A 70,721-nucleotide genomic window follows, 5' to 3' on the forward strand; every position below is an offset into this window, starting at 1 on the left:
GTAACTGGAGAGGTCGATTGTTGATTTTGGAAATCTACTTGGTATTTGCATGGTGGTAGTTCCAAATAACATTGGACCTATTGCTTCAATTTCTACCATTATTGCAAACCTTTCATCTAATTTCAGGGAATAAAAAAACAAAGAACGACCTTACATTCATTGTTTCCATTACTAAAGTATGCGATTGAAAATTTTAGATTGTATCTCACTTTGAGTTCTTAAAATTAACTATTTTATTCTTGAGTTTTGCATTTGATAGTACTTTTGTTTATTCCATGAGAATTAATAGTATTAATTTCAACTTTGAATTTGTTTGTAGGAGCATTAATTGGCACAAAGATCTTTTTTTTTTTTTTAATCTTATTTTACTTTGGCTTTCGAACTTTTTAAAATTGTCTTTTTTAGTTTTTAAATTTTGTTTCTATTGTTTTGTTAACTCTTTTAGCGGATGGATGAGATTGTAATTATATTTTAATGATTAAGACGTCAGATAAGATGTAATCATTTTTAATAATTTAGAATTTTAATTTTGAGAAATTGCATCGGATGACAATTTGTTTTTGAAAAGAACTAGTCTGTAATACTTTTTTTTTTGCATATTACAAATATGATAAATATAATAAGTAATTAGATATATCGTAGGGTTATGAGTTTTTTTGCTATTTTTGCAAACGTCTCTTCAATTTTTAATTAAAGATTGGATAGTAAATTGATGTTTTATCGAAGAAATAAAAAAGTTAGTTGTTTCACTATTTTAGCGCATTATCATTCGACTTCATTTTCATATGCTAGATGCAATTCATTCACATAAAAACAAAATTGACGTCTATCCGATCGTGGATGTAAACACCGATATTTTTAGTTTTTTTTTTCTAATTTGAACGACATTTGTTTCAAGATTTCAATTTGAAGAAAAAAGTAGTAAAGGGTGGGGAGTTGGGAGAGGATAAAAGAGATTTAAGTTTTGGAGAAAAAATGTAACAAAATTAGTTTTTAATTTGGATTTATTTGATTCACGTGTGTTGATTATGTTTCTTCGTTGGTATAAAAAATCTATAGAATAGATTAGCTAGATTTATTTTTTTATTTAACAATAGAATTAATGTGATGAATAATTTAGACACCTACTAAGGATTAAAGTAACTTTTTTTTTCTCCAAACCATGGGAACTAAAATAGATACTTTTAAAGAATTAAAAACTGAAATAGAATAGGATACAAAGTTAAAAGCCCAAGGTACGATTTTAACAAAAGGAATATAATAATTTCTGTTATGTTAAATTGTTATTGATGAATCAATGTAAATTTTATTAAATTTTCATTCGAAAGTCATTCATGTATTCAATTCTTATATTTGTATAAAATCTTTTAAACATTGATTAATAAAATAGGTGATTATAAAGGATGGATAGACAATTTTCAAAAAAATAAAATAAAAGTTGGAAACCTAAGTTCGCTTATGAAAGTTTAGAGGTTGAATGAGTGAAGTTCTGAAAGGCGCTTATCAATGTTGGAAGAAATGATATAATAACAAATGGATATAGTACTAAATCAATTACGTCTCACTTAGATATAGAGTATATTGTATACAATAATAATGTTCAAACCAAAAAAAAGAAAAAGTCAAATTCTATAACCAAACTTAAGAATTGGAACAATTAAAAACTTCAAGATGTTGCAGAAAAGTCTACGTAGTTAAGTCACATTTCAAATAAGCGTTGTCTTGAAAATCAAAACAATTGTCAATTTTATTGCAACTATGTTAAACTTATAAATTGAAATAACTAAGAACTTCGAGATATTGTGAATATATCAATAGGTTGTTGATACATGCTTTTGATAAGTGTTATTTTGAAGATTAAAACCTTTAGAGATCGTTTGGGGGAAGAGTTGGGTTATGAAAGGTTAGTGTTACGATAAATCTAGTTTTATCATAATACGTGTTTGAGAGAAGGGAAAAGTTACGTGGGTAGGGTGATAGAGAAAGTGTTATGACAATATGTGTTTGGGGGAAGAATTATGTAAGTAGTGTTATGAATTGTTTTATATATATATATATATATATTTAAAAAATTGTTCTAAATATAATACACAAGTTTCGTATATTCAATTTACCAAATTGTCCTATTTTCGTAAAACAATTTTTAGTAATTTTTTTAATTTGAATGAGCGAGTGAAGTTCTGAAAGACGCTTATTTAAATAGAGCACAATGTTGGAAGAAATGATATAATAAGAAATGAATATAGTACCAAATCAATTATATCTCACTTAGATATAAAGCATAATTAGGTTGAAATTTTAGAGGAAAAAAATTTATTTTGTAATTCAAAATTATAAAATTGGCAAAAAAATTTTGTTCAATATGAAAAATACTCAATTTATAGACTAATTACATGCAAAATTGAATGTAATTAGTTTAATAAATCTTAATACCTAATAATCCACTAACAATTAGTAGAACTTCGTGTACTAGGTGTTTACATCTCATGTAGTCACCTATACCACTAAGTGCCAGTGGGAGTGGGATTATCAAACAAAATGTTGGATTTTTCCACTAACTTAGTCCAAGGGCATTTTGGTCATTTGACCATTAAAGTCAATGTCAAACTTTGACTTTTTCAATTCAAAAGTCAACATTTTGACTTTTTACCATTTTGTCAATCTTGACTAATTTTGACCTCCCGAACATGAATCCACATTTATTTTCTGAAATTCAAATCACATTTGAATATAAAGCCAAATCACATTTGAATATAAAGCCAGTCAAAGTTTGATTTTTTGAAAGTTAAAAGTCAACACTTTAACTTTTTACAATTTTGACCTTTTCCATCAATTCTGAGCTTCCAAATATGAATCCATATTTATATTTTTAATATTTAAATCACATTTAAACTATAAAGCTCTATAGCCAACGACTATATCATATATATTCATCAGTTTCTCTCTCTACCTAATTCGAACAATTTGAATTATTCAAACATATTGTTTTAAGTTAATTCCATATGAGCTAGCAGAAGAACCTAAGGGATCTATTGATCATGGACTCTAACGATCTGAGATGTACTGGCTAAACTCTTTTAGACCTAGTTAATCAACATTCGTTAACTAATGGGTAATTCCACTAAAGTCTCGAGTTGCACTCCTCTCATTATAAATATATTTGTGTCCATTTGATATAACCATGATTAATAAGTTATTCCTTCATAGGTTGTTCGTAACCTTGGCTGGTTCAAAATACCGTTTTACCCCCGAGACTACTTGTTCCTTAAGTCCCACTGATCCACTATTGAACAATTGGTTTAAGATCCAACCTATAAACCGAATCCCTATCGGGACAATGAGAGGGTAGAACCCCTTGTTCAAGACTTGGATTTAGTCCTTAAAGAAACAACCTATCTACTAACCCTAAAATAGGTAGGAGTGAATTCCGTCTTGCACCCTATGTTTCTAGCCATCCACCCAGTCTTACCCTTGAAATGGGAGGCTTATTCGGTTAGCGTCGTTGAGCTGTAGTCACCTATGCAGATCTAAGGATAATACCATTTGAACAGATGTTCATAGTTAGCTCATGATTAAGATTAAGTTACCTAGGTCATCATAATCGAAATAGTCAGTTTATATAGTCAACTGTGTTATAACTTAAAAGTGACTATTTAATGGTTCCAGTCTTATGCAAACTCTTTACATAGGATGCCCTCACTCCCATGTCTCTACATGAACGATTCAGGATCACATCGTTTGTACTAACTATAGAGCAGACCGCATCTATAGTGTTTCCAAAATAAGGCGTCCAACCTTATTTATACACTATAGACCATTTGGGTTATAAACTCGAACTTGATACATATTTATGTCTCTACATAAAGTTCAAATTTACACTAGATAGGCTCAGGACCTTAGTTATTTGACTCAAGATTATAGTATTCTATTTTCACTAAAAAATTTTCAATAACTACTCTATTGAATAGAATATAATTGACACACATATAATTTTCAAAGAAAATTTTAAACGAGAGATTATTTTTGCTCGCTTACAAGAGTACCATTTAAATCATACAACTATTAATTAGCAGTTTATATTGACACATTTATGAAAGCTCAAGTTTATATTGATACAATCATTAGTTGATGATTTAAATTAATACAACATATTGGTTCTTAAAATGTGAGATCGTATTTTGGGCCTAATTTTTAGATCATGAGTACAAATTTTCTTTGGTTATTTCTTAAATATTATGATATAACAATATTGACTTAAATCAAATACTTTTATCAATTTGAACATGTTTCAATGGTTAGGTATGATTATATTTTTTATAAGTTAAAGCCGCAATTTGTTTATCATTTGAAATACTAGCAAGAACTTAGCTCAACTGATATCTGAATGTACAAATAACCCAAGACCAAATTTCTATACTCTAATTGTACTTAAAAAGAAAGTATGATAAGTTCAAAATAAAGTAGAGCTAACAAATCATTTTAACTAATCAAATTTAATCAAAACATGTTCATGGTTAGAAAAAACCACATCTTAACATCCTTAAGCTTCAACACTCTTTCCCACTTCAACTTAACATCAGGATGTATGAAATAATCATCCTTCTTTTCCTTTGAAAAAAAAACTATACCATTATTGACAAACACTTTTATACAACTTACATGAATTTTGGAATCAACAAAATGCTTATTAATTCTTTTAGGATAGTATTTTGTATATATATATATATATATATATAAATAAAAGTTGAAGGAGGATAAAAGATAAACATGTCCACTTAAAAGTAATGGAGCACTTGATTTGTAGTGACCAATTAAAGGGAAGAAAGCAATAGTTATTCAAAGTGGTGGGGAAGAGAGCATATATTATGTTATGATGATATATATATATATATATATATATATATACACACATACACGCATGACTTTCTTCATCATATAATTAAGATTTTAGAACTTTCCAAAAAGAAAAACAAATTGCCTATACAATTGACAAAAATATTAAAATACCACATATTAATTTTATTTAAAAAGGTACGATAAAAAATAAATTATTTTTAAATATAGTAAAATAAATTAAAATATTTATAAAATATAGCAAAATATTACAGCTAGACACAAATCGCAGTTGATCTTGATATATTATGATATTTTGTTATATTTGTAAATATTTTTAGAAGTTTTGTCATTTACAATTTTTTTTTAAAAGAAGTGTTATTTCAAATATAGCAAAATGAATTAAAATATACAAACATAACAAAACATCAATGATAGATGCTATCAATGATAAATGTTGTTAGATATTGGTAAACGATTACCATCTTTTAGGGATAGATGGTGATGACACTAATTGATATCTATCATTGTCTATCACTATCTTTCACTAATACTATATTTGTAAATATTTTCAACAGTTTTATCATTTAAAACAAATTTCTCTTAAAAGAATTATATATAAAATAAATCTTTAATTTAATTATAAATTTAATTTCTATAGATCGAAGAAAATTAAAATCTAGTCTCTATAATTTTTAAGAGTTAGAATTTAGTCTTTACCAATTGATAAAGCTCTCACATATATAGTTTTATCAGAAACTATTTATGAAGAATTTATCGAATCATAATTGTATAAGAATTAAATTCTACTCAAGAAGCTAATTTAGCACTTATAGTTTGACAGATCGGGGTTGTCAATATGAACATTACTTTTGAGAAGAATTATGTTAAGATTGTTTTTTTTTTTTTTGTTATATTTTCAAGGTGGTGGACAAATCTACTCCATGTCTTAGCAGATTTGACATTTCTTCGTGGGTGTTCTTTGATCTAAAAAGATGTTTTTCATATAACATTCTCTCCCTCTTCTCAATAAGAAGGCGAAGAAGCTTGGTTGAACGATGTTATTTTGTTTTTTTTTTTTTAACAAAAAAATATTAAATTCTTTTAATTAGAATATAAAAACTAAATTCTAATTTTCTCGAAACGGAGGAGTACGAGTTATAAAGTATAGTATGTTAATTAAAAGTCATATACTTGTTAGTGCCCTCAATCTTTAGGCACTACGGGTTAAGCTAACACAACAACTCATTCCACTTCCACTCCACTCACTCACAGCTAAAGCATTATAATGTCCATTTTCCATACTCCATAACTTGTAGTTTATATTAAATAAATTGTTCATTTTATACTCGATTTCCTACCTACAACACATAAATAGAATTATGAGTGGACATATTTTATGTTTCTTTTTTGCACTTGCGTCTTTTCAGTGAATTTCAATTTTGATCTTTTTTTTGGCGTCGTCAGGTATTCGACGTCCTTAGAAATGGTTTAATTTTAAAAACGAAAAAAAGGGGAGTCGTCACTAATCTTTTCTATGGTGGGATTGTATACACTAAAATAAAGTAAATCATTTTAAATAAAATAAAAACTGGTCTATGAAAAAATTAGAGTTGAGTTCAGGAGTTATTTGTGTACAGAAAAAGTGTTAGCATCTTGTAACACCCGTTTAGATAACTGTGGCCAAATTTAGTGTCTTGAATAAAATTCATTTTTTTAAAAAAAAATTGTTTTATTTCATTGCTCATCACTCCAATATTTGAAGCAATGATCCCATAAAATAAGCGGGATACACCAATTAATTAGATTATATTGAGGAAAAATTCCTCACCTTAAAAAAATAAGAAATTATTACAATTTCTCAAATAGTATCATAGGCTAGTCTTCGAATAAAGTTTTTACATTGATTAAATTTATTTTTTATTGGCATCAAATCTTAGACTTCAAAAAATATTGATCCCTCACCTCAAGAATATAGAAATAACGACCCAAAAACTTTTAGATTCCATCATAGAATTTTTTTAGCGAAATCGACATAGGTTATTACAAAAAAGTTGGTTAGGAAACCTTATGAAAATATATTTAATTTTGAGTTTAAAAAAATAATTTTAAAACAAAAAAAATTCTAAATTGTTTAAAGAGAGAAATTTTAAAAAGATTTCAAAATTGCATGCAATTATGGTTAAAAGTATTTTCAAAATTTTCAAATTTTTTTTAATGAAGGTTAAATAGAAATAACACATTATAAACCAAATTAAATATATCACACAACAAATTAGACAAATAATTTAGGATATTAATATATGTATATACTAAATATAACGATAGTAATGAAAAATAAATTCAAAAAAAAAGAAAAGAAAGACACATAATAACCATAAATAAAACAAGAGAAAAAAGAAAAAAATTCAAAAAAAAAACTAAATAAAATAATAAACAAATAAATATATAAAAGAAAGGAAATTAAATATATAAGAGGATGACGATAAGTTAAAAATAAAAAATAATTATGAAATAAAATAATAATAATAAAAAATAATAAGAAGTAAAAAAATTATAAATATAGAAAACTAATTAAAGAAATAAAAAATTTATATATAAAATTAAAAAGAAAAAACACAGAAGGCGGCAATGGCAAGGTTGTCGAATGTAATTGGCAAAGGTTGTCGCTATCCTAAAAGAAAAAGAAAATATAATAATAATAATAATATAAGACTTTTTACTTATAACTTTTTCTTCTCTATTTTTAGAGAGAAGAAAAAAAGTTAAAAAAACTATATAAATATAGTAAATTTTTCTTATGCATTTTTTTTTCTACGTTTAAATAGGAGAAGAAAAAAAAATAAGGATTCAATTCCGAAGGAAATTGTTTATTGTATGAGGTGTGGATCATTAGGAGTAAATTCCACCTAATGCAATCTGCAACTAAGTTTTTCCTTGGATTAGGTTTAGGATAAAGAAAGAAAGACAAACGATTAAATAAAAATAATAAAACGAAAAATAACTTAACAACTCAGATTCTGTAGAGAAATAGATTTCTTCAAAAAAAATTCGCAGAGATTATCTCTAAATACATTTTTTTATAGAGGTTTTCTCTAAAATAATTTTTTTCCCCTTTCCAAATAACCAAAGGTGCCTGGGGTGCATTAAAATTTAATAAGTATAAAATCAAATTAGATATTATGTAATTTTATTAATTTTCTTTTTTCTAAAATAGTAAAAATATAATATTGAAAGATTTTGTCCAAAATAAATTTTATTTACTTTTTTCCAAAAAATATTTGTATAAAATAAATTTTTTTTCCTAAAATGATAAATCAAATATGATATTAAAATGTTTTGTATAAAATAAAATATTTTGTTTTTTTTCTAAAATGATAAATCAAATATGATATTAAAATATTTTGTATAAAACAAAATATTTTGTTTCCCTAAATGACAAAAATAAGTCAAAAGTGATAAATTAATTTTTTTTGTTAAAGAAAGATATTTTCATTAATGTTTTTTATTTTCTCTTTTAATAAAAGATTTTAAAAGTGATAATAATAATAATAATAATAACGATTATTATAAGATTTTATATTATTACAAAAAAAGATTTACCTTTTATCTTTTTTTAACAAAACGAATAAATAAATTTTTTTAACCATTATTACAATTAATATATTTTTAAAAAAAGGTACGATAAAATTAGGTAGCTCCAATTAGTAAATGGAATTCATCAAATCTATAAATTATATATCAAGTAAAGTTGAATAAGAGCTGGTTATGCTCCCAATATGATCTGTTGGAGATGATTAAACATAAATTGGTACAATCATCTTACATGTTTGTCAACTAAAAAAAGAAAGAAAAGAAAAAAGATTGAATAGGTATAATCGTTACAAGGGCTTGTCAAAGTAAAAGTATTTTAAGGTGCCATTTGAATAGGTATTATCTGATAATTATCATCTTTGTACCAATGGTAACAACTAATTATTTTGTAAGGCATCCCTTCTCATGAATGCTTTTATTTTGTGTGCAAGCTAATGTTTTGAATTGCAGAAAAATAAAGATGATCTCATCATCCAAGGCCAGGGCACAATCAATCACACATATAACCAAAGAATAAGCTAAGAACAAACAAATATGACAAGGTTACACCAAGTCATCACAAGATGCCTAGGGCGCAAGGACCCACCCTTCTACATTCGACTACTACTATTGATTATACATGTTCAAAAAGTTTAACAAGCTCTTTAGAGTTAGAAAACCAATTTCAATTTCTATTGAGAAAATCGCTAACCTATGTAAACGAGACTAGTATAATTCACGATAACAACAATTCTAAACGACTGCGTATTATGCCCTCTTTCTAACCAAGGGTCAGACCAAAACGACCATTTTTGTAACACCCCAGCAAATTAGAGTTTCATTTGTTCATCTCAAGAGTATTTTTTTTTATTCAAATTGTTATGGAATTGGATTATTGTGAACCTTATACTTAATTTAAGGGTAAAGTTTTCCTTGGTTGATTATTTTAATTATTGAAGTTTAAGGATGAAATAAACTAATTAATTGTGAAGTAACAAATTAATTAATTGCTTTGGAAAGGGTCAAATGTGGCTTTAACGAAGAGAGAGAGAGGAGGGTTGCCATGAGATTAAAATAGAAAAGAAAATAATAATAAAAGAAGAAAAGAAAGTTTTTTTTTTGTGGGTTTTATTTAATTTTTATTTATTTTTAATTCTTTTAAAAAGGGGGCATTGGGAGGCGTGAAACTCATCACCTTCCCAAGAAAAAAAAAACCCTAGCCCCACTTTGCTCCCACCATAGCCGCCGCCACTCTCCACGCCGTCGCCGCCGATCGACCAACGCGCGCCACCGAGCCGACGCCACCCTCCCAGCCGCGCCGGAGATCTTTAAACCGAGTCAAGCCACCGCACGCCTAGGATCAGCTACGCACGTCGCGCCGTGTCTGCCAGCCGAAACTCGTCGCGCCGCTTCGATCCGAGGCAGAGCAGCCGAGCCGCATCGCGTCGCTCCAATCAGGCGCTGAGGAGCCGCAGCCGATCCGTCAGCCAGCCGCGTCCGCATCGTCGACAATCACACGCCCAGCCACGTCGCGCCGCTTTGAGCCGACGCAGCGCAGCCGGAACGTCCGTCTGAAGCCGTCGCGCCGTCGCGCCGTCCGAAACCCAGAAGCCAGCGCCTCGCGCGCAAAGATCCGACCCGACCGAAACCCCGCTTCGCGACCCGATCCGACGCTTGCCTCCGACCCGAAGCCCGGCCCGCGTCGCGTGCACCCGTGAGCCGAGCAGCGCCCGCGTGCGAGCCGCGCGTGCGTAGCCTCTGCACTGAGCCGAGCCGAGCCGCGCCTGTCCGCACCACGAGCCGCGCCTGTCTGCGCCGCGAGCCGAGCCGGTCTTCAACCTCCAAGCCGAGCCGGTCCCTGTCCTTTCTCCAGCCGAGCCGCCAAGACTAATTTGACTCTTTCCATCCAATTTGTGGTAATTAATTTAATTATTTTGGCATTACCCAGTAAGACTCAATGTATTTGGACACTAAATAATTTAATTTGGAATTAAATTAAATTATTTTCCTTAAGGGACGTCTTGGACCAAGTAACTGCTGCAGCGTGGGATTTCTTCAGTAGGGGCTCAGCGTTGCAACCTCTTCCTAGGGTAAGTCATTTCAACTGAATTTTGAACCGTTAGTCGTGGGTGACTTAATTACGAATTTTGGCGTATTAAACAGTTAGGACCTCGTTGCTTGGAAAGCACGCTTTCCTCGCGGTTAGAACTCGCCAAGTAAATCTCCAGGTAAGAGATTTCTACTACTAGCTCCATGTTTAGAATTATGAGGTCACGTATACCTTCAATTGTGCATGTTGAGGACTAGACTGTACGATGCATGAAATTAATGATAGTATGGTGCGATTGATGATACAGTTATATTATAGCATGATGTTGTGATGACAAGAACTGTTATGGCTGTACAACGGTGTCGAGATGGAGAGTGTAATGATGATTTATCTGTTATGTTATATGATGATGCCATGTGTATGTATACTGCGATTAGGGTACCTGTTAGCTTAACCTGTTAGAGTCGTACCTGCATGGGTGTCCTTCGGGATCACCACCTATTTAGGACTGTGCGGTCCGACGGGACACTAGTCTAGAATGGATATAGATATGACTCGAGTGACTCGACGGGGTCCTCGCATCCCGATTGTCCTAGGTGTCCCCCGGGGCACCGAAGACCAGAGTTACGTTCCTACGGGAGCGCATGTTGCACGTGTTCGGGAACGTGCCAGAGATTGGGTACCAGTTACAGGACTTTGACAGGAAGCTAACAGGCACCTAGTGGGACTAGTAGTGGGTCCCTTACTGAGTATTTTATACTCACTCTCTTCATGTCATGTTTTCAGGTAGAGGACGAGGCAAGGGCAAAGGCAAGCTGGCGAGCGACCCGAAGTGACCGTGGCGAGCCATAGGGACTCCTGCTTCTGCTTATTCTTGTTTTTGACTTTAGTACCTGAGTTTGAGTATTCTTCATTATTTACCATCTTTTATGTAGATAGGGCCCGAGTAGGACTTTAGAACGCATTTCATTTTTTTGCATAACTACCTTGTTTGGATTCTCATAAATAAAATTTCTCAAACCTTATGCGTTTTACTAAATTTTATGACTTAAACCACTTGTTCTATATTTAGTAATGACTTCGATTCAGTATAAGGAGTTGGGTCGTTACAATTTTCTACTAGAGTTAAACTAAGGGTTCAAAATCCATCTTAAGATTGAAGAATTTATCACCAACACCAAAACAAAGAATTAGAGGAACTAATCCCTCAAACACTCTTGTCGTGCTATCTACAGGGTTGGATCTTTGTGAGCCATAAGGGTCTAGAACAGATCCGAACAACTCATAACAACTTCATGATTACTACAATATTACAAGAAGGAATATGACAAATATTAATGCCACACTTACAACACAGAAGACAAACATTCAACTAAACTATCTTTGTCTTGCCAATACTCTACATCATTACTTTCAAGAGATAAAGTGACACAGATAATTTAGGTATTCAATAACATTTGTTCGTAAAACAAACTAATTGGCTATATAAATCTGAAAGCCTTAAAGAAAACAAAACGATGAATTGTAATCTACAACATCATACAAAGCCCTAGCTCTGACCAATTCCTCACATTAGGTAGTAACCTTTTCTAATAGAGGCCAATAGTTTGTATATGATAGTTTACCCAAGATAAAAAGGAAGCCAAGAAATCGTGTAGTAAGACAAGCCAATGAAAAAACCATGAACAATGAAAGCCTTTCAACCTTATTTAGAGCCATGCTAACACAAAACAACACACTTTTTCCATCATTAGCAATAAGGTTAAATAATCCTTTGAAATTGACTTAAACCAATATGCATAAAGAAGAGCGATGCATAGTCCCCAACGTAACACTAAAAATTATCAAGTTATCAATAAAACAAAGGTGAATGAGCCTGACCTAATCATAATTAAAGGTGTACATGGTTTGGTTTAATCTAATTTTGATAAAAGAAAAAGAAAGTCGACAAGTAAACTGAACTTAACAATTTTGAAATGTCTTAAACCAAAAAATTGAAAGTTTCATTTCAAATGATTTGGTTAGTTTTACCGATTTTTTCTTATATGCATAAAAGCTTGATGTGGAAGGGTTGAGAAATAAGTGGAGAATTGAGGTACAAAACCTACCTAAAGACTTCAAGTAAGCAATGAAGAAGCTCTGAACAAAACAGAGGTGAGCGAAGAAGTGATGAATTAATGCATGAAGGTTGCAGCGGAGAAAGGAAGATAAAAATGGAGGCGTGGAGTGAGAGAGGTGGTGGCCTAAACTTTTGGTATAGTACAAGAACAGCAAAATGGTTAAAGATAGAATATTGTCCTCTTAATATCAAATGCTCGAATTTAATTTAACTACTCTTAAGTCATGCTGCTTTTTTTATTCAAGGGATGAAAATTAAGTGAATGATGAATATATATTTTTATTCAAGGGATGAAAAGCAAAATGGTGGCAATCAACTTTAATTTTATTAATATAACTATATTTGCAAGATGAATAAAATATATTTTGATTTCCTTCCCTTAAATAATTGGTTTTATTGTCTTAACCAATTTGGAAAAAAGTCAAATCATTTCAACAACAATAAAGAGTTAAAATAGATCCCAAGATGTTTCGATAAGTACTCGAGTATTAGTCTTTTTTTAACTCTTTAGGTATATTCAATACATATTTATTACACATAATGTATATAATTTTGCATTTATCAATATTCAATATATATATATATATATATATATAAAGTTTTGGAATCAAATTACAATAAATCAAAGATTAGCTTTTGCATAGAGATAATGCATTTTAATTTGGTTAAATTTAATTTGTTATTCAATGATAGCAACTTGGCAACTCTCCCATTCCCATCCTCTCTTACAAAGATCTCTCTCTCTCTCTCTCTCTCTCTCTCACACACACACACACACACACATTTCACTTCCACATCCCCTAATTTCACAAACCCTAATTCCTCTTCCCCCTCTTCCATGGCGGACTCCGACAACGACTCCGGCGGTGGTTACCAGAAATCCCCATCTCCACGTGAACACGACAGACTCCTCCCGATCGCCAACGTCGGCCGGATCATGAAGAAAGCTCTCCCTGGTAACGCCAAGATCTCAAAAGACGCCAAAGAAACCGTTCAAGAATGCGTCTCCGAGTTCATCAGCTTCGTCACCGGTGAAGCATCCGACAAGTGCCATAACGAGAAACGAAAAACTATCAACGGCGACGATTTGCTCTGGGCCATGGCTACCTTAGGGTTCGAAGACTATGTGGATCCTCTCAAGCTTTATCTCCAACGGTTTCGAGAAATTGAAGGCGAGAGGACAACGCTTGCCTCACGTGACTCCGCCGCCTCCTCCGCTCCGAACTCCGCCGCAGCGGGGAATAGTGGGTTTTTCGACGGCGGTGGGGAATTTGGGGGTGGGATGGGGATGGGGATGGGGATGGGGATGGGGATGGGAATGACGATGGCGATGCCTCCGAATGTTTATGGTTCTGATGGGCCGCGTTGGGATGGGCCTGGGTTTAGTACTACGGGTAGGCCCAGGTAGGTGGGCCATATCGACCCATTGGGTTTTTATTGGGCCCAGTACTATACACTGCTACAACTACAACATTCATTACGACGGCGACGGGATATTCGAAATCTCCACTTTATCCTCCGTAAAATGAAGATGTGTAGCTGAGGGAAGGTGACCTTTTTTATTTTTATTTTTATTTTATTTTTTTTTTAATTTTATAAAAAGATATTGTGACGCAGATAAATAATAATAATAACAATAGATGAATTTAATGTTGTATTTTCATTTTAATAAATATGCATTTTATAGTTTTTATAACAATTATAATTATGGTGAATTGTTTTCTCTCTCTCTCTCTCTCTCTTTTTTTTTTTGTTGGTTTGTGACTAATTATATATTTCATTTTGTTAACTTTTAAGTTAAGTCTAACATTAGGCTCCCATGGTTTTAATTATTATTATTATTTTGCTATCTCAAGAGCAATGGTTACCCATAAAAGATTGTAAAATATAGGTTAGGTTATTGAAATTTCAAGTGAATGTTTGAAATTTTGGTAAAATATATGTGGGAATTGAATAGTTGTACAAAAAGTAAAGCAAGCAAAAATATTTTCATGAAAAGATTCCGTAACTTCTTTACGTTATGGAGAAAAAAAAAATTGGTGCATTAGATACTCAAACTCCATCTAATTCAGTTTTGCCACTAAAAATATGCCTTGCTAAATCCAGTAAACTTTTTGAAGCAATTTAATTCAACTCAATTCTGTAGTTCATAACTTAACTTTAAACATACATAAACAAATTGAATTTTGCATTTTAGACATAAACATAGTTACTCCATATGCATGTAAAACTAACGTAATCTAGTTTGAGTTGGAGATATAACTTTTTAAAATACATGGACTAAGGTTTAGTTTGAAACGATTGTGATGTCAATTGTACTTTGGTATAAACCTAGTATTTGGTAAATTTTATTTTAAACAAAAAATTTAAAACCATATGATAATGTTCGGTAAACGCAAGTTGCAAACGAATATAGAAATCCTTATCTTTCGTAAGTAAATTTATTCAACTTTGCATAAATAAATCACTCTCATTGATACTAAAATTTGGACAAGGAGAAGCGTATTTTGTTAGAATAAAATACTTTAAATCTATATAATAGATTAACCAAGATCCTTCATACAAAGGGTTTTGGACGTTGTTCACATGATCTGTCATACCTACCATAGTATTTACCACCACGATTAGACTTGATAGAGTTAATTTTCTTTCCAAGTTGAAGTTCAACTTCAGCTTTAAAAGACTTGAAAACATCCAAAGATTGAGACTTCTTATGAATTAAATATAGGTACCCATATCTTGAACAATTGTCTATAAACGTAATAAAGTATTGCTGTCTATTCCAAAAAGCCGTAAGGAATGGGCCTGTATTAGTTCTAAGACATCTGAAACATCTGTTGGTACCTAATTTTCTTATGTTTGTCTTTTTTCCTTTAATACATTTCATACAAACTTCAAATTTGCTTAAATCAAAGGAAGGGAATCAAGAATTCCATTTCACATAAGTCTCTAAATTCTCTGTTTAGAGATGTGACATAAATGCTTGCGTCACAACATAGCAGAATTCTTATTTAATTTACACTTTGTACCACATGATTTAGACAACATGACTTTGTTAGATGAAGCATAAGTACCAATAAGTTTGGAGTTTTGAAAAAGATTAACTTTATTATTTCCAAGAGAACAAGAAAAACCAAATTTGTCAAAATTGGAAATAGATAGTAAGTTCCATCTAAATAACGATACAATAAAAGTCTCATTCAAATCCAAAAAAATAACTAGTTTTTAAAAGTAATCTAAAATTGCCAATAGGTTCAACTTCAACTGCTTTGCAATCGCCCACATAGATGAATCTTTCAACTTCATTTGACGGTCAACTCTACAAGCAACCCTGCATTGATATACTTAGGTGAGTAGTAGCACCAGAATCTACCCATCAAGTATCTGTAGGTATAGCAGAACAAACCAAAGTAAGAAGTTTATCCTTCTTTACATGCCATTTGGCGTACTTGGGACAATCTTTCTTGAGATGATTTTTCTTTTTGCAGAAGAAACAAGGATTCTCCATAGCTTGTTTCTTATTCTGTTGATATGTCCCTTCTACAGTATCCGTAGGTTTCCTTTTCTTCTTACCACTACAAGAAAATATGTATTTCCTAAGTAATGTGTAGAAGAAACAAGGATTCTCCACAACATGGACGTCAGGATAAGTAATGTTGGGAAAAAGACTTCTCCCGACACCATAGAATCTACATCGGGAAAGGTTGACAATTTCGACACGATATAAGGCGACATTGGTATAAGGTAATTTAATAAAAAGTTATAAACTTCTCACGACATCATGCATAACGGCGTTGGAAAAAGTTAATAATTTTTGTAATGTATTTAACTTCTCTCTCGATGCCATGCATAACGGCGTCGGGAGTTCCTCTTTAAAATCAAATTTTCATATCTGTGTGCAACCGAAAAACGAGAGAGAGAAGGATTTCAGACTTCTGAAAGAGAAAGAAGATTCCCATCATTGTCCATCGTCCAGTCTTCACGTCAAACTCCGTCGTCCGGTCTTTGCATTCGTCTCTACCCCCCCTTGTCAACAGCCAAACTTCGTTCTTCATTCAGTCTTCATCGTCAAACCCCTTGTTGACAGTAAGCCAAACTATGTTCATTAATTTGTTGTGGATTTGTTGTTGGTTGTGTAAATTTTGTTTTTATTTTGTTGATTATGTTGTTATTGATTTATTTTTATTATTCTTTATGGTCTCAGTTCTCCCTTCTGGTTCGGTGCAACCACCGCCCACTATCTCTTCCAGTTAGTTTTTTTATTTAAGTTAGCTTTTTGCTCTAAAATCCTAAATCCTACTTCTAATTTTGCCTTCGCTTTGCTAATTTTTTCATTCGTTTACTTGATCTTGTTCTCGCTCGGTTTTGCAAAAAGAATACCTTCCATTTAATAATGGAAGGTATTTTTTTTAAAAAAAAAATAGAGGATCTCCCGACACTATATTATAGAATCAAAATATCGATTCTAACCTATACCAAAGTTGAACACATGAGTATGTAAAAATATTTATGAAAATAATTATTAAAAATGAAGTCTTATGGATATAGTTCTAAAATATGGTAAAATTCCAAACGGGTATCCATTTACTTGGTTTTTGAGACACAATCACATGCAAAGCACAAAACACCAAACATTCCTTTATTTAAAAGAAAAAAGATTATTAAAAGAACCGACAGATGTTCACGAGAGCCTCCTTTCAATTTTTTACAATATTAATAATAATTAATTTCAAAGTGACCGTCTGTACCAGTAACCCTCTGCCATGTAACGACTAGTTTACCCGTGATAGCCGGTCCCATCTCCCCCAACGGTCACTTTTTCCTTTCCGTCCTCTTCTTCCGTTTTTCTCTTCACAACTATTAACGTTCAGTTTTTTTTTTCTCAAACCTTCCCCTTTCTCTCATATATATATATATATATATATTTCACCGTTCACTTTTCACATTCATCCCCAATTCCGATCATTCATATTTCCCTCCGCCGGCCAAATAACAGAGAGAAATCCCCGGCCAATATATAGCATGGGCAACTTTGCTCTGTTTACTGTTCTGTTTTTTCTTTCCCCATTTATTGGCCTCGTTTTCGCTTACGATTCGCCTGCCGCCTCCCCAAAACCCCCTAAAACGGCTCATTCTCCATCTCCGGCGCATTCTCCGGTTGTTTCGCCGCCGAGTCGCTCTTTATCTCCGTCTAAATCCCCGACTGCTTCTCCACCGATGTTAACTCCGGAAATATCTCCGACATTGGCTACCCCACCATCTGTAGCGCCCTCGAAGGCCCCGGCAGCGGTACCTATTTCTTCGCCGAGTGAAAATTCTCCGGTTTCGTCCCCGCCGTCTCCTCTCCCTTTCGATGCTTCTCCGGTTGGGGCTCCAGTGGAACCAGAAATTCCCGCAAATCCGATTTCTGGAGGGTCTCCGGTCGGGACGCCGTCAATATTTCCGTCGAGTAGCAGCCCACCGATGGCTACTCCGACAAACTTAGCTCCGGAAACGGCGGAGCGGCCTGGAAACGACGCGTCGGCGTCAGGAAGGTACAAGATCGGGGTGGAGGTTATGTTGAGTGGGCTTTCTATTTGGGCTGCTTGGGCCTTTTGAAATTAGGCACATATGTTTAAATTTTGATGATTGGCTGTTTTGTGTTTCTAACAATTGTTTTGAGATTATATTGTATTCTTTTTTTGACTCATTATGTGGGGTTCTTCTTTTTATTCAATTTTATTATATGAATATAATGTTTTTGGTATATTTGAGGGTTATCAAAATAATAGTAATCTGTTTTATTGCTTAAAAGAACACCAAAAAAAAAAAAAAAATTAGTCCAACTCATTTCTCGAATAAATCTTAAAGATTGTCCCTAAAGTAGAGTAATAGTTGTAGTGTTATATCTTTAAACTTTCAAATTTGAAAATTAAATTTTTCAAGTATACGTAATAAGTATAATGATTCAATTTTATTCATTTTGTGAATCTATTTTTTACGATTATTGTAAGTTTCAAGGACACTAAATTATTATTATTAAAAGTTTGAGACCATCTTCAAATAATAATAATAATAATAAAAAGTCTGAGAATGTAATTAACATGAGAACTAGTAAATAAAATTGATCTAAGTTTTTATTTTTGAATATTTCTAAAGTATAAATTTAATTTGAATAAAGTAATTTTAAGGAAATGATTTAAATAAAAAGTAATAAGATTATGATATGTAAATAATAAAAATGATTAGAAAAAGGGAAACATTGAAAATTGTTACAAATTTATGATATGTTAAATGAATGAGAAGAAAATTATTTCAAAAGGATCCAAATCAAAATTATACCTAATGAATAATTATTGGTAAATGAATGAGAAGAAAGGGTCTAAAACCCAAATACATTTTCAAAAATTAGATACCTTTGAGAATGCTTTTAAACACAATAGAGAGAATTTGGAACGCTGATTTGAGTTATTAAGTTTGAAGTTGTTTAATCTTAAGCGAGGTTGAATAATATGTGTTTAAACGCAGAGTCTGTTTGATTAGAATTTAATTTATGTTTTGAAGTATACGAAGATTTCATATGAAAATTTTAAGTGATCTTACACTAGTTTTTTATTTGTGTTTTTAATATTTGAGATAAAAGTTTAGAATATATCCAAAATTTAAATATAAAGTAAATGTTTAGTTGAAAGAAAATTTTAAGAAAAGCACATTAGATTTTTTATTTGGGTGAAACAAAAACTATATATGATATGAGTACAAAACTAGAAAAAGGCAAAGTGTTTGCAGTCAAAACCAGAAGAAATAAAGCTAAAGTAAGCTAATTGTATAATACTTGAGTACATTTCGAACATCAATTATTTTTGTGCATCCCTTCTAACCATTCACGTAAAAAAGAATACAAATTTCATAAAACAATTCGACAGTTTAATAGAATGCAAAGAAATAAGTGATGCTCGAATTGTACCTGATATATTTTTCATATTATTGAAAATTAGAACATAATTACTAGAAGGAAATAAAATTGGATGATGGATATTGATAATGTTGTTGAGGAGAAAATATCTAAGAAGAATGTGTATTGTTTTGTTGCAAATGAGTAGTTGAGAGAATAAGGCAAAAAATGGTACTCATGGATTGGGATGCTGCCAATCATCCAAATATTTGACCTTTGATAGATACTCTCTCTTCTCTTCTTATCCATCTTTGGTTAGATAACTCATGCCACCTAAGAAAACTTCTAGCAAGAGAGAGTCTATGTCAATTATTATTGATTTAATTTTTTTTCTATTTTATTGTACTTTTTTCGGTATATTTCGAGAAAAAAAACGTCTATGTTACTGTACTGCTTCTATTGATTATTTGATACATCATTTTAAATGATTTATTAAATATTTATTGTGAGGACTCTGCACAATTTTTAATAGCAATAAATGGAGATGGTATAGAACATTTTTCATACTACCGTAGTACTAGAAATTTCATTATATATTTCACACTTTAATCGCATTTTTAATTATTCTCTCATTGGATTAAAGACGAATGCATTACTCATGTGTTAGATTGCAAGTTTAATCACTAGGCATTTCTGTTTGTGTTTAATAGGTTTCTAGACTCTTAAATATATCGAATATGTCATTATTGAACTCTTAGATTTTGCGTTTGATAGGATTTTGACATACTAGTATTTGTGATAGCTAGGGTTTGCATACTTTCTATTATTTACTTAAAATGTAATATCGTGGAAGAAAGAAAATTTGTCACCTATGACTTTAGGTGAGAGTGTAGGCATAAGAAAAAAAAGAAAAAAAAAGTTAGCACTCTCGTGGTATAAACTCTTTGTAGACATAATTTTAAATGAATACGGTGTGACAATTAAATTAATGATATAACTGAAACGATATCTACGACTCTAAGGTATTTTTAGTCACTATTTCAAAAATATTGTTAAGGTTTTATAAGATTTTTTTTTTTTTTTATAACTCCTCAACTCAAGGTGATAATGATTAACTGGTTGAAAATTTATGTCTGCAATACATAAGTAAATACGAAATATACTGAATTATATCTTGAACTCGAGATCACATCTAGTTTTTTGCAACCGGAGGTTCCACCATGATGGAGATGACAAAGAACCCTCGTACATGCTCTCAACAAAACTCTTCCCAAATAGCTCAACAAAAACTATTGGAATTCAATTACCACAACTCGATAACTTGAAGTAAATCAACGAGAAATATTAGACCCAATAAAAAGGGATACACACCACCCACAAGTTCAACTCTATAGAAAGCCAATCATAAACATACTTATTGGTTAAGTAAAAATATTGAATGGGCTTTGAAGTTTAAACTCCAATTTACTAAACTACCCAGGCTCAAAATTGGCTCTTTTGGTTCCCTTCACTTCTAGCCTTAAAGTGAGTTCCCATCATAAGTCCTTTTGGTTTTAGTAGAACACGAAGTTAATAAAATCGCAACACACGTTCGATCTAATAGATGTTGAATTTTGAAGTCGAAAACTAAGAGAAAAATCTAATTGAATTTTGTCGATGATGAAAGGAGCTCGAAGATCATCGACAAATACTTAATAAGATTTATATATATTTGTTTTCATGAACAGATGCTCCCTTCTTGTTATTTGTTAGTTAATTGTTGGTTTTTTTGGAAATTTGATGGGTTTTTTTTTTCTTTTTTCCTAACCAACTACCATGTTCAAGTTGTTATACATTTAACTGCAAAGAAAAATCCCACTATATTAGTTCCATGATTTTCAATTCTTCAATCAATTCTTCCATTTCTTCCAACAATTCTTGCATTTCTCTTCGTTCCTCATGGCTATGGCGGAAACTGGTGGTCTCCTTTCCCGGTATCCTCAACTGGGAAGAAGCTGTTTTCCCAAGCAAGTTAGGTTACAGAAGATTAATCATCTTCATTCTTTTTCAACTACTCCATTCTTTAGGAACCATTTTGTTGATCGACGGCTAGTCAGTTCTTGCAACAACAATTGCATTATCAGGTATTATATTCTTGCATTTCGTGAGTTTTCTTTTGATTTGGACGGGGATTCGGTAAGTGTGAGATGAGGGGAATTTGATGATGAAATGGTTGGAGTTTCTTTGTGTTTATCAGTTGCATTCTTTCTTTGTGTTTCTTGAGTTCGAGTTACTGTTCTTGGTTGCTGCTGAGAAAAATGAATGGATATAGATGTAGAATTTGTGCCTCGTTTTTTGTGTTTTGGGAAGAATTTTTTACTTAATTGAAATTTCTTTACTATTGATGTTTCGCTACTTACTTGATGTTGATTCTTGCTATTTGATTTCTTGTTACTGAGTTTTCATGGTTTAAGTTAGTTCGATTGTTAGTAGTTGCTTTGTTAGAATGAAGAATAATTTTCTATGATAAGTAATATTGTTCACTAGCATTCTGAAAGAAATTCATGATCCTATTGAAGTGAAGAAGATGGTGATCGTTGTATTAGATTTTTAATAGGGATATCTAGATCTCTATTTCTACGTTTGTTCTCTCTTTTATTGTACTTGAATGGACTTATTTAACCATTGGTGTTTTTCAGCATGGATGCCCGAGAGAAATCGATACGAAAAACAGTAAACTCAAAACGACATAAAAAAGTCCCAGTGTATGTGATGCTGCCTGTTGACCTTTTTGAAATGGGTCCTTCTGGGAATGTGACCTTTAAGAAGTAAGCCTTTGTATTATTAGTCACTATCTCATCTGTTATACTGCTTCGTGGATTTGCAAATACGTATCACATTTAAATTTGGCGTAATTGAGTTTAGTTTGTATTCGGTAGGTATAAATATAAATAAATCATGCTGATGTTTCAGGTTTTCGTTCCGAACTTTGGTCTTTGTAAAATAGTTAATATGTCTCTCACTTTTTGCTTTAGAATGAAGCCCGTAATTTCGTCTCTGAGGGCACTCAAGCTTGCTGGTGTACATGGAGTAGCAGTTGAGGTTATGTGGGGGATTGTAGAATGTTTCTCTCCGATGATATACGATTGGTCGCTCTACAAAGCACTTTTTAGATTGATTTCCGATGCAGGATTGAAGTTGCATGCTGCCTTGTCATTTCATTCAGACATGCGCTGGACAGTTAAAGGGAAACAGGGTGTGAGTCTTCCGCTATGGATAATGGAGGTTGGTTCTTGTATGCTGTGGGACTTCTTTGAATAGAAAGTTTAAAATAGCCTAGATTTTCTGGTGATCTTCACCCTATAAGAATAACTTTTATAATCTCAAAGCTGTTTTTCTTCAATTTGATCTTGTCCTACTATCATTGTGGTGAAAGTTAGATTGATGTTGTAATCCAACAACCTCTTTTCGAATGATATCATATTTTTATCTCTGATTTGTGGTCTTGGAAATTCAACCATGATGAATATTTTTTCTTCCAGATTGGTGCTCGCAACAAACATATATACTATCAAGATCAAAAGGGAATGACCAGTGGTGATTACCTTACTCTTGGAGTCGATAATTTGCCTGTTTTATATACACGATCTGCCCTCCAGTGCTATGAAGACTTCATACTCAGCTTTGTTAATAATTTTGATCATTTAATTGGAGACGTGATACAGGAAATAAGCATTGGTCTTGGCCCTTCTGGAGAGCTTAGGTACTTTTATAATTATTGATATTTAAACGGAAACTTCAAAGCTGTTGCTTGAGGGCTTATATGGAGGGAACCTTTACAGGTATCCTGCACATCCTTTTGCAGATGGAAGATGGATGTTTCCCGGGATTGGTGAGTTTCAATGCTATGACAAATACATGTAAGTCCTTAGCTTTTTGTTTTTCATGATTTTCAACTATTGTAGTCAATCCTCATCTTCAGTTTTCACTTGTGGTTTATGAAGAGGTTGCTCTTCTTTCAGGTTGGCTGACTTAAAGATAGCTGCACGCCAAATAGGCAAGCCTCATTGGGGGAACCGTGGCCCCCAAAATGCTGGTGACTACAATAGCTCCCCTTCTGAGGCTCCTTTTTTCGAAGGGGGAGAGGGAAGCTTTCTCTCTGAATATGGACATTTTTTTCTTGTACGTATCACAACCTAACAAAGAATGCCTCCAAAATTTTCTTGTTAGAACTTCGTCAGTAATGAAAAGCTTTTTTAGAAGCATGAAACCGTTGCCTTTATCGAACCGGAAAATATCAATATTTACATTCTATCGGCTGCTAAACAATCAATTTATTTACCAACTGGATTTTATTGCTCAAGTATTTGAGGGCTTATATGGCAGAAAGTTGTTTGTAGGATTGGTATAGTGGGAGATTGATTGAACATGCTGATCATATTCTTGGGAAGGCAGCTCGAATATTGAAGAAGTATCTACAAAAAAATCATCCTTCAGTTACATTAGTGGCTAAGCTTGGTGGTATATACTGGTGGTACAAGACATTGTCTCATCCTGCAGAACTTACTGCTGGTTACTACAATACAGAAACCAGGGACGGTTACGATCCTGTAACTTCGATGTTGTCCCGTCATGGTGCTGCTTTACAATTTCCGTAAGATTCTGTAACTCTTTGAAGTTCATATCAATCAGCATGTTTTGTTTCTCTTATAGATTGTTCGTTCATGTTTTTCATTGCAGCTGCTTAGAAATGGTGGACGATGAAACACCCTCGCTCTATGACTGCAGTCCAGAGCGTTTGTTCAAACAGGTTGGTGTGTCTAAAACCACTGATCGAGTAAAAAAACCAAAGAGTGCTAATGAGCGAAAACAAATTTACTATCATAATATCATCTAATAGAATGTTTCTTTTTTTGTTTTTTCCAACTTAGATTATGGACACATCAAAAAAGAACTTTGTTCATTTAATAGGAAGGAACACAAACGAAAGGTTTGACAAGGTAGGTGGAGTTTAATTTGTTCATCTTTGGGATAGAGTTTAGTTTTATGATGTATGATGAATTTGGATTGAATGCAGGATGGGTTATGGCAAATTCATGCCAATTCTTGTCATCCAGGAAATGATGCGGTTAGATCCTTCACTTTTTTCAGATTGACTGACAAGTTCTTTTGGCATGAAAACTGGAACAACTTTATCCCCTTTATCAAAATGATGAGCACTAATAGCTACTACTGAATTGTTCAACACTACAGTTCTTTTTGCTGAAACATAAGTTCAAACAATTCTTTACTACAACATTGTTAATACATGTTCATACTACATCTTCTTATAGTTGGCCTTTTCAACTCTTAAATAAATAAAAAAAAACAATAATAATGAAAATTTAGTAATGAAATGGATTCTATTGTTAAAAGTAAAATGTGTTTAGTGATTTAGCTCATAATTTAGTCAATAAATTTTATTGTCAACTCTAAAATGATAAAACTAATCAAAATTAAGTGTTAGTTTTTTAATATAGTTTATAAGTGAATATAATTAATCAAATGTAAGAAATTTGATTAAATCTTAATTAATTGTACCGTTTATGATAAAAATTAGTTCAATTTTTAAATTATTAAGATTAATTGTTTCTTATTAAAGAATAGAGATTAAATAATTGCGCTTTTTAGAGTTTTTAGAATGAAATGGTTAAAAATTAAAGTTCACGAACTCTATAGCAAAATGTAAGGTAAAGGCAATTGTTGGTAAGGTATTTAACCAAATTAACAACTTTTTAAGTTAACATTGATATAATTTAATTTGCTAAGATATTATTATATCCACACACTATTATGTATTGTACTAAAATAAATTAAGTGTTGTACTAAAATAAATGTTGGGTTACAACTTGAATTTTAATCGATATATTAATTTGAACCTCGAATATTAGAATTGTATTTAAATAAAATAAAAAGGAAGGTTTCCATTCTTATAATTATAAATTTTAGGATTAAAATTGATTTATAAGATAAAAGATTAGTTTAATAGATACTTTCTTTTTTTTTTTTTTAATGAAGGGTTGAAATTAGAGATATTTATTTGTGTTGAAAGAAAAAGAAAGAAAAGGAAATGGTATAAAAACGAAGAGAGGCTCCAAAATCAACACGATTGGATTTCAAAATCCATTTCTTCACAACTTCAATGGCGTTTCTTATCTTAAATCTCTCTCCCAAAACCCTCCATTCTTCCTTCTTCCCCTCCCCATTTCCCGCTCTCTCAAACCCCAAAACAACCACCCTCAATTTCACCACCACTCTGCGACGGCGAGGGCGAGGGCGACGACGCATATTCACCGTCCGATCCACTGGCGACAACAACAACAACTCTGCCGATGGCCCCGACCGCCTCATCTCCGCCATCTGCTACTTCTACCCCTTCTTCGACGGCGTCCAGTACGGCAAGTACGTTATCACTCAGTACACTCCATTTCAGGTTCTGATTCAACCTTTAGTTCCGGCAATTCGTGTTTTCAAGAGCTTTCCGTTGAATAGCTTTTTGGTGTTTTTAACTCTTTACTTCGTCGTGGTTAGAAACCCTAATTTCAGTCGGTATGTTAGATTCAATATTATGCAAGCCATTGTTCTCGATGTGCTTCTGATTTTCCCCGATCTTTTGGAGAGGAGCTTTAATCCTAGAGGGGGAATAGGGTTGGATTTAGTGATGAGTTTGGATAGTACTGTGTTCTTGTTTCTTTTGATTTGTTTGATTTATGGGTCTTCTTCTTGCTTGTTGGGTCAAATCCCTCGATTGCCCATTGTTGCTGATGCTGCTGATAGACAAGTTATGTGAATTTTTTTTTTCTTCACTTCTTTGAAAATAGATCAGTTTAACTATTGTTCTTGCTGATTTTGTTGGGTGGGGGAAAGTTGGATGGGAATTCTCAAATTCTTGTTCATTTGGGGGAAACCTAGTTGTAGATTAATTATGTGTTTCTAAATTTCTACACACTTATGAGGATGAAATAATTAAAGAAAAATCGAAGTTAGAAATGATATTCAATGTTAATTGTCCATTTTTCTCTTGTTAGTTTGTTCTTGAATATCTTTCCATGTTTATTGAGCGCATTTCCAAAATTATTGAAAAATAATAATAAAGTGAGAATGGAGGCCAAAATATCAATTTATTTTTTTACTGTTTGTGTTCATACGAGTTTAGGCACAAATGAACTGATCTCATGCTACAATCCATAATATCTTATAATATTTGGGTGTCAAAGACAAAAAACTCCAAATGAGCCAACATATATAAATTGGAATTTGTATCCCACTCAAATTTCAATCAAATAATTGTATCTAGTATATCAATTGTTAGGGAAGTTCAATATTAAAATTTCATATTCTATTAATTTTATTATATTTCGTAAGTAGTTTCAGCATTTTTGTGATTTATGGTAATTTTTCCTTTGTTTAAATTGATACAAAATCTCTCACTATTCTAATGTTGTCTTAGAATAAACATTTTATCCATACAGAAGTGTTAGCCATTCTATGTATCTTTAGTCTCCAATTTTATACTGTTCGAGATCTGTTCAATGGTTATCATGAGAACTAAAATTTATTATTTTGAAGATGTATTAACTAAACAAGGACCACCTAAGATCCAAATGTAGTTTACCAAGAAAAAATATCAAAAAAAAGTCAACTAAAAAAGAAAACATATTGAATCATTTTGGTGGGATTTAAATCGAGTATGTTATACTTATGATGTTCTCTCTCTATCTCATTTCCATTGTAAAGCAAAGGAGGGAGTGATTTCCTAAGCCACATGGGACCATGGGGTTATTCATTCATTCTCCCTTCTTCATATATTTTCACCATCCTTCTAATTTCTTTCACTTCTACCTTATACCAATCAACTTACCCATTTACAGCTAAACTGCAAAATCCAATCTCTAACACTTCAGAAGTAAATGGTGTTTGAAAAGAAAAAAAAAACTCATTCCTTGTGTAATGCAACGTCGTTCCCTTTTTGTCCATTGCAACTCGATCTATCGGGCACTTGTCATGTTGCCTAATACAATGAAAAATGTATTGATGGCTAATTCAATCAAATTTCTATAAAATCCTATCCTCTTGATGAACTTTTGGACAATTTTTAAATTTTAGAGATTCCTAGGTCAAGATCCTAGAAATTCATAATTATTAACCTAAGATAATGGAATAAAAATTGAAAGACTAAAAATCCCAATAGGCATAATTACTACTATAATTATATCCCATGCATGAGGATCCATTGATTAAGATCTCTTCCATTATGACTCCATATAGCTTAGCTTCCACTTCACTTTAGTTTAATTTCCACATGTTCCTCACCCTCTTTCCCAAATCCTACAAACAAAAACCTCTAGGCTTCCTCATTTCATCTCATTTTCTCTAAACCCTGAAATGAATCTTGTCTTCCCCTTCCTCCTCCTCTTCTTCCCATCTCTCTTCAATGCCCAACCCACCACCAATTCTCCCTCCCCTGCCCCGACTCTAGCTCTCGACTCGACCCAACTCAATCTCACGCATATCCTCTCCACGCATGGCTGCTCCGCATTTTCCCTAGCCCTCGTAAGTTCCACATCGGCGAAGAAAGCCTTCAACGACGTAGTCGAGGGTGGCTTGACCGTTTTCTGCCCAAACGACGACGTTTGGAGCGAGTTTTCACCCAAGTTCAAAAACCTGACTCCACCCGCTAAAACCTCGCTCCTAGAATTCCACGGTGTCCCAATTTACATGCCGTTGTCAGTTCTGAAGTCCAACAACGGTGACACCAATACGCTGGCCACCGATGGTGCTGCTAGATTCGACTTCACGGTACAGAACGATGGGGAGGATGTCACCGTTAAAACCAGCATTACGACGGCTAAGGTGGATGGGGCTGGTGTTTTTGATGAGGATCCGTTGGTTGTTTATGTGATAGATAAAGTTTTGGAGCCGGAAGAGTTGTTTACTGTGGACGTGGTGTCTCCGCCAAAGGGGAGCTCGGATGTGGGAGCGGCTCCATCATCGGATGCGCCGGCAGATTCTCCAGACGAATCTCTGGCGGATCAAAATGCTGATGGCAACTCTGCGGTTAGAGTCGAGGGTGGAGAGTTTCATTTCATGGCAGTAGCTTTGTGTGCATGGATGGGGTTTTCACTGCTGTAATTTCTCTTTTCTTTTTTACTCTTACCAAATTGGATCATCCGCTTTTGATTATTTGCAATGAGGATTTATCTTTTATATACTAAATGGTAAATTCTATACCAAATATTAGTATTTTTGTGAAAATTTTTAGAGCCCTATATATATATATATATATATATTTTAAATCATTAATTTTAATTTTTTTCCACTTTTATGATTTTAAATATATAATTTTAATTTTACTTTATTTAATAATAATAATAATAATTTTTCAATATATTTAACATATGTATTTTCAAAATTTTAGCAAAAGCACCCATAGATAAATTTCTTTAAAAAAAATCAATAACAAACTAATATTATAGACTAAATTTTATTACTTATTATATATATATATATATTAGATAACATTTTTGTTTTGTAAAAATATTTATGAAGGATAATCAAAAATACATAAACAATATAATAATAATATACCTTACTTTTCATTGTTTTCTTTCAAGGTTTTTTTTTATCAAAAATTAAAAATTGACAAACTATTTACATTATACAACAAAACTTCTAAAACCAAAATTAATTACACTGAATTTTTTTATTCTACTTTTGACAATTTTTCTAAACACATGATACTACGCTTTTAAAACAACACAATTTTTTTTCCTAAATTTGCATTAATTATTAGCATAGTAACAAGATTTGACCATAATTATTGATCATCATTGAAGGCATAGATGTTGTGTTAAGTTGGGTTAAGAGTGTTTTTTTAGACCAACTCGAGAGTTCATCCTTCGTGACAATCCGAAGATGTGAGTTATTATAACTTTTTTTACTGTTAATTTTAATTAAATAAGTAATTAGTTTATTGATAACACATTATTAATAACCAAAATTTAATTAAATTTAAACAAAGACAAATATCATAACAATTTTAAAAGAAATATTAAATATTTTCAAATCAACTTCTTTTTTTAACCAAACCATAATCCAATTGAATCCACAAAAATGGAAAACATTTTATCCCATTCGACAACAAAACTAACCTAATCCCATCCTTTATGTTTTAAATCGTAGATAGTTCGAATTGTTGTAGTGGATGCTTTTAGTAACATGCACATTAATTAAAGTAATTTTTAATGGAATTTGGACCCATCAATTAATGATTCTGTTTCCAAAGTAATTAAAGCAAATGAAACCCTTTCTACAAAAAAAATAAAATAAAATAATAATAATAATAATAATAATAAAAGAAAAAAAAAAGACAGAAATGGGAAGAGCATTTGTCTATCACTTATCACTGACAATGAAAATTATCTATATTTATAAATATTTTCAGTAATTTTATAATTTAAAATAATTTATTCTATTTTTTTAATATTATTTTTATTTTATTTTATCCATTATTTATTAGCCCAATTGTAATTGAAACATTTTTAAAAAAATCAAATATTTCTTTTTAGAAAAATTATAAAAAAAAAATAGAAAGAAAAAAACCCTTTTATTTTACTCTCATCAACAAATCACATTAGTTTTTAACTAATCTAATAAAAATGGAAAGTTGAAAATAAAATTTACTTTTTTTTTTTTTTGAAATATTTATTTTCTCAATATTTGACAATAATCTTATTTTAGACCCATTTTCAACACTTTAGGGGGGAAAAACCAAATTATAAAAAGTAGTTACATTAGACACTCAAACCTTCAATTAAAGTTGGGTTTCTAAACCTATACAAGTTTTTTATTGGATTTTCAAACTTATAATAATTATAAATTTAAATCTACATAAACTTATACAATTGTTAAGATGTTTCCAATTATTTACATTTTTTATATATAATTTAGATTTTTAATTTTAATAGTTGAAGGTTGAGGTCTAATTGACAAAGAGAGAGAGAGAGAGAAATTAGGAAAAATAGCACACTTTTGATTTTGCTTTTCAAAAGTAGCACACTAAAAAAATTTGTAAATTAGTTTTTCTTGATCAATTTCAACCGGTCACAAATTTGAAAATTTTGTTTCAACATAATTTCTTGAACCATCTCGGTAGAAATTATCACTGAGATTGTGGGTTTTTGTTTTTAAAATTCGAAATAAATGATATTCTCAAATGACCAAAATACCATTTGGAAGTTCGAACGCTAGATATTTTCAAAACCATCAACCCTGTGCTCATGTTCGCATAGACTTATTAAACAAGTTTACTCCCAAAATTGAAGACATATCTCTAGATTTTGCTCCCAAAATTTCGAGAATTCATCCTCGAATTTAAGTTTGTGAAGGTGAATTACTTTGAACAACTCCATAGTTTAGGGTTGGATTTTAGGTTATATTATAGTGTTTTCTGTGTAATCTGAGATCCATGGGAAAATATGTAGTTAGTTTTATGTGAAATATCGAGACAATCTTGGCCAATAACATGAATTACTAATTGAACTCGGTTAACATTGCATTGGGATGCCACGACATAAAGATTTTACATGCATCCTATGATGTATCTCGACCCAATCTCAGGCGAAATCGTCCCTGAGATTACCCACAAAATGAATGTGAAATATTGCAACGAATCTTGGGACTCCTTCAACGAATCTTGGGGCAATTTCGTCAATCTACTGATATTCTTTCATTTTTTTCATTTGCACGGGCCTGATTGATGAAATGGTCAAGATTCATCAAACGAGACCACTTGCATTAATTTAAAATTTAATTATACATCCAACTATATCAGAAAAACAACTACATATTTTTCAATAAACTAAAATCTAGTTCTAAACTATGGAGTTGTTCAAGGTAATTCACCTTCACATACTTAAATTCGAGGATAAATTCTTGCAATTTTGGGGAGCAAACATTAGAGAAATGTCTTCGATTTTGGGAGCAAACTCGTTTAATTAATCTTGGCCGAAATGAGCATAGAATTTAGAGTTTTGTAAGAATATCTAACGTTTTCAAAGGTATTTTGATCATTTGAGAATATCATTTATTTTGAAATTGAGAAACAAAAATTCACAATTTCGGTGACGATCTCTACTAAGAAATTACATTGAAATAGTTTTCTAAAATCTATCTCGATCTCGAGGTCGATCGAAATTGACCCTAAAATAAATTTACAAATCTTTTTAAAGTGTGCTACTTTTTAAAATTAAAACTAAAATTGTGTTACATCTCAAAATTAACCGAAAAGGAAAATACTAAACAAAAATCCATTTCGGGTGTTTGATTTTTTCAGTAAGAAGTCTTTTAGAACGAGAGAAGGAGAACGGCAAAAATACAACCGGAGCAATGGAGGAATCTCAGGAAATTCTTCTGAATTCTCTCCAAAAATCAAGTGTTTCAATCCCACCAGACCTCTCCTCGATTCGGAACTTGTCCCCTCCCATCTTCTTCTCGATCTGTGCTCAAGTTTTGAATCAAATACATCCCCAAACTAAAACCCCCTTCTCCACTTCTCTTCCGGACTCTGTCGCCGATCAATTCAAGGTATGTTCTGGAATCGCTTCCGCCATCAAGGATCTGGGTTTTATCGGAGATATTAGCTTCCACAAGGTATGCCAGTACTTCCCTTTTTTCACTAACTAATTCTGTTCTTGTTTATATTTGGTTCGTTTGTTAATTTACTCAACTCTGATTTTGGTACATTTTCCATGTTAGCATTCTATTTCTGTTAATGGTGATGGTAGTATAGCTTAAATTTTAAGGAGAGTGATAAATTTTTAATCTAAACTTTGTATTTCTTTTGCACCTCTTGGAAATTATTAGCAAAAGTTAAGGCACCCCATTTTGTTTTTTGTTCCATTATGCTTGTTTTCTCGCACATTGTTGTTGTAAGCTTTTCACCTTTCATGTAAACATGTTGGATTTTCAAGAACTAAATCACGTTTTTACAAACTAGTTTTTTTAGTTTTGAAATTTTGGCATGGTATTTGAAAACGGTTTTAAAAAGTAAGTGATAAAGCAAAAAAAACTGTATGTGGAAGTAATGAATCTGAGCTTAATAGATTTTTGGAATTGTACTTAGAAACAGACTATATGTGTTGCTTACAACAGTTCTTGTATCCATCTGAAGAGGACTTGTACAAGTTGATAAGATTCTTGGTGGAGAGGCTTCCTGAAGCTTCAGATGGAAAATCTAAGGTTTTGGAAGATGGTGATGGTAGGAAAGAAACAAAAGCCAACACTTCCAGATGCTACTATGTGGAGAACCAACCAAACAAGACCGATACCGACGATTCTGTTTCTACCCATCAGAAGGTTCAGGACAAACTTGCTGATCCCAATATTATTGCTGAAGAGACAAGATCTCCAGATTCCATCATTGATAGATTCTCTGATTTCTGTCTCATCCGAAAAAGTTTGGGTGAAGCACCTATGGTCGATAATCTTGTTAATGCTCCCAAGGATCATTCTGAGGTTTGTGGAAATGAATCAGTTGGACTGCAGGGGAACAATAGACACGAAGTTGGTACTTACATTCAGAAGACCTTTGAAGTAAGTACTTGTGTCTCCTAAATTCCAACAATTATTAAAATCTAACTTTAGACATCAACTAGATATATAAGAGAATAAATAAATGGTCAGCCCCTTGGGAAAAGGGTATTAGATCGGATGATATAACGAATATATGATATCTTCTTTTTTCGAATGAGAACTGAGACTAAGGAATTTCAGGATCAAGCAATCGGACCATTGGAAGAGGTCACTACGAATGCTTCTGAATTAAAGCATTTTCAAGTAGAGTTGGAAAGGTTGGAGGCAGTGACGAGAATTGTATTTGATGACAACCATTCGATTGAATTTCATCTTCAGCAGCTGGAGGAGCAAATAAATTCTAAAAAACTGGATCTTCTTGAAATGAAGTCACAGTGGTGGGGCATCATTTCAGTTTGATGGCTAGATTAACTTTTATACTACTGCTTCGGCAGTATTTAGTTTAAAAACCGAAGTAATTTAGAAATTAAGTTCTAATACAAAGATGTAGATTTCATTTGTTTTTTTCTTTATCATTGAACTCTACAGGGATGCAGAGAGGGAGCTTTTAGAAATTAAAAGGCGAAGTCTACAAGAATCACTATGTGCAAGAAATCCAATGGCTCAAGAAAAGCTGAAAAAACTGAGGGAGTTTGAATCGGAAAAGAAGCTCATTGAGTTGGAAATCAGGAGGCGGTATGCTACTTCCTTGAATATTAAATAGGAAGTGAAAACAAATCCTTACTGAAATCTCTGAAATATTCTCAGTATTTCTAGTAATAGTTTTTCGAAATGAACTACTGTCACATGAAATAGATGTTTTAGATAAGAATTTATTTGGAGAATACCCTCCACGTCTTAGTTTTAAATTGAGCTGCTTTACTTTTGAAGAGTGAAAAGTACTTTTAGCTAATTAAAAATCACTTTTCAAATTTGTTTTGGTATTTTATTACATTAACAAAAATTCTTTTATAAAATGAAAAGGTACATGTAAGCACTAGTCCTTAGAAGTACTTAACTGGTTTAAATTTTTGTCAAAAGTCATCCGGAATTTATCATCAAGTATCAATTCCTCAGGTTAAATCTTAATCATTATTTATTAGTGGTTTCCTGAGCAAGCTAGGTTTTGAAAATGAGTATCAACCTGAATTTATATAAAGTGATATCGTAATGAGGGCTTTTCCTTTTTGGGTGGGTGGGTTTGTTGGCATATGAACATTTATGTTGCTGATAATGGAAAGTAATCTGTACTTTTGTGGAGATAGTTTATAGGGATCTATTGTGTGTTATGTTGGTATTTTATATTCAAAATACAGTTCATGGTGTCTTTTTCAATCTTTACATCGTTTTATATATTTTATTTTTTGGTTTAAACACGATTAATTATATAGTTTTTCTACCACAACTCGAAGAAAATTTGTTGATCATAATAATGCAACATAAAAATTTCTTGCATGTGTAGAACCATATTAATTCTTCCTCAAATGTTGTTATCCATTCTTCAGGGAGGAAGAAAATTCTAATATCACAATAGATCTTAAGAAGCAGCCCAAACAATCATCGAGACGATCCTATATCAATAGAGTAAAGGAGATCACAAAAAACAGTCGGAAACAAGATGCTGACATCGATAGAATCCTTAAAGAAACTAGAGAGCTTCAGCTAGAAAGTAACAATATTCAAGAGCGCCTCCATAGAACCTATGCAGTTGTGGATGAGCTAGTTCTCAGGTATGCACCACAGAACTATTGCATCATTGACTAATGTGGTGTTAATCAATTGGTTAAAAATAATGTAGTATTAACGTCCCGCTTTCTCGCCCCTCTTTTACATTTCATTCTCTACCGAAAAAGAAAATTCGAGTTTTTATCTTTCTGAGAAAACTAGCTGAAGTGATTCATGTCTATGCAGGGAAGCAAAAAAAGATGGCATAGGCAAACAAGCACACAAGCTTTTAACTAGTATCCATGAGAACTTCGGTGAGATCTCGAACAAAATCCTCTCAACCGATAGACTAAGAAGGGAAACTGCAGAATACGAGAAGAAGATAGCAGCCTCGGCATCCCGAAGCTTAGATTTTAACAAACTACAAGCTGATCTGGATGCTATCAGGAGAGAAAATAGTCACCTAGAGCAACATCTATGCCATAAAAAACCCGTTGATGAAGTGTAGAATATTTTCTGGGGTTTTGTTTAGTGTAAATCATTCATCATGCTTTTCGTAGCGGTTACATTTTAGTGTAAAGGGATGGAATAATACAATACAAATGACACTGTTATTACTAAACTGGGTTTTCATTAATTAGTTGGAATTTGATGCCTTGTGAAATAAGCTTTCTACTTTTGGGGTTCTATTGTGATTTAAGATGTGTATTGAAATGGAAGATAGCATCATCATTTTTAGGGTAGGGGATTCCTGGATTTTCAAGTTACATACTCAATTGGAAATTTGGTGGTTAAGCAGTTTTAAGCCTCTTTCTTCCCTTTAACATTTTGATGAATCTTCTACTTGAAGAATCTTAACAAATTCCATAATGATTAAGGGAAGAATTGTTTACTTTGTGTCAAAATTTTATTACTTGATAATTTGTTTAAAAAGAAAACTATTCCTTCACTATTATATTTCTATTAAATAAGGTCTTCTTTGAAATCTAACTCAAGCTTGAAAAAAAAGGTCTTGTTTGAAATCTAACTCAAAGTTGAAAAAAAGAAAAAGAGTAGTTTTAAAAATAGAAATGATTATATTAAAAATACTTTTATCAATGATAGATAATGATACGATAGACTTTTATCAAACAATTATTTCTTTAATTATCAATGTTTATTATTGATAGAACTTAAAAGTTTCCTCTATGTTTTGTAACTATTTTGATTTTTTATGATATATTTGAAAATGAAAATTGGTTTTTAACTTTGAAATTTTATCAAAAATTTAAATATTAACCTAAAAAACAGAAGAGGAGTATGGGAAAATATGGGAAAAAACAAGTATAATTTTTTAAAACTAAAAAGCTAAATTATTAAATATTAATTTTCATAAATATAGCAAAACACCAAAATATTTACGATACATATAACAAAATAAAAAGCCTATGAAACCGCCCATTTTTTTAAATATTTTAGATTTGCTTTGAATTTCGTCCAACTCTCATTTCTTTATTTCTTCTTCTTTTGCATTTTTTTTTATATTTTTTTGAAATCACAATCATTGTTGTACAATTATTATTATTCTTTTTCATCACACTATTATTATCTTTGTTTTCAATCAACCATCAATCTTGTCTTATTTTTTCTCGATGTGTCGTGGACAGAGAAGAACTACATGATTGTTTACCATAGGGCTTTTCAAAACCATTGTTTATAAAAAATTACACGATTGTGTATAATGAATTACATGGTCGTTTATTAGGACTTTTTAAAACCATCGTTTATCCTGAACTACACGATCGTCTATACGATCGTTTAACAAAAGAATTACACTCGCGCATATGATCGATTAATCATATGTTGACTGAGGTATTTTTTGTATTTTCAAGTGTAGGCTTTTTCAATCTTTAAAATAATTCTATATAGTGTAAATATTTTGTCGGATTGTTATATTTTTTTTTTTTTTGGAAAAAGAACCCCATAAGTAAACCGAGACTACTTTCTTTTGTTTTAAAGTTTGGCTTAGACAAACAAAGTAAAGAAGCACAAACACGTATGTAAAATTTCAAAATAATAATAATAAGGGAAAAATGAAACTTTTTATTTTCATCTACTAAGTTATGGTGGAAGTGACAAATATTTGCTCAATAGATATATCATATGATTATTAATCTTCTAATACAAATTATTATTATTGTTATTATCATCTCCATTAAATATAATTCATGAAACCTTAACTTCTCCGTAAACAACAAATGTCGGTTCTGATTTTGTCACCCACCTGTGACAGACGCTTTACACGTGGACGTCTAAGAACCTGCCAAGTGGAATCTACCATTGGACCTACCACCATAATATAACCGTATAATCAATCACAATGAAAGCAAAAACGTAACCAAATCATTTCATTTCATTTCTTTTTTGTAATTTGTGTGTGTTCTTTTTTGGGTGAATTTCCCCAATCATCCTTTGAAAATAAAAATTTTCTTTTATAAGGGTCTCTTTCTTCTTCCCCCATTGATTTCCTCTAAAAGAGGTTGCCATTGCCATCACTTTTGCTTCTCCATTTCCTCCATTGATGTGTGATTTCAACACAACTTTGTTTACACAGAAATGGGGTTTCTTGATTCTTTGTTTGGAAGAGATTCAAGAAAGTTTATCAAAAGAAAAGATAGCGATGCTGGTGAAGCAGGTGATTTCATTTTTACCCTTTTTAATCCTCTTTTGTTTTTCTTTAGTTCAATCTTTGATTTCTGGCATCTGGGGTTGTGTTTTTGTTTTTTCTTTTTGTTCTTATCAATTGCATTGTGGTTTTCAAATCCATATTCATTGGTTTGATTTGGGGGTTTCATAGTTTTTGCATCTTCTTGTTGTTGTTGATATTTGGAATTGGGGGTTTCACTTTACATTGTAATTTCTGAATTGTTCTGTGTAATGAATATTTCATGTATTGAAAAATATGAGATACCTTGGCTGTTTTTTATTGATCATTGACCTTGGCTGTTTCCTATTGATCATTGGTGTTGTTATCTATGTTTTTTCATGAACAGAAGTTCTCATACTCTATAAATCCACAGGCCGAGCGCTCGAAGAAATCAGAGGTTCGCTTTATAATGAACTTCGAACTTCTGATGGGGCGAAACGGCAACAGCAGCGATATTGCGGACCTGTTGTGGCAATGACATTCAATTTCATGGTTGCTGTTGGAATTATAATGGCAAACAAATTAGTAAGAAAAATGTTTTAACCATTTGAACATATCCATTGTGTTTGGGAATAGAAGAGGCTCTTTACTTTTGTGTGTTTCTTTTTTTTGTTTTGCAGGTAATGGGAAGAGTTGGATTTAACTTTCCAATATTTCTCACATTAATACATTACACTATTGCATGGTTTTTACTCGCAATTTTCAAGGCACTTTCTTTGCTTCCTGTTTCCCCTCCTACCAAAACCACTCCTTTCTCTTCTCTTTTCTCCTTAGGTGTTGTCATGGCTTTTGCTTCAGGTCTTGCCAATACAAGTCTAAAGCATAACAGGTTTCCCCCTCGGATTCTTTTTCCTTTCCTTTGTCTTTCACAATGAGTCGTTGGTCGGGTTGCTTGCCTCGAGGCAAGGATCTAACTTTTAGCTCGAAATTTAAGCCTTTGTCAAACCATAAGAGGCTTACAACTTTGTAAAAGTGCACGAAGAATTACAATCTCTACGCCTCGTGTAATGGTTAGAAAAATAATAGTGAATATTTGAACTTTTACTACTTTTTACTGGTGTAAAATGTCATCAAATACCAATTTCGGATTTGTGAAATGTTTTTATTTCAATTTGAGGTTTACGTCTCATACAGTCTCGAAACTTCCACTTCACCTCTTTAAGAGGAAAAGCCTCAAGGTTGCCTTTAGCTTTTTGAAACACTAATTGGGAGGGAGAGCGTATTCTTGGTTTCTTACTTTTGAATTCACTGTGCAGTGTTGGATTCTACCAGATGGCTAAAATTGCAGTAACTCCCACAATTGTTTTTTCAGAGTTCATACTCTTCAAGAAAACCATTTCTTTTAAAAAGGTCCCAACAAAACAAAAAAATACAATATCTATCCATAGAGAAACTTGCCTACTTCCTCATTATGTGTTGTTTTGTGCAGGTATTGGCTTTGTCTGTCGTCTCCATCGGTGTTGCGATTGCAACCGTAACAGATTTAGAGTTCAACCTATTCGGCGCCTTGATAGCAATTGCTTGGATAATCCCAAGTGCCATAAACAAAATACTTTGGTCGAATCTGCAACAACAAGCGAGTTGGACGGCATTAGCGTAAGTTCTTGTTGTTATTACTTTACATTTGGACTCTCATCTCTCCCCATTGAGTAGACCTATTTTTTCACAATGTAGTTTCAACTTGTGGTGTGTGTTAGGTTGATGTGGAAAACTACACCAATTACAATATTTTTCTTACTTGCTCTCATGCCTTGGCTGGATCCACCAGGAGTTTTATCTTTTAAATGGGATCTTAGTAGTTCAACTGCTATTTTGACATCAGCTCTTCTTGGTTTTCTCTTGCAATGGTCTGGAGCTTTGGCACTTGGGTGAGACTTAACAACTCATTAACTCTACTTTTAGTTTTTACCTTCATTTTTCTCTCATGTTATTTTGTTTTTTTTCCTCCTTCTTTCAAGTTTCAAGGTTCTGTTTGATAAACATTTGGTTTTTTGTTTTTGAAAATTTTGGTTCTTTTCGTAATTCGTTACCTTAATATACATTTTTTTTTTGTTGAACATTTGAATTCTTAGACATAAGCTAAGAACAAAAACAAGTTTAGACAATGAGTGCGTTTTAGTTTTTTGTTTTTGAAATTTATGTTTGTTTCTTGATTTCTTTATATAGTTTGTTAGACAAAATACTTGAATCCCTAGTCAAAATTTAAAAATAAAAACTAATTTTTGAAAAATGCTTTTTTTGTTAGTTTTGAAATTTATGCTTATTTTCTTTTAAACAACCGTAGAAAGTGGATGACGAAACATAGAAATTTTCGAGTAAGAGTAGTGTTTAGAAGGTTAGTTTTCAAAAAAGTAATATTTTGTTTAGAAGGTTAGTTTTCAAAAAAGTAATATTTATTGACGAGGCTCATTCTAGCTTACAAAACTTGGTCTGGTTTTAAAAACACTCATAAAATGTAGATTACATAAGAGAAGATAGTGTTCTTTAGACCCTTTTTTAGTTTTTGGGTTTTTATTTTTAGTATGCATATTCGATAAATGTTGTATCGTCTAGCACGATATGACATATAGATGAACAACATGGCCCGTGCAATACACTCTTGTTTCACAATGCATCACATCAAAGCTCTTTTTATATAAAAACTGTCCCACTTTGTTCAATCATTTGACAATTGTACCAAATCACCAACATTTTTCTAATAAACATACTATATCATCCTTTAAAAGACTAATCCATATAGTAACACTAACAATAATGTTCTTACTAATCCATATAGTAACACTAACAATAATGTTCTTACTTCATTAGCAGTGTTGTTGTTCAATTTTGTGCAGTGCAACCTCTGCAACATCTCATGTTGTTTTGGGACAGTTCAAGACTTGTGTGATTCTGCTTGGAAGCTATTTTGTTTTTGGGTCCGATCCCGGGTTCGTCAGCATTTGCGGAGCGATTACAGCACTCGGTGGAATGTCTGCTTACACATCCCTTAACCTGCGGCAACAACTTGACAACAAGCAACAACTTCCAAAGCATAACTTGGCGATACCGAAAACCGAAGACAGCATCGTTGAAGATGCTCCAAAGTCAGATGTACAAAATTCTGATGTTGCTGTATAGAGATTTTGAATGAACCATTTGAGTTATCATGAGTTCGATCTAAAGGTTTTTTTTGTTTTCTTTTTAATGGTAAATTGAGGGTAGTAAATATCTTTCTTCATATATAATTATTGCAAGATATGCAATTCTATTCTTTTTGAAACATTTCTTAATGGTTTGGTGTGTAGATATATACAAAACAAATGTTGCCATGCAAAATCCAAATGGGAAAAGCATAAAAAGTATTAATTACAATATTAGAAGGTTGAATATGTTAAATTTATAATTTAATATGATTTAAGTTCAAACCATGTATATAAGATCATTTGGAATATTCATCGAGTGAAAGTTATGGTTATTGGTTTATGGAAAAAGTATCTTTTTAGTATTTTAAGTTTTAGGTTTAGTTTCTATTTGGTCCTTGTGTTTCAAAATATAACACTTTTGTCCTTGAGTTTTCAATAATGCTTGATTTTAGTTCTTGAGATGACAAAACCCTTAACAAACGGAAACGAAGACTAAACTAAATTAAACCTCATTAATTTTGTCTCACTTTCTCTACATCTCCTTCTAACAACTTCTAAAAAAGTGATTTTTTCTCGGTACAGGGTTGTTGTGCGTGGACATATGAATGAACATGAGCCCCAAACTAAACTAAGTGCTAACCAACATGAAGCTTCTTTATAAAATCATTAAGGAAACCCTTTGCCATTGTCATCTTCATTCTTCACTCTCTACGAACTGTCATTTTTGAAAGCTTTAAGGGCAGAGCAGGGAGGGATGTTGGTTGTATCCAAACCCCAAATCCCCTTGTCATGTCTTCCTCGTTACTTTGGGTGTTTGTTTAGGATAAACCTTCTTAGAATCCTTGGAGATGGAGGAGAAAGAAGATAAAAGAGGAAGAGGAAGAAAGAGGTGACAAAGAAGAGAGAGGTAGGAAATATTTTAAAATGTTTTTTTGAATTCCAAAAAAGTGTCTCTTTAGTTTCTTTTTCTTTTTAAAAAAAAGTAGTCACGTCATCCATATATTTTAGTTTAAAATTAGTCTAGTCATCATCGAAGTTAAGTTGCTAATGATTTTGTTATCTCATTGATTAAAATTGAGCATTATTGAAATTTCGATGACAAAAATATTAAATTTTGAAACATAAGAACCATGTAGAAACAAAACCCAAAGTCTAGAGACCAAAAAGATATTTTACTCTTGGTTTGTTTAGCTATTTTTCTCCTCGGTTGGGGATTAAACTTTCGACTTTTGGAGGAGAAAAGTCGTGTTAATTAAAATTGGACTGAACTTACTTTGGCTCACCACATTTTACTAATGCAAAATATGTGTGCACATAGTGAGATATTTTATTAATTATTATAGGGTGTCTAGTCGAGTTGAGTTGAGTTGGTAATTCTAATTATTTTAGGAGAGAGTACTAATTAGAGAGTTGATGAGAAATATAAGTAAACACAAATAATGAACTGAGAAATATGAGTTCATACAAGTAAGAAGATAATAAACATTTTTTTCCAATTGTCTGTCCACCCACTAAATTACATGACAGTTGTCAAATGACCATATATCTTATATGAAAAACATGTAAAAAGAAAAAAGATATACTTTGTTATATGTGTAAATATTTTTAGTTGTTTTATCCTTTAAAATAATTTTCCTAATAATTATTAAATTTAATCCTTACATGTTAATAAATTAGTTCATCTACAAACAAAAAAAAAAGGTTCAAATGTAGATGAAACTTTTTTTTTTCTTTTCAATTTTACTAAATATGGAGCCAACCCTTCAAATTAGTGTGGTGTGTAGGGATTTCTTGTAAATTAGGCAATTAAAAATTAGAATAAAGAAAAAACATTAATAAATAGTTAAAGGAATGTGTGGATGATTTTTGCTTTAATTCTAAACTCTATCATTTATGTTAGATTGTGATTTTCTTTCTAATTATAAAAGTTTTCATTGATTTTACAACCCTTTAATTCATTCCCTATAAGTACTATAAAGAAGAGATATTTTCCCTTTCAATTTCAACAAGAATTTGAGGCTTTGTCTTCCTTTTCTTCACTACATTTTATGCTTTCCCTTATAGAGATTTGAATTTTGTAAGTTTCTTGATCAAGGGCCATCAACCATTTTTCTCTTTAGTTTTTTCTGTGGAATCTCGATCGACTGGGTAGGATGACGATTAGAATTGAACAAAATCATAAAGAAAAATCTTAAGTTAATGAGTGAGGACGAATTTAACATTTTCTCTCGTTTGTGGCGAATCGAAGATTTTCACCTACATTCACTCTCAATAATGCAAGAACAAAACTTCATTCCTCAAAGCTAGCTTTCACAAAACAAAAGTAAGTTTACAAAACTTCTCTTTTTCTCTTAGTCTTTTTTTTTTTTTTTACGAAAAGTAGAATTTTCACAGCATCATTTTCTATCTCACTCATTTTTTATTCTAACTTGCTCCTTCTATTTTATGAACAACTCATGTGTTGAGGATCGAAGGAAAATAACATTTGTGCGAGGGTTGAGTTCTTCAACAAAAATCTGGTGATCAGTTAATTATTCTCTTTTTTTTTTTTTATCTTTGGGTTACACAGTATTTGTTTCACTAATTCTTCAACGTATATCTTCACATAAAAATTATAAAATGGATTGTTTATATAATAATGTTATTAGGCATGATAACACAATACCACCTTTCCATATATCATGCAAACTCTTTAATAATCTATTCCTTAGGGGTGTTCATGGGTTGAGTTGAAGTACTTTTTAGACCCAACCTAAAGATTTGGGTTGTAAGCTTCTTCAACCCAAATAACCCTCATTGGAAAATGAACTCAATCCAACCCAACCATGAAACGTTTGGGTTGGGTTGGTTCGGGTTACATGAGTCTTTTTTTTTTTTTTTTTTGTTCTAAAAATAAGTAAAATATTAATACATAGAAATCAGATTTAATTATTTTCATATACTTAGATTAACAACTCAATTTCAATGTATGTAATTCACATTTTCTTTCCAAAGTGTTAAAAACTATTTTTAGAAGAAAATAAACTTGGGATGGTGCGTTTAAGGGAGGGAAAGAGTAATGGAGGAAAAAGATTATGATAATCTTAGTGTTATGATAATATGTGTTTGGGAGAAATCTTATTATTTGTAGTGTTATGGTATCATGTGTTTGGGGGAAGAAATATGAAAGGTAGTGTTATGATAGTATGTGTTTAGGGGAGGGATTATGATAGTAGGGTTATAATTAATAATATGTGTTTGGGGAAAGAGTTATGATTGTAGTTAATTTAAAAAACAATAATAGAATTTGGATTGGATTATTTAGATAGGATAATGTAGGGTTGTAAAAAAGGAAAAGAGATGAGAAGATAGGATTATTTGGGGATTAGGATAATCTTAACCCCAATTTATCATAACCCTTGTTTGGCCCACTTTCCTAACACTTTTCCCCCTAAAACCCCACCCCAAACATACCTAGTGATATTACTAATAATACATTCTCAAAAGTAAATGTGTATATATAATAGAATCATAAATATAAAATATATATAAATTTTGAAGTTAATAATAAATTTGGTTGGTTCAGGTTGGTTTGGGTTACTTTAGGTGAATCAACCCAATCCAAATATCTTTTTTTTTTTTTTTTTAAATTTATTTGAACACAAACCCAACTCTCAAATAATGAGTTGAATAACCCAGCCCAAACTGTATTGGTTGGGTTGATCGATTTTTTCATGTCTATACGATTTTCTTAACACAGGACTAACATAATCTTTCTTTATGTTAGCCATACAAGTACACTATTGAGTAATGTTACACATAATAGTCAATCATTTTATTAATATATAAAGGAGCAAATTTTAATACATTACCATGAAGCTTTGGGACAAGAATTTAGCTATTTTGAAATTTAGAGACTAAGTTTGACATAAACTTTGACACCAATCATAGGAATCAAAAGGTAATTAACGTTTTCTTTCCTAATTTTCATCCATTTAATTATTCATTACGGACCATATTGAATGTATGAGCATAAAATCAAAATCTTTTGTCCTCATTACACATCATTTAGTCTAATTTTGTCTAAAGTTGATGAACATAAATAAAATTAATTAAGAGTTAACATAAATTTCAAGGACCAAATTTATTAACTTATAGTGATATTATGAATAATGCATTCTCAAAAGTAGTAAATAAAACGACTTAAATCAATCCTTTAATTTCATTTTTATATTTTTTCTTGCAAAAATCTATTTCTTTAAGCAGGTATTTAAGACGCTGAATTGAATTATGTATGAAGTATATATGATTCAATAGGTTGAAATTATAAAGTTGGTGTTTGAGATGAAGAAAGTTATAGAACGTAGTGTTACGATAAATATGCAAAATTTCTATAATAAACACTTAGGAAGGTCAAGCAATACAGCCTATATTATTACATCCATATATCAATACAAACAAAAAGATAGACCAAAATAACTTAATAAACCAAATGATTCTTTAATTGAACTTTGAAACAAATACACAAATAATCCAACTTTAATTTAAAACGACAACAACTACTAATAGCTTCAAACTAAACAAACTGTACAAGCTTGGATTTAACACGTAATAATTTTGAAGGTTTCATATTTGTTAGCAAATTAAGGTCAATAGGTTTAAATTATAATGATGTGTTAGCCCTTAAAGAACAGGGCATCCCTTGGCCACAACCCCAGGTGCTGTAGGGCACTTAGCCAAAGTACAATGATCATCAGCTTCTAAACCCCACCAATCAGGTCCAAAAATATCCCTTGATTGTAATGTAAAATATATAACAATCCCCATAAATGCAACCCCAGCATCTAATGCTGCTGATAATATATAGTTATGTCTTGCCCACCATCCTTTGTATTTCTTATACACATAGAAATTGAAGAATATTCCAACTATTCCCCATGTTATGTAGTTCACTGATCTTGCTGGTGGCATTCCTCCTGTTGCTCCTATTATGATTGGCATGTTTATCAGTTTGATCCATTTCTTTTCTGGGAATTTGAGAGAGATTAACCAAATTGGTAACGGGGCAAGTAATCCTATCAGGAAGAACCAGTTCATTTGTCCGTAGACGCCATATTTTGTGAACATTCGTAACGGTCCTACTACACCCCATATTATCGATGCATTGTAGAATACGTCGTCGCCTGGACATGTCCATGGACTTCCTTCTGGTAATACTTCTGTGTCGCAAATGTTTGGTATGGTAGTTAGAAGCCACCATGCCGTGCCAAAGTAGACACTCGATGATACAATCGTTCCTACGAGCTGAGAAAGTGGGTCGTGTTTAGAAAATAAAAACGGTTGCAAATATAGCAATTGTAGATTGTGCTACTAATTGCAATTACTCTTCTTTCATACTATCTAAAAGCATCTTCCAAATGACGTTGAAAATGACAAAAATGATCTTAATCATTTTTACCTGAACGATAAACATGGATCTTGGTGGGATCTTCATGTAATGTCCTAATTTGAAATCTCCAACAAAGCTAAGAGCTTGTGCCATGCTAATATAACCATAAGTTTTGAAAGCCACATTTGCAAGAGGCTTTCCTGGATAAATATAACCTATGATCAACTCTGTTATAACATTTAACCCTGGTTGCTGCACAAAATATTTAAGTGAAAAGAATCAGAATCGTTATTTGATTATATGTTATATGTTTGTTAATTAATATCATTTTTTCTAATTTGTTATATATATACATATATATGTACCATATTTGTTGTGGCTTGAATGATTCCAATAGGCAAAGTGAAGAAGAGTGCAATTCCACAAGCAAGTAATATTCCCCACCATGGTAACTGAAGTTGTTTGTCAAAACCTTCACAAGCATACAAGGCTAGAGCAACCATTGAAATCAAGATAACGTGAAACCACCATTGAGGCACTTCTTTATAGTTCTTTTTCATTATCCTTGTATGCACATCTCCAATCTGATTCATCGCCGTCGTGGTTTTCTTCCATAGTTGCCAAATTGTTCTGCATAAACAACCAGAGTAATCATAAATTCAAGAAACAGTTCTAGCTTCTGTTCACCACTAGTTCGACTAGCTAACCTATGAAGATGACATGAGAATTAGTTACTGAACCATGTCATCTCTCGATTAATCATAAATGAACTCAGAAACTTTAAAGACTAATGTGTTGTCACTTACTTTCCATGGAAGAGAGCGACATGGGATATAGTTGCAGTCAAAGTAGCGAAGCTCAAGCCATAAGAAAAGGCGAAGAAGACACTCAAGTAAAGTTTGCTATAACTTTCATAGCCAACTTGGTCAAGATCAAAGGTTTTGCTGTTGAGAACTCTAGAAATGTTGTAGGGATTGCCTAAGGAGTCAAAAGTGTGAGAAGAAATGAAGGGAAAACGTTTGGCTTCATAGGCATTAGACCAATATGCAATGGGAAGCATAACATAAACAATTAAGAAAAACCCAACTAAGATATTTATAATGGCAAAGCCAGGGGTGGCCAATGGACTGCCCAAGAAGGCAGCAACTGTTGACCAGTCGATACCGAACGAGCCGATACCGAGACCGTAGAAACCTGAACCTATCTGTTGAGCAAAGATGGAATCTTTCCAAATGAGACAAGCAATAGAGATACAAGAAATGGAGGGGAAGAGATAACTAGGGATAAGGTAGTAAGAAAAGCTTGAGATAAAAATTAAGAGGAAAAATTGGAGCCTTGTATGTCCTCCTCTTGGCCTCTTCTCTTTCTCATGCAATGCCCTGAATTTTCATATGCTCAACATTAAATTTTGCAACACAATAACATATTATTATTTAAGTTTTTACTAGAAAATCATATGAGAAATATATATAACCTGAAAAGAGAAACTTGAACCAAATTTGCTGGCCACCACATGTATGGAGAATCCACAAGGACTTTTCTAAATATTCCAGCCCATCCGTAGCCAAGCATCTGTTGCAAAAGAGAGTTTTTGTTATTATCAGTTAGTAGTAATCGAAAATCGAAAAACTCAGACCTTGAGGTTAATATTACAAAGTTCATATCAGCTTATGGACAAAAACAATACCCCTAGATTTAATATGTTCATGATTTGTTGTAAAGATCATATTAGTAGAATTAATTAGCAGAGGACAATTATATTTATTAAATGTAAAACTCTTATCTAAGATTTCGTTTGTCTGTTCTATATGGTAGAAAGAAGAGTAAAATACACAAATCAAAAGTATGTTTTACCCTTAAATTTTTGTTTACAAGAACGATAAAAACGGAAATTTAGCTGACCTGAGTAGTCATAGAAAGCATCAAAGCTGCAGCAGGATGGAGATTTCTATGGTAGAATGCCTTAACAATAGTGATAATATTAACAGCATAAACACTGCTAGATCCACAATTGGCAAAAATGGTAATGAGAACATGTTCTTTCAAGGTAAAAGGGCCAGGATTCAAAGAGAGAGACCAATTAAAGATGGGTAGCTTGATAACTTTGGTTGGAAGAGTTGCTGCCATCAACTTTCCAAGAGGCAAAGCCACAATTTGAGCTGATACAGATGAAATATAAAGTTGGTTTTGACGATACCCAAAAAATTGGTTCACAAATGCCAGAAGACAACATGAAATCAGCCCCAAAAACCATGTTCGGAATGTCAGTGCCGCCTCCGATGGATCATCAGTGATCGGAACTGTCAGCCTAACCTCCTCAATCGGACAATCATTTTCTTCCCCGTCCCCTACAAATATACATCCAACAATAAATATAAATACCAAAAGAACATGAGATGATCACTACAACAATTTCACGTCGTATGAAGACGAGTGTCATCATAGGGTATAGCGATAGTTTATAAACGACACAAAGTCAGTCAGTCATCATACATTGATGTAAATCAAATACATACGTCTCAAGTTGATGAGTCAGAGTAAATTTAGTAATATTGATGAAAAACAAAACGCCGTATGCGGAGGACGATGAGTGTCATCGTATGGTACAATGACGAATTATAAATGACATAAAGTCTATTATCATACATTATTAATAAATCAATTACGTACGAATTGAGGAGATGGATGACTTATGGTAAATTTATTTATATCATAAGACATTGAAAGTTTTGGAGTTGACCTTGAATGGAAAAGCTCGAGAGATTCTTGTCGTCATGGATGCCATCTTTGAGCTCGTATTGAGGGGCTACATCATCCGCAGCATGATATCCTGTCATAACTTTCTTCTCTGTCTCTTCCCCTCCCTCCTTGTCTCAAATGGAAATCTCTCCCTCAATGCCAAATTGTTCGTAGCAAAGCCATTCTTTTTATACCCAACACAAAAACCACAGTATTTCGGCGAAATCCATGTAATGGCTGACAAAGATTCTTCCATTTTTAGAACATCCCACTTGTCATTTACCTCTAAAGATACCCAATAATGCCTATTTTTCAGTTCAGCCTCTCACAATTCTTTTGGAGGAGTTTATTTACCCAAACATCCATTCCCACCTTGTAAAAGTGGTGGAAGAAAGCATATGGTGTGAATCTTTTTACTTCTCTCTCGTTATCAATTAATTTCAAAATACAATCTTAGGTTTGTTTAATATGATATTAAAGTCCATAAAATATAAGTGATCATTCAAAACCTAGATTGAATATATGTATTATATACTATTTATGTTTTTGGGATCATAATTTGGAGGTGTGAGTCATCTATAATTTTTGTGACCTTATTAATCCTTCTGTTTCTACTAATAGACATAACTAACATATTATTAATGAGTTATCTAAATTTTTGTGTTATTATTTACTATATCTATGCGTAGCACTCTTTCGAAGGACAACATTGAAAAGATAAATGAAAATTGAAACCTCATAATCATTACTTATTTAATTTCTAATTAATTATAAATAAGAATATACGTCGATTTAATACGATACTTCAAACAAAGAACATATAAAGATGGTTGACTAAAAAAATATTAACTCGAGTGCACTAATTTATATTTGTTAAGAATCTCACAACCTTTATGACAGTATCTCTCCCTTAGCTATTTTAATTTGATTCTTCTTCATATAAATGCTCATCGTCCATTTGGGGATGGATTGCTACGTGTGAAATTGATTGTTGTTGCTTTTTTGAGAAATTTGAATTTATAGCACAAGTTTTATGACAATTATTGTATGTTTTAATTCAGAGACTTTGGTTTAAATTTATCCACCTTATGCAAAAATAATACTAAATTATAAGCTTAAGTTTTGATCATCTCTTTAGAATATTGATTAGATAAAAATTTAAAATCATTTTTAGTTATTAGTTAAACTATTTCGATATAAATGGTTTAAAATAGAGTTAAATTATTTTGAACGGTTGTCAAATTTGTTTCCAAAATCACTTACTTAATAAATTTAACAGTCTTCTAAACAAAAAAGATTCATAATTTTCATTATATTTTTCCTTACAAACTATCTCTATGGTTATTTGTACTATTACCTTCTCTTTTTCATGTGTGTTTTCCATTTAGAATTTGTGTCGGTAGAATTGTGGTTTTGGGTAGTTGAGAAAAGGCTAAACTTAATTTTCATATTTTGCGGCTCCCAAAACAATATAACCTACATCTTCCCAGGACTAAACGAGATGATTATTTGTGAGATTTAATAGTACTTGAGAAACACATGTCTCAGTTATAGCTAAAGAAACAACTTAAAAAACAATAAGCAGATATAACACATGTAACATCGGAGGGTCTTTGAACCATGATAAAAGATTTTTTATGGCTTTTAATATAGTTCATAATTAGACTTATGAAACAGTAAAACTAATCACTAATATTCATCGTAGACATCTCAAAGGAAGTCCTCCCCCTTAATCAGTGATCACTTTAAGCAACAATTGATCAAGTCGTATTTGATCTTCAATAATCTCGAATCTCATTTTTTATTCTCAACCAAAAAAGCTTTTTCAACATACCTGACTCACCAAGCGTACATTTTTCATCTTTTTCGTTCTACTTTTTCGTCACACTTTGCTCAATAACATAAACCCTTATTTTTTCTACCCACCAAAACAACCACAAACCAAAAAGATAAACAAAACGCCCGAGAAACAACCAACCCGCAAAGTCAGAAACAAATCTCAACAACTAGAAACTATCTCAACAACGCAACTAAAACAAATATATTTTCCCGAAATGAATAAATAACAGGAAGTGAGACCACCAACGCAACATAAAGATAAAATTAAATCTGTAGACACTAAACTATAATTTGTTTTGCCAAAATTATAACATTCCGATTTATGATTTGATCACATGATAATTGACATGCACTCACATAAAACTTTCTAATACTAAGGTGATATGAAAAAATATTCATACTACTTTGTGTTAGGATAATGCACTTTTTAAAAATATAGTGGAACCCACTCACATTAACGTAGGGTTCATAAACATTCATGAAAGCAAATTTTTAGTATCAACACAATTGGAGTACTAAAAATTCTCTACACAAAGCCCATATAAAATGAACTTAAATGAGTAGGATATTAAATAATTGGTATTGTGATTAAAGTTTATTATTATCAAAAAAATCTTTATTGGATATCTATTATTATAACGCAGCTATAAATATCGAGTAAATATGGTACCGAGTTTTATTGAAAGATAAATGTTTCGTTTAGTACCTATTTGATGAAAGATAAATATCTCATTTGATAATTATTTGACTTTTAGATTAAGCCTATTAACATTTATTTTCCACCTCTAAATTTCTTACGTTTAGTTTTCTACTTTTTATCATTATTTTTAAAAATTAAATAAAATTTTGGAAGACTAAAAAAAGTTACCATATTAAACATTTTTCCTCCCGCCTTAGTTATCCTAACTAAATGGATTAATTACTTTAATCAAACTACCCACCAAACTTTAAAAGTAATTAAATATCATTTATAAAAAAATGATCAAATTAAGGTAAAAATTAATCTAATAATTATATTAATTTTAAATAAGTTCGAACAAAATTAGGTGAATAAACATGTTATAATTAAAATCAACTCAATAATTGAATAATACTTTTAAATTTTTATTTTCTTTTATTGAAAATTAATTGGAAGTATTGTTGTTTGGAAAAAAAATAGACAATACATGTGAATGAAAATTAAGAATATGATAAATTAAATTGTACAGTGCCTGTTACAATAAAGTAATATAATAAGTGCTTTAAACATAAATGTCAATCATACTTTATTCTTGTTATATATATATATATATATATTCAAATTTTCTCTTTTTATTTTTACTTTTTCCAGAAAAACCAACCATACTCTTTAATATCATTAAATATATTCATTAATATTTTTTTCTTTGAAATAAAAGACATTAATTTTGTGTAGACCATTTCTTGCTCTTTTTTTTTGCATTAACCTTCTTACACTCAACTTATTACCTACTTACCTTAATTTGTTTTCATCCCACCAAATATTGATTTGTTGTTGTTTCAACGATACTTAGGAAAGATCGAATCTCTAATTATGATATAAGTTTTAGTTTTAGTCAAATTATATATTCATTTTTAGCAATATCTAATTAGTTATTGTATTAAATTTTGTATCTAACTTTGTGTTAGTGTTTTGCTTTGATTTTAAAATTTTTAAAAATTGTCCCATTCTTTGATTTATTAAATTTAGTAATTGTAGTGATGGGCAATATTAAGGGCTTTTATAGAAATTGGAAAATTCATTGATGGTTATGATAAATGGACTTAAGAGAACAAAATATAGATGAGTTTGAGAAATGGAATAAAATGGATCAAAGTGTTTTGGTTCTTTTTTTTTTTTTTTAATATATAAAAGAAATAAAGGCCCTTTAACTTTACTTAACAAACAAAACCCATATTGGTTACAATTTTAAGACAATTTATTTTACAACTAGCTAGATAATAATTCATCTATAAAATTATAAAATAAACCAAACAAAATTTTACTTAAAGCTCGATGAGCCAAAGTATGAAGAGTCTTATTTGACTGATCACATACAATATGTTTGAATTAAACTTCGAGTACATAATTAAGCTATATATTGTGAACTAAGAAAGAAGAAATCTATGATGGATTGAAGTTTTACTTTTAAGACGGTTTTTCTTTTAGATATTACATTTATTATAGTTGAAGGGATGATTTGATTTTTGAAAATTTAAAACACTTTCTACTCATATAGTCTACGTTTTATGACTAAATTTAGTTAGCTCAAATTATTCATAGGAGAGTTTATAAGGGCTTAGAAAGAGTACATTGTAACTTTGAGGTGAACTCATAGGAGTTTAAGAGAGAGCTCAAGAAGAGGGCCCGTAGGTGAGAACCTAGAGAGCTTAGAGAGAGATTAGATAGACCCATGAGGTGAGCTTAGTGGAGCTCAAATAGTCTAAGGGAAACTCAAGAAGACTAATGGGAATTAGCCTAAGAGAGCTCACGGGGGACCCATGAGGTAAGCTTAGTGAGGCTCAAAGAAACTTAGGAGAGAGCTCAAGAGGACCCATAGAAGAGTCTAAGTGAGCTTAATAGGACTCGTGAGGCAGACTTAATGGAGCTTAAAGGGACCTAGTGGAGAGCTTAAAGAGCATAAGAGAGAGATCAAGAGGACACATGAGGGAGCAGAGAGCTAAGAGAGAGCTCGGTGGTACTTATACGTTGAGTTTAGATGATGTTCAAGAGAGCTTAGGAGAGAGTTCAAAAAGACCTTTAGAGAGCTTAGAAGAGTCAAAAAAAGTTTATGCATAAGAAGCCTAAGCCTAGAGCAACCTAAGAGAGCTCAACTTAGGAAAGTTTAGAGGGGCATGATAAGGTTAGGAGAATCTAAAGAAGCTTAGGCATGAGGAGTCTAAGAGAGCTCAAGGAAATCTAAGCCTAGAGGGGCTTGTAGGACCCGTTAAGAGAGTTTAGTTGAGCGATTGAAGATGAGTCATCCATATTCATAACAGATAGGCCATGAAGTAGGTGTTGAAAATTTGAGTGGTGCATTATCCATTATTTAGTAATAATGGTGCAACCGTCGAGCAAATTGTTTGACAGTTTTAATAATTTAAAAGCAACACTATGAATCCAAGTAACCATTAAGCTTTATTATTCTATATAAGCAACCAAATTCATTGGTTGAAAGAAGCCCAAAAACCCTTACTATTTATTTACAATCTAATTACCTACAAACCTAAGACTAATTAAGTGTCAGAGTATGTGTTGGCTAGACACCACAACACTTAATCTCTCTTTAAGCCTTGCAAACACTTCGGACTATCCTCATCCATAGTATAAAGTTACGATTGGTTCATCAACACCTAAACAAATAGGTTTAATTACACAAATTTTTATTTCTTTTATACGAATAGTCTAATAGCGGGCTATTAAATTTGCATAAATGTTTTGTCTAAATTATCTTTTTAGCCTTCTTACCATTCAATTTTTTAATAATAGAGTTTGTCCCCCAAAAATTGGGTAAGACATGTAAAGTAAGTTTCTCATGGTTATGAGTTCTTTGATATGCGCAACAACAAATCATGCTTTTGATGTTTGTCCCATAGTTTGGCACATATATACAATGTCAAGTTAAATGAAAAAAAAAAAAAAAAGAACTTTTAATATTGATTTTCAACTGACATCATAGGTACGTTGAATGAGACCTCAATGTCGGTCTAAAACCGACATTAAAGAATCCCTTATTTCTAAATTTTTCAATATTTTGTGAAATCATCTTCTATCTTTCTTTTTGTGAAATAATTCCCTCTCTCACACACGACTCCCAAGTTCTCTCTCCATATATATTATATAAAGGACCTTTTCACCATTTTCTTTTGGCTCGAACGTCCATATATTATAAAAAGTTCTCAATATTTTATAATAGTTTTTTTTCTTGGTGAAATTTGACTTTGTTTTTTAAACCATTGGACAAAAAAAAAAAAGATAATAATAATTATTTTTTTGAAATGTTTACCATTAGAATCTAAACCCTACAATTTGATAAGATTCTCACATATAGTCTCTATAATAGAGGTTATTTAAACCCTCTAAATAGTCTCTACGATACACATTATAAGAGTTGTGAAATTACAAAACTCTAAATTCAGACTTTCAAAACTCTTGCTAAATTTTAACTTCCTTTAAACAATAGAAACCAAATATATAATTAAAACAAAATTTTAACATTGCACGTAAAAAACAAGATTATACCAAATCTCAAAGGCTTAATCACTTGAAAGTTGGTTTTTGAAATTTAAATTTACTTCCTACAATTTTCCCCTGGTTTCACCTTTGTAACAAAAAAAAAAAATTGAATTCTTATACAAGTTCAGAAAACAAAAACAAAATTTCAAAACCTATTTTTTAGTTTTTCAAAATCATCAATAAAAGTTATATATTTAAACGAGAGTCTTTTTTTTTTTTAAATAATGTATTTTTTAAAAGTAATGTCAAAAATAGAGTAATTCGGGTGAAGTCGAAGACCTAGTACACGACTTTGCTTGGAAGTGTGGACGACTTTAATGCATGGACTCCACAATTTCTTCTTATATTAAATATTCAAATCTTTAAAAAGTCCAATTTCCAAAAATATATTTCTTATTAAATATTTTTCCAAATTCTAATTTCCAATTTTCAGAAATACATCTCCTTATTAGATATATTTCCAAATTTCAAATTCCGATCTCTAATTTTTTTTAAATATATATATATATATATTAATAAAATATGTTATTAAATATTTAAATCTCCAAATTTCAATTTTCAAAAATATATTTCTTATTAATTATTTTCACAAATTCCAATCTCTAATTTTTTTAAATATATATATATATATATATATAAACAAAATATGTTATTAAATATTTAAATCTTCAAATTTCAAATTTCAAAAATATATTTCTTATTAAATATTTTTCAAATTCCAAATTCCAATTTTCAGAAATACATTTCCTTGTATTTCCAAATTTCAAATTTCAATCTCTATTTTTTTAATATATATATATATATATATTAACAAAATATGTTATTAAATATTTAAATCTCCAAATTCTAATTTTCAAAAATATATTTTCTTATTAAATATATTTCCAAAATCTAATTTTTAATTTTAAAAAATATCAGTCTTATGCAAACTCTTTACATACCCCACTCAATGTCTCTACATGAATGATTATTATCGTATATTAACTACAGAGTGACCCACATTCCAAAATAAGACACCCAACCTTGTTCATACACTATAGAACATTTGGGCTATAAACTCGAACTTATCCATATTTATGTCTCTACATAAAGTTTAAGTCTATATTAGATAGTCTCGGGATCTTAGTTATTTGATTCAAGATTATAGTATTCTATTTTTACTAACAATTCCTCAATAAACACTTTATTGAATATAATGTCATTTTAAACTATAAACTACAAGTTTTATGACATAAATTTCAACATGATTTAAACTAGGGGAGCATCGCCATCTGAAAAAAATCGATTCGAATGACCGAAATTGACCAAACCAACATCCGGCGATCATTTTATTAAAAATACAGTCGGAGGTCGATTTAATTAAAAGGTTTCGAAAAACCAACTTAAAATGACCAAGACTGACCTAAACCGACCCACTGAACATCATTGTCGGTTCTCCTTAGTATAAACCGATTAGGTCGATTTTTGACCTCGATTTTTGTACAAAACCAATCCCACCGGAACGATGGTCACCCTTGGTGCCAAAAAAAATAAATAGGACCGGTAGTTTTATTTTTTTCCTTTTTTATTTATTTATTTTTAAATCTTGGAACTAAAATCCAGACAAGTTTACAAAATAATGTCTTTTTTAAAAGAATTGTAAAAAATATGGTTCATTTGAAACTTATACAAAAATAATGGTGAAAGACAAATTATTGTAAAAATAAAGTAATTTTTGCGGGTACACGACCTTCTTAGCAACAATTATTATTATTATTTAAAAAATACAAAAAATATGCACTAATTTAATAATTATTAAAAAAATTAAAACTTTTTATTTGTTTTAAAAATGTATTCTGAATATTAAAAAAATTAAAACTTTTTATTTGTTTTAAAAATGTATACTTATTCAGAAGTTATGCTTTTAATGTTTGAATTTTTATAAATAGTTCAAAATGCACCCCTTCTATAATTTTTTTTAAAAAATAAAATTTAAGTTATGGTGACCTAAAACAAGATTTCTTAGAAATATATCGTTGCAAAAAAAAAAAACAAGTTTATAAATTAGAAATGAAATAAAAATAAAAATCATAGGTTTGTAACTAGTTACTTATCCTACAATTTAATTTGTAATTTAAATTTTAAATTAGATGAAAATAATTTATTTTGAGAATGTAAATTTTAATTCTCTAAGTGCATATTTAAAAAATATAAAAGTAAAATAATTGATTAGTACCCAAAATTTAACTTTGTCAAAAGAAAAATTTACCAAAAGTAAATTAGGAAAAACCTACGTTTTATCTTATTATTTATAGTAAATTATTTTATTTAAAAAGGAAGTATATAAAGTCATGAATCGAGTCTACGATTTCAATGCCTTGTTATGTAGCCGATCTACTACAACACACTTTAGGACTTAACTACCATACTTGTGACAATAGTTTTCTTTCCAACCTAATTTTCACATTATTTTCTAAAATAACATTATTTTTTTTAAAAAAATTCCTTAATCCCAATAAACCCTAGCCAATTGTATTTCCCATGACTATTTCTTAAACCCTCCATCCTCCCCTCCCGTCTAAAACCTCCTCAGCCGTGCTGCTGAGTGCCGTTGCCGCCGTCTTTCTCGATTTTCCTTATCCGCCGGATATTTCTTCCTTGTTTTGGTCTCAGGTATTCTCACTGTTCGTAACTTTTCCCTACAAAATTCTGTCTTGGATCTCTCTATTTCTAATTGTTGTTCTTATTCCCTTCGAAGCAAGTTTCTTAAAGTCTTAATTGACCCTTATCTGTCGGATTTTGCTCCCACCGCCTTATTTAAAGTTACAGCCGACCCACTGACTAAATAACTGTGCGCACACTGAATCGGAAGTTGACAATGTCCGGCAAAGATAAGAATTTGCATATTATGATGACGGAGTCGGAATCCGAACAAGAAGATGTTGGAAAAGAAGGCATTGAGTGGATAATGAATCTTCCAGACGTGCCCATGAAGCTCCCACCACATGTTGAATTGCAGAGAACTCGAGTCGAATGCAAAGGCGATGCTCCCATTCATGTACTCTTCGTTTCCATTTCCCATTATTTGGTTATTCAAATTCTAAGAATGGGAAATATCCTTTTTAGCATGTTTACTGTAGTTTTATGTTTAATGTGAGTTTATTAAATTACGTTTCATGCTTCTGGAGGGAAGTGAATTTAATGGAATCTGTTTACTTTACTTGATTTTTATTCATAGTACGTGTACTTACTATTTCTCATGTTGTAATTAGCTTACTTTAGTTTTCTTCTCATGGTCCTTGTGGAAAACGTGGACTTCTGTAGACAGATACCATACAGTATTCTGGAGCATTTGCTTCCATGGGCTTTGATAACAGTTTACGTCTGGATAATTTTCGCAACAACTTTAAAATTGAAGTTATTAATCTGAAAGGGGATGACATTGAGTTTGACATGATTGGCATTGATCCAGCACTTGCTAATGCATTTCGAAGAATCCTGATAGCCGAGGTAGGTAATCTAGCAGAATGAATTGAAACTATAATAATTGATTATTTTAGTGAGACTTCACTGAGTTCTTGGTGTTTACTTCCTTGCCATTACTTCTGGTGTTGTTATGTGTGCCCAATATACAAAAATGCTTGAGATTTTGCCCAAGCTGCAAGCTCTTAGCTTTCTTTGCTTCACATAGAGCTTGTGCTTCGTAGGGAAAAAATGTATGCTTTCAATGTCAATGTAAGAATGTTTGGAGTCTTTATGGCTTATGCAATGGTTATAAGAATTACGATGGTTGTTTTCTATTGTTCAAAAATTGGAAGTTTGTTCATGTATTAAAAGCTAATAAAATGGGGATATTGATGGTTATGGCTTTGGTTGTTTTAGAGTTTTTCTTGTCAGACATGGCCCAGGGTGCCCATACTTTGGTTAAAATGAAAAAGAAATCTGTTGTAATTGCCTATTATTTCTTTTTCTACTATGGCTTAAAGAAACACTACTGACGTGACAAACACATTAGGAATAAAGACAACCCCTGTTAACTATAATGCTGATTATATTGAGAATGTCTTTCAGAATCTTTAGATGTGAAAACTGACAGTTCAAACTTTTTTTTCTTGAACATTAGAAATATCGATTCTCAGTTGTTTACGTAGAGGGTGAGACTGAGAGTGAGTAGATATGACTCTCATACATTTGTTTGGAGTGCAAGCAGTGGTAGATCCAAAAGTTTTGTTGACGGGGGAGTTTTAGTTTAGTAAAAATAATCCGAAAAAAATGTAAGGAATGGAGCTTGAATCAGGGTCTAGAGGGGGCCGGGTGATAGTTTTATCATTGGACTAGCTACTAGAATTGGTATAATTATAGTTTTCTATATATATTATAAATAGCATAAAATTGACGGAGGGCTCAAGGCCCCTTTGGGCCTATATTAAATCCACCGGTGGGTGCAAGTGGGTGGCCCAAGAGGCCTTTGCAAAATCTTCTGTGAAGCTATCCCCTTTGTTTTCCATTATTCTCTCAGTTTATCACTTACTTTGATGGTGAAGGTTTGAAGGTTTATTTTTGGGAGGATTGCTAAAGGGATTTGAACCTCTTTGTGCTTTGTTTTGGAGGTAATATATATAGTCTTTCAAATAAGAGGTTGCATTATGTGGCCTTAGTGTTGCTTTCAATAGACCCTTCTTCTTCGATTTCTGTAGGGTTCTAGTGTCCTTAGCATGATAGGGGTACAATGAAATTAGCTGATCTTTTTTCTCTTCTTTGAAACCAGTGTGTCATTCCAAGGAGAAGTATTGAAAGCAATTAACAACAACCCGAGACTTACGTGGACACCCGAGAACCGAGAGAAAAACCACGATACTTTAGTTTTTATTATTTTTCTTATGAACAAAATACAATAGGTACAAAGGGAGAATAAATAGAGTACAATAGGAATAAGAAAGGAAAAGATCTAGGAAATATTTAGGAAATAAAATCTTATATTTTATTCTTTCCAAAAGTACTCTAGGGTAAAGCCTTACTAATTCTAACACTCCCTCTCAAGTTGGGAGGTAAATATCAATGAGTCCCAACTTGCTAACGCAAAGGTCGAAGTGTGGTCTGAGAAGCCCCTTGGTAAGAACATCAGCAATCTGTTGGCTTGAAGGAATGTACGGAATGCATATGCTTCCACTGTCAAGTCTTTCTTTGATGAAATGCCGATCAATCTCAACATGTTTAGTTCTATCATGTTGAACTGGGTTGTTAGCAATACTAATAGCGACTTTATTATCACAAAAAAGCTTCAATGGTGTCTCACATTCCTGATGAAGATCAGACAAGACTTTATGGAGCCAAATTTCCTCACATATTCCCAGACTCATAGCGCTGTATTCAGCCTTAGCACTGCTCCTGGTCACAACACTTTGCTTCTTACTCCTCCAAGTTACAAGATTGCCCCAAACAAAGGTACAATAACCGGAGGTAGACTTTCTATCAATAACAGATTCTGCCCAATCTGAGTCAGTATATGCCTCAATGGTTTTTCTATTTGTTTTTCTAAACATCAACCCTTACCAGCTGTATTTTTCAAGTATCTCAGGATTCTGTTAACAGCTTCCATATGTTTCTCATAGGGAGCCTGCATAAACTGGCTGACAACACTCATAGCAAAGGAAATATCAGGACGAGTATGGGATAAGTAAATTAATTTACCTAGAAGGCGCTGATATTGTTCTTTATCAACTGGAACTTGATCATCAGAGTTTCCTAGTTTACAGTTGAATTCAATAGGAGTATCAGCAGGATGACATCCCAACATACCGGTCTCGGTTAGCAAATCAAGGGTGTATTTTCTCTGAGACACGAAAATACCTTCTTTTGATCTAGCCACTTCCATTCCAAGGAAATATTTCAGATTTCCCAAATCTTTGATTTCAAATTCATCAACCATTCTCTGCTTTAGTTGACTGATTTCTGTTTGATCATCTCCAGTCAAAACAATGTCATCCACCTACACTATTAGAATAGCAATCTTTTCTGTCTTGGAAGCCTTTGTAAATAAAGTATGGTCAGAGTGCCCTTGACTGTACCCTTGGGACTTGACAAAGGTAGTGATCTGTCAAACCATGCTCTCGGAGACTGTTTCAAACCATATAGAGATTTTTGGAGTTTACACACCTGCGGACTAAATTGGGCTTCAAATCCTGGTGGGGGGGGCTCATGTAGACTTCCTCCACAAGGTCTCCATTCAAAAAAGCATTCTTAACATCCAGCTGGTATAGAGGCCAATCTTTGTTCACAGCAACAGATAGCAGGACTCTAACAGTATTTAATTTAGCAACTGGAGAAAAAGTTTCTGAATAGTCAATTCCATAGGTTTGAGTGAATCCCTTTGCCACTAACCTTGCCTTTGTCTATCAAGCGTACCATCTGCTTTGTATTTGAGAGAGAATACCCATTTGCATCCTACAGTTTTATGTCCCTTGGGTAAAGCACAGATCTCCCAAGTTCTATTCTTTTCGAGAGCCTTCATCTCTTCCATAACAGCATTCTTCCATTCAGGACACTCTAGAGCAGTGTAGATATTTTTCGGTATTATGGTAGAGTTAAGGCTTGTTGTAAACGCTCTAAACTGTGGAGAGAGATTATCATAGGAAACATAGTTGCAAATGGGATGTTTAGTGCATGATCTGGTACCTTTTATCAATGCAATTGGAATGTCAAGAGAGGGATCATACTCATCAAGTTTCCTTGTATGACCCTGTTCAGCTTCATCGTTACTGGTTTCTATTCTAACCTCAGTCTCATCATCACGGTTCTTTTCTTCCATATTTTCAAGAACAACAACATCAGACTTATCATTCTCACTCATTGTATTATTAGTACTAGGGTTTTCCATACCTTGGTCTCGAGGAGGTTCGAAATCTTGGACTGGAGCCGACGGTTGACTAGTAGGGGACCCAACTTCCTTTCTGAGATTCCTCCTATAATATGTTTTCCAGGGAACTTGGTTTGTGGGTAAGATTATGGGATGAGGATCAATGTCAGACACGGTAATAGGAGTAGGTTCAACAAATTCAAAGATGCTGTTAGACTCTTCACTCACATTCTTCCCCTGAAGATGGCTAACGGGAAAGTAGGGTCGGTTTTCACAGAAAGTAACGTCCATAGTGACAAAGTATTTCCTAGACGGCGGGTGAAAACATTTATAACCGCGGTGGTGAAGGGGATACCCAACAAACACACAGGCCTGAGCCCGAGGGGTAAATTTGGTCTGATTAGGGCCGAAATTATGGACATAGGCGGTGCACCCAAACACACGAAGAGGAACCTCAGAAACAAGACGAGTAGAGGGGTAAGACTCCTTAAGACAATCTAAAGGAGTCTGAAGGTGGAGGATACGAGAAGGCATTCTATTGATTAAGTGAGCGGCTGTAAGAATAGCATCTCCCCACAGGTATGATGGAAGGGAAGTGGAAAGCATAAGTGAACGGGCTACTTCCACAAGGTGTCGGTTTTTTCGTTCGGCCACTCCATTTTGTTAAGGAGTGTAGGCACATGAGGTTTGGTGAACAATCCCCTTGGAGGCTAGAAATTCACTAAGGTTATGGTTTTGGAATTCCCGACCATTATCACTTCAAAGAATTGCAATTTTTGTATGAAATTGTGTTTTGATAGTATGATAGAAGTTTTGGAAAATGGATGGAACCTCGGATTTATCTGTGATAAGGTAGACCCAGGTAGGACGGGTATGGTCATCAATGAAAGTTACAAACCACCGCTTTCCCGAGGAGGTGGTGACCTTGGAAGGACCCCAAACGTCACTATGGATGAGGTTAAACGGTTGTGTAGGTTTATATGGTTGTGAGGGAAAAGAGACTCGATGTTGTTTAGCCCGGATACACACATCACAAGATAGAGAAGAGACATCAAGTTTAGAAAAAAGGTGGGGAAATAAATATCGCATATATGTAAAGTTTGGGTGGCCCAGTTGAAAATGCCACAACATACAGTCTTGTTCAGAAGTGCTAAAGTAGGATGACAGTAAACTAACCCTAGACAAACTACTACATGAGGTATCATCATCAAGGATGTAAAGTTCCCTGCTATGCCGGGCAGTGCCAATCGTCCTCTCCGAGCTCATGTCCTGAAAATAAACCGATTCAGGTAAGAAGATAGCTTTACAATGCAACTCACGAGTGATCTTGCTTATAGATAACAAATTGTAAGACAGTTTAGGGACATGTAAAACATTATGGAGAGCAAAACCGTCAAAGGGAACTATTTGTCTTTGCCAGCGATCGGAGCTAGAGAGCCATCGGCTATTCGGATTTTTTCATTACCGGCACACGGGGCATATGAGATAAAGTGTTTCGAAGAACCTGTCAAGTGATCTGTAGCCCCCGAGTCTAAGGTCCAGGGATTCTTTCTATCAACGCTAATAAGCCCAAGGGACTGAGGCATACCTGACTAAGCAATGACACCCAGAGTCGGAGTCTTGGTCTGGCTCGCAGTAGGATCAGTTGATTGAGAAGTGCTAGCAGGTGTAGTCTCACTAATGTAGGCACGTTTTGAGTTCTGTTTCTCATTGGAGGACCGTTTCTTACCTCCTGGGGGACGACCGTGGAGTTTCCAACACTGATCCTTGGTGTGCCATTGTTTCTTGCAGTGCTCACACACAGGAATTGACTTCCCATTATTCTTGTCACTATCATGATTTGAGGACCGAGCGCTAAAGGCAGCGGAGTCAATGGTAGGGGTAGTCAATACACCCATGACATTAGTGCGATCCTCTTCCAGGCGGACTTCAAAACAAACTTCCATTAGGGAGGGAAGAGGTCTTTGTCCGAGTATACGACCACAAACATTATCAAATTTGGGATTAAGTCCTGCAAGGAAGTCATAAACACGGTCAGCCTCTTCAAGTTTAGCATATTGTGTACTGTCATTTGGTGTGTCCCAAACTGTCTCTCTGCACAAATCCATCTCTTGCCAGAGGAGAGAGAGCTTGTTAAAATTGGTAGTTACGTCCAGGGTCCCTTGTTTGCAATTATGGACCTGTTTTCGCAGTGTATATAACCGAGAGGCATTCTGTCGTTTCGAGTAAAGGGTCTGAGTTGTATCCCACAAATCTTTTGCTGGCATATAGTAGAGGCTTGTCGATCTGTGGTTCCATTCTATTAATCAGCATAGACCGAATAAGTGAGTCCTCTCTTTTCCAGAGTCGTTCCAAGGCGTCTCCTGGTGAAGGACGTATAGTCTCTCCAGTTAAGAAGCCGAACTGGTGTCGACCTTCGAGGAACATCTTTATTGATTGGGACCAAGAAAAATAATTTTGACCATTTAATTTTTCACCTGAAAAATTCCCCAAAGAGCCAGTTATATAATTTGACTGTAAATTAGGGAACGAAGTTACCGGGTTCTTGGAATACATCGGCAACTCGGTTGGTTTGGAATGCGTCGAAGATTTGCCCGCTTCAATGTCCGATCTGTTCAGGGGTTGATCAATTCCGTTACCCGAAAACAGCGGTTGCTGTAAAGAGTCAACGTACAGCTGCTGCTGCTTATTGTACTGATTTGACAGATTTACGGTTGTGGGTTGCTGTCCGGAGCTCATAGGCGGCGCGTGAGGATGTGGATGGCCGGAAGGGTTTGACGATTGGACATCCGACAGCGCGTAGAAGGGAACGGGATGGGTGGTGACGTGAAACGGCGGCAGCGTGTGGGCCCACGCGTCGGACACGAGCGGCGCGTGAATCATCTTCTGGTCAGACGGCGGCGCGTACGGCTGCGGAACCACTCCCGTTGGATAGATCGGCGGTTTCTGTAGGTTCTGGAGCAGTTTCTCCATGGCGACGGCGACGACGGCGGCGATTCCGGCGGCAGTGACGGGTTCAGTTTCGATCTGGGTTTCTCCTAGGTTATTTTCTAGGGTTTCGTTATTGCTTTGCTCAGATACCATATTGAAAGCAATTAACAACAACCCGAGACTTACGTGGAAACTCGAGAACCGGGAGAAAAACCACGATACTTTAGTTTTTATTATTTTTCTTATGAAAAAAATACAATAGGTACAAAGGGAGAATAAATAGAGTACAATAGGAATAAGAAAGGAAAAGATCTAGGAAATATTTAGGAAATAAAATATTATATTTTATTCTTTCCAAAAGTACTCTAGGGCAAAGCCCTACTAATTCTAACAAGAAGAAATGTTATTATTTGGTCCTCCAATCCCTATAGGGGTTTTTTTGGCATTATAATATATTCTCCCCTTCTCCACTTCTGGTTGCCTCTCTTTTCTCTCTTCCTATGTTTTGTTCATGCAACCGTCAACAGTGCACTCTCTAAGGTACAAGGAAGACCTTTTCTTTTGTTTTGGGATTTTCAGTTTACTCATCACCTTCGACTTGTTGGTTGAGTGTGTTGAGTGTCTGTTTGGTTTGGAATAGAGATGGCACCCTGGTGGAGGAGGTGCTTTCACGCTTTCCATTCAAGGAGCAGGGTAAAGTTTTTTAGCACTTTTACTTTTTTGATGTTTTGTGGGGCTTTTGGTGAGATGAACAATAGAATTTGTACATAGGTGAAGAGATAGGTGAGAGGAAGTTCGGGAGGTGGCTAGGTGTAATGCTTCTTTATGGGCGTCGATCACTAGGCATTTCTGTAATAGCCTAGTCTCGTTCTTTTGAATTGAGTCCTTTTCTACACCAAGGTCAAACTCCCATGTTTTGTCGTTTCTTGTCTTTTTTGTGTACGGTGTTCTTTGTATATTCTTTCATTGCCTTGGTTAAGGATGGTTAAAAATGGTTTTAATGTATGCCATTTGTTTGTATTTTCCTATATTTGTTTTTTTTATTGCATCATTTACATTGTTGCGATAGTTGATTTTGGTTTGATCTGTATTTTTATGTAGGTTCCTACTATGGCTATTGAAAAAGTTCTTTTTGCAAACAATACATCAATAGTCCAAGATGAAGTGCTTGCCCATAGGTTAGGTCTCATTCCGATTCGTGTTGATCCAAGGCTTTTCAAGTACTCAGGTATTTCGGTGTGTATATATGTAAATTTAATGTGCTTATGCATATTGATGCTGAAAACTTCTAAATGCTTCTTGTCAAATACTTCAAATTTGACTATCATCGTTGAACTTTTCAAGGATTTGGACTAATGATTTTGGTTTAAAATTAGATAAAGACGCACCAAATGAGAATAATACCATTGTTTTTAGGCTCCATGCTCGCTGTGAACGAGGAAAACCACGTCTTACAGGTATTTTTCTTGTTTCTTTTGGAGTTCATCCTCTATTCACAACTTTTCTTAATTATCAACTGTTCACAACAATTTTCTTTTCTCACTACTAATGATGAATGTATAATTTGTGGTTCAGTGAAATCAGAAGCATTGACTTGGTTGCCAAATGGTAGTGAATTTCCCTTGGTGTCTGACAAATCAATTCCAAACTCAAAACCCCAAACCTATACTTCTTTTAGTTGCAGCCAAGACAAACTGCCAGAATTTTCCAAAAATTCAATTGGTCCAAAGGACAGTGATATTATACTTGCTAGACTTGGCCCTGGTCAGGTAACTGAACCCTAGAATTTATTTCTTATCTGTTGAAAAATAGGGAAGAAGTGTTCATAGGTAGATAGATGTATGCTTCAAATAACATGTTTGAATTTGAAATGGTTCTTGTGCTTGTAGTAAAATTGTTGCTATTACATATGAATAGGTTTTTTACTTTATATTATTTTTATAAGAAACAAATTTCATTGATGTATTAAGTTTACAAAAGAAGTAATAATTTTACTTTGGATAATAATTAGTCCAAATCGCTTAACGGTAGAGTGTGAATAGTTGCTGGCCAAATATTTTCTAGGTCTGCCAAAAGGCTCTTTGAAGGAAAAGAGTATATTGTAATCAACCTCCAATCACACTGGTCTCTTAAATGTGTCAAGTGGGCATTGTTTAGTGGGTATTTTCTAGGTCATTCCTTCAATTCCTCATTAGATTGATTTCGTCTAAAAAACATATAGGAATTTGACATATATAATTTTTAACTGGAGTTGCTATCACTTCCCAAATAATAAAGTTCTTTTCTATAGATACTTTTATGCTATTGTTCATAGAGTTGTCTCTTGGTGCAAATGCTCCCCCCTTGTCCATCATTATAGCCATTCTTCCCTTCTCTCCTATGAGGGAGGTGACAGGTCTTTAGTAAATATTTTGTTTGGGGGTTTTCCCCTTTGTAATTTCGTACCTCCAACATTGTTTCTTATCCCAGAAAAGATCACTTTAAATGTTGTACTTGTGCTATAAGATTAGTTATTTATACTACAAGTTCCTCTGAAAGCAGTGCTTATGCTATATGGCTAATTGTCTCAGTTCTTAATGGGATATTGTTGCTCGGTAGTTAGTAAGTTTCTTAACTTTTGCTTCGAATATTTATAGGAAATTGAGCTTGAAGCTCATGCTGTTAAAGGTATGGGTAAAACACACGCTAAGTGGTCCCCTGTGGCCACTGCTTGGTACAGGATGCTTCCTGAGGTGAGTAAATATGTTATAATGTGTTACTCAAGGATGCATTGGTATATTGAACTGATGAAACTTATAATATTAGGTTCTACTCCTGGAAGAAATAGAGGATGAGCTAGCTGAAGAACTAAAAAGGAAATGTCCTGTTAATGTATTTGACATTGAAGACATAGCTGGTTAGTATCCTTCTTACATTTGCTATTAATTATGTTCGTACTTGGAAGATTATGATGTTGATGATTGGGAGATGGGAAGGTTTCCTTGAGAGTAGAGTTCTTGTGATGTATATAACTAATTTTTCTACTTTTGGGAGTCTTGTCTATATACTTCATGGAGTTTTAAGCCTCGTAACCTTTCAAACATCAACTATATGTTACCTAATAAAAGCATAGAAGGGGTTATCTCTAGTGTTTTAAAAGGCGCGTTGAGGCGCGCGCCTAGGCGCAAGGCGCACACCTTGCGCTTATTTGTGGAGAGGCAAGGTGCAGATGAAGAGGCGCGCGCCTTCCTCCAGGCGCAGTAGGCGCAAAAGCCCCAAAGGCGCGGGCTTTATTATTTGGGCTAGGCTGTAATTAAAAAAAAAAAAACTATTATACCTATTACGTGTTTTACATATGGCTATAAGTCCAACGAAGAAGATACCGATGGCTATAAGTCCAACGAAGGAGTGAACGAAGATGAGGATCAATTTAGTGATGATGAGTTTGATCTTTAGGAATGAACTTTTATTTTGATTGTTGTTGAATTCTGACTAGTTTTCTATTGTGTTTTGTTTTTTGGGTAGAAAACTAATATTATAATATTTTATACATTAGAGTTAATTCTCATTTCCAAATTGGTTATTTACTTATATTTTATACATTGTTGTTCCTTTCAATTTTGTATGTATATATATATAATATATATATATATATATATATAGTGCGCCTCATGAAAAAAAGCCCGCACCTTTTTGTGCGCCTTGCGCCTAGGCCCCAGAGGACCATTGCGCCTTAGTGCGTCTTGAGCTTTTAAAAACACTGATCTCTACCTATTGCCTCTAGGATGTTCTTTGGTTATTTAATAACGTTTTTGTTTTTTACCGTTGGAGTCAGTGGGCTTGACCCATAGGAAATTTTTGGGAGATTTGCCCTAAAAATCTATCTTTTTTTATTTCATTGTATTATTCTATTTATTCCTCCTCCGATATCTATTGTATTTATTAGAAAATAATAAGAACAATATATCAGAAAATAATAAGAACAATATATCATGGTTTTTCTTACTGTTTCCATGTTACTCGGTTGTTTATCACTTTTAATATGGTACCAGAGCAAGGTAAAGATGATACCCTAGACACTATTATCAAAGAAACCAAAAAAGAGACAGAAGAGACAGCTGTCGTCGTTGCCGCTACTGAGATTGCCGCAGTTGTGGACGTCGCCGTTGCCGCTGCCATGGAAAAGTTGCTCCACCAGCTTCATAAGATGCCAACAGTCTCAATGGGCCTACCCTCGGAGACATCCGTGCAACCTAGTGGTCAGAATTTGCCTCACGCACCATCACTGTCAGGTGCGTGGGCCCACTCGCCAATGTCCAATCATCTCACCGCCCAGCCTATTTTCTTTCACGTATCATCCCTTGTCCAGCCGCACCTCCATGCGCCATCACTACCCTTCGGTTACGAACAACCATCAATTTCGTCAATCCACACGCCGCTGTCGTTTGATCCTTTACAGCAACCATACTTCCATTGTACCAGGATTAACCAAATTTGTAACAGATCGAGGGTTGAAGTTGGTGAGTCTTCGACGCATTCCAAACCAATCGACCTGTCGATGTATTCCAAAAGCCCGATAACTTCGTTCCCTAACTTGTCCTCTAATTATATAACAAGTTCTATGACAACATCTACAACTGTCTTTCTAGGAGAGAAGCTAAATGGCCAAAATTATTTCTCCTGGTCTCAATCGATCAAAATGTTCCTCGAGGGACGTCAACAATTCGGGTTTTTGACGGGGGAGATTCTCCGTCCTTCACTTGGTGATGCTCAGGAACGCTTCTGGAGAGTAGAGGACTCATTTGTTCGGTTCATGTTGATTAGCAGTATGGAGCCACAAATAGGCAAACCCCTACTTTATGCAGCAACTTCGAAGGATCTATGGGACACTACTCAGAAACTATATTCAAAACATCAGAATGCTTTTCATTTGTATACTTTGAGAAAACAAGTCCATGAGTGCAAGCAAGGAACATTGGACGTAACCTCCTACTTCAACAAACTCTTTACTGTGGCAAGAGATAGATTTATGCAGAGAGATAGTATGGGATAAACCTAATGATGGCTTACAGTATGCTAGGCTTAAAGAAGTTGATCGGGTTTATGACTTTCTTGCAGGCCTCAATCCCAAGTACGACATTGTTTGTAGTCGTATTCTTAGCCAGGGACCTCTTTCCTCCCTAATGAAAGTGTGTCATGAGGTCCGTCTTGAAGAAGACCGTACAAATGTCATGAGTATACTGACTACCCTTACCACTAACTCCCCTGCCTTTGGTGCTCGATCCTCGACCCATGATAAGGAGAAGAATAGTGGGAAACAAATTCCTATATGTGAGCACTGCAAGAAACAGTGGCACACCAAGGATTAATGTTGGGAACTCCACGGTCGTCCCTCAAGAGGTAACAAACGGTCCTCTAACGAGAAATAAAACTCAGGGCGTGCCTACATTAGTGAAACTGCCACTGCCAGTGCTAGTACGTCTCAGTTCATTGGTTCTATTGCAAGCTAGACCAACGCTCCTACTTTAAGTGCCATTGTTCAGTCAAGTATGCTTCAGTCCCTTGGCCTTATTAGTGTTGATAGGAATAACCCTTAGATTTTAGACTCGGGGGCTACGATTACTTGACAGGTTCCTCGGCTCACTTTGTCTCTTATACTCCCTGTGTCGGTAATGAGAAAATCCATATAGCCAATGGCTCTTCAGCCCCGATTGCTGGCGAAGGACAAATAGTTTCCTTTGACGAACTCTCTCTCCAGAATGTTTTGCATGTGCCTAAGCTTTCAAACCTGAATTTGTTTGTTTTCAGGATTTGAGCTTAGGGAGGATAATTGGCGCTGCCAGGCATAGCAGGGGACTTCACATCCTTGATGACGATACCTTCAATAGTAGTACCTCTAGGGCTAGTTTATCGTCTTTCTATTTTCGCACTTTTGAACATGATTGTATGTTGTGGCCTTTTCAGTTGGGCACTCGAACTTTAATTATGAAATATTTGTTTTCCCATCTATTTTTTTGAAATTGATTTCTCTCTATTCTGTCATGTGTGCATTCTAGGAAAACAACATCAAGTTTCATTTCCCTCACAACTCTATAAACCCACACAACCATTTACCCTTATCCATAGTGAAGTTTGGGATCTTTCTAAGTTCACCACCTCATCTGGGAAATGGTGGTTTGTAACTTTCATCGATGATCATACCCATTTTACCTGGGTCTTCCTTATCACAGATAAATATGAGGTTTTCTCTGTTTTCCAAAACTTCTATCATACCATTGAAATGC

The 70,721-nt window shown here is 33.1% G+C and overlaps 9 protein-coding genes across 16 annotated transcripts in view; 8 read left to right on the forward strand and 1 right to left on the reverse strand.

The window, feature by feature from the left end:
* The first annotated feature begins 13,104 nt into the window (after nt 1-13,104).
* On the forward strand, nt 13,105-14,290 carry LOC103491025 (nuclear transcription factor Y subunit B-3-like). Its single transcript, XM_008450810.3, has one exon. It carries the CDS (start codon nt 13,225-13,227, stop codon nt 13,981-13,983), a length of 759 nt encoding a protein of 252 aa, XP_008449032.3. The 5' UTR covers nt 13,105-13,224; the 3' UTR covers nt 13,984-14,290.
* A 3,307-nt stretch (nt 14,291-17,597) lies between these two features.
* On the forward strand, nt 17,598-18,173 carry LOC107990970 (arabinogalactan protein 1-like). The gene has a single exon (XM_017045109.2). The coding sequence runs from the start codon at nt 17,598-17,600 to the stop codon at nt 18,171-18,173; it is 576 nt and encodes a 191-aa protein (XP_016900598.2).
* A 2,831-nt stretch (nt 18,174-21,004) lies between these two features.
* On the forward strand, nt 21,005-24,758 carry LOC103491026 (inactive beta-amylase 4, chloroplastic). The gene is made up of 10 exons (XM_008450811.3): nt 21,005-21,572; nt 22,128-22,256; nt 22,464-22,713; nt 22,971-23,191; nt 23,271-23,348; nt 23,451-23,610; nt 23,829-24,082; nt 24,169-24,238; nt 24,360-24,428; nt 24,506-24,758. Exons 1-10 carry the CDS (start codon nt 21,388-21,390, stop codon nt 24,662-24,664), a joined length of 1,575 nt encoding a protein of 524 aa, XP_008449033.1. The 5' UTR covers nt 21,005-21,387; the 3' UTR covers nt 24,665-24,758.
* Nucleotides 24,759-25,521: 763 nt separating this feature from the next.
* On the forward strand, nt 25,522-26,480 carry LOC103491027 (protein TIC 20-v, chloroplastic). Its single transcript, XM_008450812.3, has one exon. It carries the CDS (start codon nt 25,610-25,612, stop codon nt 26,255-26,257), a length of 648 nt encoding a protein of 215 aa, XP_008449034.1. The 5' UTR covers nt 25,522-25,609; the 3' UTR covers nt 26,258-26,480.
* Nucleotides 26,481-27,852: 1,372 nt separating this feature from the next.
* Nucleotides 27,853-28,599, forward strand: LOC103491141 (fasciclin-like arabinogalactan protein 1). The gene has a single exon (XM_008450968.1). The coding sequence runs from the start codon at nt 27,853-27,855 to the stop codon at nt 28,597-28,599; it is 747 nt and encodes a 248-aa protein (XP_008449190.1).
* Nucleotides 28,600-31,792: 3,193 nt separating this feature from the next.
* On the forward strand, nt 31,793-35,326 carry LOC103491028 (uncharacterized). The gene is made up of 6 exons (XM_008450813.3): nt 31,793-32,118; nt 32,620-33,060; nt 33,241-33,437; nt 33,589-33,735; nt 34,545-34,769; nt 34,951-35,326. Exons 1-6 carry the CDS (start codon nt 31,855-31,857, stop codon nt 35,210-35,212), a joined length of 1,536 nt encoding a protein of 511 aa, XP_008449035.1. The 5' UTR covers nt 31,793-31,854; the 3' UTR covers nt 35,213-35,326.
* Nucleotides 35,327-37,091: 1,765 nt separating this feature from the next.
* LOC103491029 (nucleotide-sugar uncharacterized transporter 2) lies at nt 37,092-40,603 on the forward strand. Of its 4 annotated transcripts, none has more exons than XM_051086546.1 (7): nt 37,092-37,378; nt 37,764-37,915; nt 38,011-38,219; nt 38,647-38,740; nt 38,820-38,986; nt 39,088-39,258; nt 40,202-40,603. In XM_051086546.1, exons 1-7 carry the CDS (start codon nt 37,300-37,302, stop codon nt 40,275-40,277), a joined length of 948 nt encoding a protein of 315 aa, XP_050942503.1. In that variant the 5' UTR covers nt 37,092-37,299; the 3' UTR covers nt 40,278-40,603. The 4 variants fall into 4 exon arrangements, with proteins under 4 accessions (XP_050942503.1, XP_008449038.1, XP_008449036.1 ...); XM_008450816.3 differs by having other exon boundaries at nt 37,102-37,378; nt 37,737-37,915; XM_008450814.3 differs by having other exon boundaries at nt 37,106-37,378; nt 37,737-37,915; nt 40,225-40,603.
* Nucleotides 40,604-44,845: 4,242 nt separating this feature from the next.
* LOC103491030 (oligopeptide transporter 5-like) lies at nt 44,846-48,766 on the reverse strand. The gene is made up of 7 exons (XM_008450817.3): nt 48,621-48,766; nt 47,783-48,228; nt 47,355-47,452; nt 46,687-47,259; nt 46,246-46,510; nt 45,950-46,132; nt 44,846-45,795 (listed from the first exon to the last, which is right to left on the reverse strand). Exons 1-7 carry the CDS (start codon nt 48,715-48,717, stop codon nt 45,175-45,177), a joined length of 2,283 nt encoding a protein of 760 aa, XP_008449039.1. The 5' UTR covers nt 48,718-48,766; the 3' UTR covers nt 44,846-45,174.
* An 8,411-nt stretch (nt 48,767-57,177) lies between these two features.
* The window catches only part of LOC103491032 (uncharacterized), a 20,162-nt gene continuing 6,618 nt past the window's right edge, over nt 57,178-70,721 (forward strand). For 2 of the 5 annotated variants that reach the window (XR_007821901.1, XM_008450818.3), the window contains exons 1-8: nt 57,179-57,344; nt 57,495-57,729; nt 57,996-58,181; nt 65,560-65,686; nt 65,835-65,915; nt 66,034-66,227; nt 67,095-67,190; nt 67,264-67,354. Coding sequence is in view for 3 of the 5 variants with exons in the window: in XM_008450818.3 (XP_008449040.1) it covers nt 57,550-57,729; nt 57,996-58,181; nt 65,560-65,686; nt 65,835-65,915; nt 66,034-66,227; nt 67,095-67,190; nt 67,264-67,354 (955 nt within the window). In the remaining 2 variants the exon portion in view is untranslated. Of the gene's footprint in view, nt 57,345-57,429; nt 57,730-57,995; nt 58,182-65,559; nt 65,687-65,834; nt 65,916-66,033; nt 66,228-67,094; nt 67,191-67,263; nt 67,355-70,721 lie in introns of all 5 variants that reach the window. The other 3 variants (XR_007821902.1, XM_008450820.3, XM_008450819.3) reach the window with 3 other exon arrangements.

This window comes from Cucumis melo, chromosome 6, assembly GCF_025177605.1.
Source record: "Cucumis melo cultivar AY chromosome 6, USDA_Cmelo_AY_1.0, whole genome shotgun sequence".
NCBI classification, from domain to species: domain Eukaryota; kingdom Viridiplantae; phylum Streptophyta; class Magnoliopsida; order Cucurbitales; family Cucurbitaceae; genus Cucumis; species Cucumis melo.

Excerpts from the sequence above, each read along its gene's own strand:
- LOC103491025 (XM_008450810.3), top strand. The coding sequence starts at position 13,225 with ATGCATTTTAATTTGGTTAAATTTAATTTGTTATTCAATGATAGCAAC.
- LOC107990970 (XM_017045109.2), top strand. The coding sequence starts at position 17,598 with ATGGGCAACTTTGCTCTGTTTACTGTTCTGTTTTTTCTTTCCCCATTT.
- LOC103491026 (XM_008450811.3), top strand. The coding sequence starts at position 21,388 with ATGGCTATGGCGGAAACTGGTGGTCTCCTTTCCCGGTATCCTCAACTG. Across the intron at positions 22,714-22,970 it reads TTCCGCTATGGATAATGGAG|ATTGGTGCTCGCAACAAACA; the intron begins GTTGGTTCTTGT and ends TTTTTCTTCCAG. Across the intron at positions 24,239-24,359 it reads CAGAGCGTTTGTTCAAACAG|ATTATGGACACATCAAAAAA; the intron begins GTTGGTGTGTCT and ends TTTCCAACTTAG.
- LOC103491027 (XM_008450812.3), top strand. The coding sequence starts at position 25,610 with ATGGCGTTTCTTATCTTAAATCTCTCTCCCAAAACCCTCCATTCTTCC.
- LOC103491141 (XM_008450968.1), top strand. The coding sequence starts at position 27,853 with ATGAATCTTGTCTTCCCCTTCCTCCTCCTCTTCTTCCCATCTCTCTTC.
- LOC103491028 (XM_008450813.3), top strand. The coding sequence starts at position 31,855 with ATGGAGGAATCTCAGGAAATTCTTCTGAATTCTCTCCAAAAATCAAGT. Across the intron at positions 33,061-33,240 it reads ACATTCAGAAGACCTTTGAA|GATCAAGCAATCGGACCATT; the intron begins GTAAGTACTTGT and ends AAGGAATTTCAG. Across the intron at positions 33,736-34,544 it reads GAGTTGGAAATCAGGAGGCG|GGAGGAAGAAAATTCTAATA; the intron begins GTATGCTACTTC and ends TCCATTCTTCAG.
- LOC103491029 (XM_008450814.3), top strand. The coding sequence starts at position 37,300 with ATGGGGTTTCTTGATTCTTTGTTTGGAAGAGATTCAAGAAAGTTTATC. Across the intron at positions 37,379-37,736 it reads TAGCGATGCTGGTGAAGCAG|AAGTTCTCATACTCTATAAA; the intron begins GTGATTTCATTT and ends TTTCATGAACAG. Across the intron at positions 37,916-38,010 it reads TTATAATGGCAAACAAATTA|GTAATGGGAAGAGTTGGATT; the intron begins GTAAGAAAAATG and ends TTTGTTTTGCAG.
- LOC103491030 (XM_008450817.3), bottom strand. The coding sequence starts at position 48,717 with ATGACAGGATATCATGCTGCGGATGATGTAGCCCCTCAATACGAGCTC. Across the intron at positions 46,511-46,686 it reads GTCGCTCTCTTCCATGGAAA|AACAATTTGGCAACTATGGA; the intron begins GTAAGTGACAAC and ends TTGTTTATGCAG. Across the intron at positions 46,133-46,245 it reads TTCAAGCCACAACAAATATG|CAACCAGGGTTAAATGTTAT; the intron begins GTACATATATAT and ends TATTTTGTGCAG.